Below are 72,089 nucleotides of genomic sequence, written 5' to 3'. Positions count from 1 at the left end.
TAGTTTTTGTCAAATGAATATTATCTTAATAGTAACTGGCATGTAAGACATTATATCCTGGTACTTCTAGTGTCATGAAAACCATCTTTAAGATAATAGTTAAGAAATCAAAAGAAAGTTGGGAAGAAAGAAAATGTCTTCTTCTTATTCTAGAGAAAAGATCTTAAATGTTATGTAAGTTCTGCCTGGAAAAGTTACCATGGCAACAGTCAACAATTTTCACTGATCAATATTTTCTATAGTTTGGGGAGGCTGTGGTTATCTCTTCAAATAAGGATGAAGTCTTCCTTTCAGTTGCCCATTCCTTCACAATCCCAATTTTGTATTGCAAAAGATTACAAAATGCTGAGATTTTCCTCCAGAAACCTAGAAATCACCCTTAACTCTGGCTACTCCTGAACTCACCTGTAGTCAAATAATTCTACTTTAAGTTCAGCCAAAAAAGGAATTTCACTTTCTTTTATTCATCAGACTGGTAGCTCAGCATCCTAAATGGACTTCAAAATAGCAGACACATTCCAGGCAAACATTCTGGGGTCTAGACAGTGTAATTGCACTGAAGTGCTGCATAGACAGCAGCACTGGCAGAATTCTTGAGAGCAATATCTGCCTTTCCAAATGTAGTATCTTTGCCTCTACCTAGCCTTGATTCCATTACCAGGCCAAATCCTTCCCAGACTCTCATTCTCTTTTGAGAAGTCATTCATGACTTTCTTTTATTCTTGCCCCGACAAGTCAAAGATCTTCCTGGCTTTTGTGAACCTCCATTAATTTGTCTCTTCCTTACTATCTGTTGCAGAGCAGATTTTGAGCTGGAAATTTGCATGCAGAAAGTGTTGAGCCTACTTTGGGAATCCATAGCTATGGAGAAGTGACAGAAGCAGATTGGGTAGAGAAATATGTTAGGCTGCGATGCCGTCACAACAGAAATTTCTGATTATTCCATGGAGTGTCCTGAAGCTGGGATGGTCTTGCAGAACGATCCCTCTATTGAAGCAAGAGGGCCCAGCTTTTACAACTTAGCATCAATCAGTCATTGGATATGGCTGTCTCTGGAATGGGGATGAGACCTTGGTCCAGGTGGCTTTCTTCAGCTGTGGGCAATTTCTGGAGTGGTCACAGCTGAGAGACTTCAGTAGTCACCAGTCCCAGCAATTGGGCAAATGAGGACTTTAGTCTCAAAGGGTGGATACTATGATATCCACTATCCACTTATTTTTCTTTCTCTTCTCCGACATATGCTTTTCTTCCAGTCTGACCTATCTCACTAACATTTATAGTCTTACATCCAGAACTCAGAACCATGACTCTTTACTACAGCTGTTTCACTAACCTTTCTATCTAACCCACTAACCTGGGTCTCTTTCTCTAAACCTTGAGATATTATCTCTTCTTCCTGTCCCACTGGTTTGCAGCCCTCTGAGTGCTCTGTTATCTGAATGCCTTCAGTATGTTGCATACATTAGAATTTAAATATAGAATTTCTTAGTTGAAGTAGCAATGTCACTGTTTTGTGTACCAGGGGATAGGTGTGGGCGAGAGAAGAGACAGGTGTATTTGTTTCTTCATTTCGGTTTATAGTCTCCTTGCGAGCAAAGACCATGGTTTTAACCTTTTATGTTCTCCACAATGTAGGCAGAGTGCTATGCATCTTTAAAATGTGCAGTATCTTCACAAAAATATGTAAGCACTTACTTTGTGCCAAGTAGTATTCTAGGTACTGACATTTCAATGGTAAATAAGACAGATGAAGACTCTACTCTCAAAGGAGATTACAACCAGGTTATTAAGAATTAGAAGTCAGTCTGCTACTTATTTTATTTTGACATTTGATTAGTCATTATCTAGAAATAGCAATACCATATTCATAAAGAAACTCTAATAGTCAACTGTTACATCTTCCTTACATAATGAAGCTATGCTATGGCAATAAATTGGCTCTGAAATCTCAGCGACCGAACACAATGTATGTTTGTCACCCTCATCATGCCCTGGTGTGGGCTGGGTGGCTCTTCTCCATCTTGGAGGTATACCATTTGAAAACGTGGCCCCCAAGTTTTCCTTATCAGGGAAAGAGAGAGTTTAAAGGCACACTGGCTCTTACCTGCCTCCATCCCTCTGCTGCAGTTCATTGACTATAATTAGGCACATGGTCTGAAGCTAACTTTAAGGGAGGCTGGGAAATGTAAAAGAACAAATAAATAAGCAGTGAGCACTAATTGTCTGTGCCATAATAGCCAATATTTGTTGAGTATTTTTATATGACAATACTAAGTGCTTTACATCTATTACTCACAACTATGAGGTAAATATATCAATTCCACTTTACAGATTAAAAAAAATAACTGAGGTACAAAAAAGACGAGTCATTTATTCAAGATCCCACAGGTAGTAATTGGTGGCAGTCGAATTTTAAACTCAAGCTCTAAGCTCTAAAGACTATTGTTTCCATTTACTATACCTTAAAAATAAAATAAAATAAAACCCCTAATAGAAATTCCTGTCTCCTTTCTGGACAGATCTTTGAGAAACATTGTATAGAATAATCTCTTCTTTCAGTTGGTATGATCTGGAAATACTAATCCAACCTGTGATAGAAGTTTTCCTCTTCCAAGTTCTCCTAAGTTGATAGAGGAGAAATTCTTCTTATGAGTAACATCTCAGTTTTCTCCCTGCTCTGCATGAAAACACTTGCTATTTTAAATTTTTCATTCTTTATAACAGTCATTAATAGTTCAAGGATTTCAGTGAGCTCCCTTTGAACTAATAAGCTGGACAAAAGTCAGCCAAAAGCCTTACTACTAAGCTGAAAGCTATTGATGATTAAAATTATATTGTCACTCCCCACCAAAAAAAAAAAAGATTCTTACAATTAGCATGTTCAGAGCCTACTAAAACATACGTGTTCTTTCTAAATAGGCATCTTCAGTGATGTGGAAAGCAAAGCCCTTCTCAAGGGCTCAGATTTTCTGTACAAGCTTTCATTCCTCCTACTCCACCCTGAATCCTCCCATCCTTATTTCCATGAGAACAAGGGGACCACCGATAATTGAAATTAGGTTTGCCTTAATGATGAGTTAAGAAGAGAGATGACTTAAAATGCCTGGACAAAGAGGGAAGAGAAGAGCCTCTATTGCCACCTACTGGGCTCCATGTTTTTATCAGCCTATCCAGTCTACCATCTCTGGTTTCAAATCTCTGGCCTCTAGCTTCTTTTGCAGGCTAACTTCCCTCTGACACGTGTCAATCTTTCAGTTTCAGTTTGGATGGAAAAATGCTTATGAAAAAGAAATTAACATTTTAGCTTTCAGCATCAACTATTCTTTAAACTTATGCTAATTCATAAACAAGGATAATAACTAACCACTTCTCCATAGCACTCAGTTGCTTCCAAGTGTTTTTCATTAAACTTAAGTGAAAACATTTCTCAGGATGCAATTTGAAGAGACTATTATTAATCATATGCCTTGATTAGCCTTGAACAGTGGAATAAGTAAACTGGCTGAATAAAAATTATTTTCTTCTTTCTGAATATCCTTATTTTATAAGCTGGGTATGGCTGAAGGTTTTGGTTGCCTTTAAAAAGTGAGCTATGTGAAGTGATTTTCCAATTGTATATTGACTTGCAATCATGCCTGGCATATAATTTTATATGGCTTTATATTTTAACCACTTGATTATACGGAAGATATTGATATGGATACCTTCAGGGTCTAAGGCAAAATGTTTCAAATCTTTTCTAGAGCACTTAAGAGAATAAACAATTTAACAGCATAGATTTAAGGAATGAACAGAAGCCCCTAGCACTTAGAAAATTTCACGATAAAAAGTTTTTACTCTTCTCAAATTCTTTCTTCTCTATTCACAGTTGCTCACAGTTGCTCACAGTTATCTGAAAAACACACATGACTTTTAAAAGGGAGATGCCAAGAGTCCCACAAAAATGTGCAAAAAGATTGAGTTATTGGTAAAACAAATTAGCATGAGTGGATCAGCAGAATTCAAGATTGAAGATTTATTATTTAAAACATAGATTACATATTGTGTTCCTGAGTAGAAAGAGTCCATATTGAAAAGATGCTGATTATTACTAAAAAGCATATATCAATTTGATTCAATACAAATCAATATACTAGCAGAATTTTTCAATGTTGTTTGACGAGCTTGATTCTAAAATTCATCTAGAAGAAAAAATGAGTAAGAAGAGCCCCCCCCCGGAAAAATCTTTGAAAAAGAAACTGGACTTTTCTACACAATATAAAAATGTACTCTAAAGATATAATCATGTAAGCAGTGTGATACTGTTGCGGACTTAGGAAAATAGATCAAAAGAACAGAATGGAACATCCACAAATGAACCTATTTATATATAGGATAAACTAATAAATTATACTAGAAAATTTCACTGGGGAAAAAGTTAGATCCCTAATGTGCACCTAAAAATAATAATAAAATGTCAGGTAGTTAAGGTCTAAACATAAAAACTAAAAATTGTTAGAAGAAACTTAGGAGACTATAGTTTTGGAAGGCTTGAAAAGGCTCTTTAAGCTATACATCATAATCAGAAAGCAGAAAACCAAAGTCTAACATTTTACTACGTTGAAATGTGTGATTGACTCTAGGACTTCTGATAAGACAACTTCTCTTCCAGATGCAAGGTTACCTACAGTGAGATTGGAGGCTCCCAAAGCTCCCTTAATCCTGCACCACACTTTACACTTCAGTCTAGAGAGGAAACGACTAAGCACCAAGTGCCCCTGAAGCTAAGTGAGGCCCCAAATGCTCCCATTTAAGCCTCCCTGTTACTGACCCACAGAATAGTAAGTGCCCTCTGAACACTGCCTCCCTCCCAGCATCCCTCCGGTCAACATCTCCATCTTGTCCTAGAAAGAAGCTTCAGTTAGAACTGAACAAGCATTCCCTAAAGGACCCCCCAGTACTAATCTCAATGGGAATTATATCCCCGTTTAATTTAAATGCCACCAGAAATTCTGGCTTCCCAGAGCATTATGGAGCCTCATATCCACAGACAAATCTGTAAATTCTCTCGTCTTACATTACCCAAACTTCTCCCTGACCTCCAGCCGTGTAATTTGCAGAGCCTAGTGCAAAATAAAAATGTACGTCTCCTAATAAAAAAAAATATTAAGAATTTCATGATGGTATCAGCAAAACATTAAAACCAGCATGGGGCCCTTCTGAGCACAGGGCTCTGTGTGACTACGTAGGTTATACACTCTGAAAGCCAGCCATGCTCTCTACTCCCAACCCCTTTCTTTATTGCCTTATGGCCTCAATTTCTTCTCTAAATGTTTGAAAGCATTCTTCTTAATCTAACTAAAACTCAGCTGTCCTTTGAGGACACTGTTGGATTCCCATATTCCACACCACAGGACCCAGGGATGGAGTAGGTACCCTCTTTAGTCCTCATTCCTTTCCCTTTTCGGAACTTTTCCTTCTTTCTTCAAAAGTCATTTCTTTCAAGCCCATGCCACCATCTAGACCCACTGTCTCTCCTTGTTGAAGTCATCAACACATCGCTCCATTGTCCAGCTAGTACATGACACCTCATAGGACCTCCGTAAATATGTATTGAAACAGTTAACACTTTCTTGTCATAACTGGCACAATTTTTTTAAAACTTGATAGAATGCAAATTCTACTTGCCCAACTGCCTAATAGGAGCAGTCATACTTTAAGCAAAGTACCTGTTTTGCCTGAATACACCATATACTTTCTGTTCACAGTATGTGGATATTTGCATTCTATATGCTGTGTAAGTTTGTCATGAAACTAGCCAAAATGTGACCTGTTATTAAGCCAACTTGATATTTATATCTTAAATATTTATGATTATTTCTTTAAAAAGTTGGGAGTGGGGAGATGAAGGAATCATTTGATATGACTTCAGAAGAAATGCATGCTCCTTTTACAGTTGGCTGCAGCAGTATGAAAAAAAGAGAACCAATCAGCCTGTTAATGCCTGTGCCTGCACCATGAGAATTTCTATGTTCAACACTTCCAAATACTGCCCTCTTCTGGCTAGACGGTGCTTATTATTAGAGTTGTATGAAATGAGCCTGCTTCTGAGAAGAGAAATGGAATAAATGAGGATAGAGACAATGCGATTGTGAGACAATGAAATTAGAAAAAAAAATATGGGAACAAAAATGGGAAAGGTAGATTTATAAACTTCCTAATCTTTAGGCCCACCCACATTATTCCTGTAGAGGTCATCTTGTCCAATGACCTCCAGAATGAAAACAGACAAGGCATACAACTTGTCTGACTTGCCGTAGTACCTGTGGAAAGTTAGGGGCTTGAAAGAAATGAAGCCATTAACTGCTCTGGTCTTTTTGTTGTTGACAGCCCTCTCTTTCCTTGTGTACAGACCCTGTTCCTGCCCTTCATCCCTGCTCCAGCTGTTCCTCTGATCTGCTGCCCATTGTTGGTTGGGCTTCCAGATAAACTGCACACACAGCATGGCCACTCTTAAATACCTCCAGAGCCTCCCCTGATAACCCAGCTATGTATGGGTTTTCTTTCTATCCTTCATTGCTAAAAGGTATATGGAATTGCTTCATCGCCTTCTGCATCTGGGTTCTTCAGCTCTCTGGAAAATACCGCATTGGTGATATAAGAAGAAAATGAAGCAAGTAAACAAAGAGAGGAAGAGAAATAATACCTTTAACTAGAGAAAGTAAAACATTAATTTTGAGAATTTTTTAAAAGTTGATCCCACATGCAGTTGGATTCCACATCCCATACAGTCTAGAATGCTGCTGTACCTTTCCTCCCCATGGTCAATGTCACTTACCTGCATGTAGGCTGCAGAGCGTCCCACCACGTTTCACTTCACAGTACATTTAAAACATGCTAATATACATGCTAGTGTTCACCAGTGAGGCTGCTTAGAGCCAGAGGTGAACGCCACAGGCCCTGGAGGACAGCCTGGAGAGCCACAGGGATTAATGTGTTAGCACACCAATAATGGGCACATTGGTTAGGAAATAGTGGTCTAGAAAATACAACAGATTAAGGCAAAATAACATGCCTTATCAAATTATCAGGAAATCCTGTGGACAAACCCAGAGAATTACAAAGAAAAACAGGCCAATTAGAGTGGAAACAAAACAGATCAAAACCTGCAATTCATGGAGTATCCCACAATTTCTATGGGTTTTTTCCTTGGGGTGTCCTCTAGTGACCCTGCTGCCTCTACATTCTCATCCTTTCAGGGCCAGCTCCAACTTCCCTCTGCAGTGAGGTTTTCCTAACAACTTCAGTCCTCCCATCTGCTTTGGCTGCAGGAGGTAGAGCCCATATAACACCATTTGGTACAATTACTCTAAGTCTTGTGTTGTTCATTGATTTTTTTTTTTTTTTAAGACAGGGTCTTGCTCAGCTGTTCAGGCTGGAGTGCAGTGGCATGATCATGGATCACTATAACCTCAAACTCCTGGGCTCAAGAGATTCTCCCACCTCAGCCTCCTGATAAGTGGCAACCACTACACTTAACTAATTTTTTTATTTTTTGTAGAGACAGGGTCTCACTTTGTTGCACAGACAGGTCTTGAACTTCTGGGATCAAGTGATACTCCTACCTTGACCTCCCAAAGTGTTGGGGTATTTTTTTTTTCAACATATTTAGCCATATATCCATGTTCTCTGGCCTTCCATGGTCAGATACACCTTTGCTAGACAAGAAAAAAAAAAAACACCAAGATCCAAACCCTTGTTGGATGATGTCAGGAATCCCAGTCCTCTCCTCAGGTGACTCTGAGGATTTCTGTAGAGGATGTACCTACCTTGGCTGTTGCTTGCCATCTGTTGCTTCTAACTGCTTTTTTGCATGTTTCATGACGTTTCATGGGCATAGCTAATAATAGGCCAGAGTGAATAGTAAAACTGTACTGAGGGCGTAAGATAATATTCAGAATTAGAATGCAGAAAAGGAACACTTAAAACTTGGTAATAATGACCACTGCTCTTAAGTCTACCAGTCTTATCCCAATGCAGAGTCCCACCTGCTGTCTCATCTCAGTCTGTATTGCTGACCTGTTGCTATGGCTATGGTTTCAGTCCCTTCTCATATAGGAGGACGTTCCTCTTGATCTTGTGCTGAGTCCAAAACTCCAATTTCTTTCTGTCAGATTCCAGCCAGAGGATGAAAAACTAATTTACTTCATAATAATTACCCGGAGTTGGAGCTCTTTCCACTCCAAAGGCAACCATTCATTATTCACATTCTTTTGCAAAATTGTCTCTCTCATCTTGGCCCCAATGAGACTTCTCATTTATGAGACTAAACCCAAGAATAAACTTCGCATAACAAAACACCCCTAAAAGTGTTTCCTCAAACAAATAAAATGATTCTTTCTTCCAAAAAAGAAATGATGCTCCTATGCCTAATACATGAAAATGGCTACAATTTTTTAAAGTTTCACCTTTTTTTGTCTTTATTTGCCAAACTTGTCTGCCTTGATGGCAAGAGCAATGCCTTATCCTCCTAGGTTTGTGCCCAAATATTGTTGATTTTCCATTAGAGGGAAAGCGGTCCCTGAACAAGAAGCCAGGAATAGATTCATGTTTGAGCTGCTTGGAGACACCATTAATTATTCCCCCAAATTCGTGTGCACCTCTCTTTCCTGCGGCTGCAGTAACAACACAGTTCTCATCCTTTCTTGCACTTAGGCACTACCATGTGGCTGAGATTCAGCCAAGGAATGTTAGTGATATGAGGAGCATTTCTTCCAGACTGGGCCTGTACAAAACTGCCAAATGGCTAACTCCTTGATCTTTCCTTCTGGCAAGGCTGAAAGGAAAGCCCTCCCCTTCCCCTACTCCTCCACAACCAGGGCAACTTTTGAGTGCCTCATATGGAATGTTGAAAATAGAAACTTCATCAGCCTAGGACCCTGACTGATTTTATGAGAAAGGGATAGCTTACTAAACTGCTCACTTGCCCAATGCTCTTTTTAGCGCAAGAAATAATTTTCTATTTTATTTAAGCCATTATACTCTTTTGGTCTTATTTATTGCAGCAACTAGCTTGCCTCAGTACAAGCTATAAATGGATACCCTATAGTCAGAGAAGCCCCTACTCAGATGGAAAGTTAGCAAAGGTCTGTGTGGTGGGATAAGACACACTAATGGTTAAGGAGAGGCTCACTCCCCATGCCCTCTCAGCCTCCATTTCAATACCACTGTCTAAAATTCCACCACATGGATTTCATTACTTTGGATAAAGACGTAATACTTCTAGGAATCTTCTTTTAAAATAACTATCACCTGAAAGAGATAGCACATTCAACCGTGATCTTCCATGAACCTATTAGGATAAATGAGTTTCTCAGATGTCTTTGCAATGAAATACCTAGTGAAAAGTTGAGAAAGGGATACAGGCAGCAAAATGTTGAAGGGAATATTAGGGGAGATGAAGGAATATCTGGATCGTGGAGCACTCGAGTTTTTGCTCCAACAGAAACAGTGGAGCTGTTTTGACTCCACTGCGCAGTGGTGGGCAGAAGGTGGCAATGGAGACTGCAGAAGAAACCTTGATGGGGAAATTGATGCAGAAGGTTCAAAGAGGGAAGATGAGGGCATTGAAGGTGGGTTTCTTTCTTGATAATATAGATGAACTCTGGTCCTCAAATCAGGTGCTTTTGAACACCCTTTTTCTACCCTACAAGCAAGTTATTTTGATGGTCCAGGCTACTTTTTAGATCTGTACATGGCTCCTTAGGAAAGCCCCAGTGAAAATCTTAAGAGAATTTTGGAATTTGTTCAAAACATATGTGCGTTTCCAGAGTTCAGATGTTTTGATTATTTTTTCAGTCAGTGCCTTGTTTAGAGGTTCCTGTAATAACGGTCTACCATTCCAGATTATGCAATTATTGTCTTCTTTCTGCAGCTCACGGAAAGGAATATGACTTCCAGTACAGACAGGTGGGCAGGGCAAGGCCATGGGGCTATTAGTGCCAAAAGTCAATCATCAAATAATTCAGCTGCATTTGTCCATTTATTATTACTTTAAAAACAAGTATGTACATATGACAGAATCAGCTTTATGATTAAGAATATTAAAGACAGTATTTTTCCTTAGCATAACATCAGTAATCTGCAACCAAAATTTATATACACTGCAAAATGGTTGTGTATTCAATGGTGGCAAATCTTGGAGCCAGTTTTTATATAAGGATATCTGCCCCTCCAGAATGTTGTCTAGTTGCTCTCTTGCTAAAAAGCAAGCTGTGGAGGAAGCCAGTAACTTTTATGGCCTTGAGAGCTCTATGCCTCTGATCAATAGGAGATTTTATTGGTCCTACCTTATGCCTCATAGATGCATCTTGCATTTATTGTCTGTTGTTGCCATAACAAATTACTACAAACTCAGTGGCTTAAACAACACAGATATTCACACAGTTCTGTAGGGTTCAATCCTAGGCTCACCTGAAACAAAACAAGGTAGCGGGGCTGCGTTTCTTTCTGAGGCTCTGAGGGACCATCTGTTTCCTTGCTCATTCCTGTTCTTAAAATAATTTACTTTGCTACTTGTGCTTGTGGAACTGAGGCTCCTGTTTCCTTGCTGGCTTTCAGCTGAGGGTGGCCCTTAGCTCTGAGGGGCTTCTCTTACCCTTCGCATGTAGCTCCCTGCAGCTCAGAACCTGCAACAGAGTATTAAACCTTTCTTATGCTGCCATCTCTCTCACCCACCCTTTGCCTTCTTCTACTTTTTAGAACTCAAATAAGGTTTCCACAACTCAAGGTCCATAACCTTAATCACATCTGCAAATTTCCTTTTGCCATTTAAGCTCCTGTGTCCACAAGTTTTAGAGACTAGGATGTCAACATCTTTGGGGCCCATTATTTTGCCTAACACATTCTCAGCTAACTAAAAGACATCTGAAAACCCTTGGCCTCTAGGGTGATCAGTGTCAACAATAATGAGACCCAGCTCCATAATGCCTAGGGCAGATTTCACTTTCTTATCTCACTCAGTTAAGCTTATGTCCATGCTGGCTTAATTTCATGTTCCTGTAAGTAGGACTGAAAGGCATTGTCAGAGATACCCTGGAATCTTGGGATCCCAGAAACCCCTCCCTGCCACCTTCCTCTTTCTTTTAATTAAAAATAGTAGTAGTTGGAATTTAAACCATTCAAATTTACCCTCAGTGGATGTCAACGACTAAGTTTACCTGGATGTAGGGAACATGAGACTTCATTATACTTTTCTCAATTAGTGTATCTATTTTATAACAATATATTAAAAGAACTAAGCATAAAGGTCTACCATCCTTTGATAACCCAGCAGTGTTTTTCCTGGTGTATATTCTCTTCACAGCACCCAATTTGGCCTCTACTGGAAACTTCACTGGTTCTCATTTGCGTGATTTCTTCCAAGTGCAGAAAAGCTTCGTTTTTCGTATCTCGCCACAGTGCTCACAGAGAGCAGCCAGGGCTGGCAGAAACAGGCACAGCAGTTTGAGTGGTCCAGACAGTGAGTCAATAGGAAAGTCATAAATGATAAGGGAAGTGGGACCATTGCCAGAGGAGGGAAAGGACCTCTCAGCAGTGGGGAAGGAAAGGGCAGGACTTCCCACCCTGACATGATATGGGATTTAAGCCATATGAGTTGGTCTCAGTAAGGAGTGTAAAGAAGAAGTGCTACTCATGCCAGAAGCAAATGAATATAGAAAGACCAAGTGTTGTTATCTGGTTTGCAGAGGAGAAGACTGGATATTTATTATATATATAACTTACAAATGGTCCTGATTATCAATAGGAGCTTCTTTTTTCATAAAGACTCTCAGACTCGTGTTCCCCAGGCTATTACAGCAGTGCATCAGGGAGCCATCCTTGAGATCTCACTTAGAAATACTTGTTAGAACCAGGAGTGGCGGCTCATAGCTCACGCCTGTAATCCCAGCACTTTGGGAGGCCAAGGTGGGTGGATTACGTGAGGTCAGGAATTGAGACCAGCCTGACCAACATAGTGAAACCCCATCTCTACTAAAAATACAAAATTAGCTGGGTGTGGTGGTCATGCCTGTAGTCTCAGCTACTTGGGAGGCTAAGGCAAGAGAATCGCTTGAACCCGGGAGGCGAAGCTTGCAGTGAGCCGAGATTGCACCATTGCACTCCAGCCTGGGCAACAAGAGTGAAACTGTCTAAAAAAAAAAAAAAGGTAATGTTTGTTAGAAAATACTATGATGTATGGAGCCAAAAAAGAGTCCAAATAGCCAAGGCAATCTTAAGCAAAAAGAACAAAGCTGAGGGCATCATGCTACCTGACTTCAAACTACAATACAAGGATACAGTAACCAATACTGCGTGGTATTAAAACAGACAAATAGATGAATGAAACAGGGAGATAGCTGACAAATAAGGCTCCACACTTACAACCATCCGATTTTCAACAAAGTCGACAAAAATAAGCAATGGGGAAAGGATTCCCTATTCATTAAGTGGTGCTAGGATAACTGGCTAACCATATGAAAAAGATTGAAACTGGACACCTTCCTTACATCATATACAAAAATCAACTCAAGATGGATTAAAGACTTAAATGTAAAACATAAAACTATAAAAACCCTGAAAGATAACCTAGGAAATACCGTTCTGTGCATAGGACCTGGTAAAGATTTCATGACAAGATGCCAAAAGCAATTACAGCAAAAACAAAAATTGACAAATGGCACCTGATTAAACTAAAGAGTTTCTGCACAGCAGAAGAAACTATTAACTGAATAAACAGAACCTACAGAATGGGAGAAAATATTTGCAAACTATGCATCCAACAAAGGTCTAATATCCAGAATCTATAAGGAACTTAAACAAAACTATGAGCAAAAAACAACTCCATTAAAAAGTTAGCAAAGGACATGAACAGATACTTTTCAAAAGAAGGCATGCATATGACCAACAAGCATATGAAAAAATGCTCAACGTCACTTCTCATTAGAGAAACGCAAATCAAAACCACAATGAGATACCATCTCACACCAGTCAGAATGGCTATTATTAAAAAGTCAAAAAATAACAGATGCTGGTGAGGATGCCAAGAAAAGGAAATGCTTATACACTATTAGTGGGAATGTCACCTACTTCAGCCATTGTGGAAAGCAGTATGGTGATTTCTCAAAGAACTTAAAACAGAATTTCCATTCTACCCAGCAATTCCATTATTGGGTATATACCCAAAGGAATATAAATCATTCTACCATAAAGACACATGCACATGTATGTTCATTACAGCACTATTCATAATAGCAAAAACCTGAAATCAACGTAAATGCCCATCAACAGTAGAATGGATAAAGAAAATGTGGTACATATGCACCATGGAATACTACACAGCCATATAAAAGAATGAGATCATGTCTTTTGCAGCAATGTAGATGGAGCTGGATGCCATTATCTTAAATAAACTAATGAAGGAACTGAAAACCAAATACTACATGTTCTCACTTTTAACTGGGAGCTAAACAACAAGAACATATGGACACAAAAAGGGAAACAACAGATACCAGGACCTACTTTAGGGTAGAGGGTGAAAGGAGGCAGGAGGGAGAAGATTTTAAAAACTACCTATCAGATACTATGCTTATTACCTGGGTGATGAAATAATCTGTGCACTAAACTCCCGTGACACACAGTTTACCTATATAAAAAATTTACACATGTATCCCTGAACCTAGAATAAAAGTTTTAAAAAAGGAAATACTATAATGAAGCCATCTAAAGACCCCCCCCATAATGGATCTGAGAGACTAATATGCTCACTCAGAGTAAGAGATTTCCCCTCTCCATGCCCCTGACTAGAACATCCTTGTTCAGCCCCCTTCTGGTAGGACAGACCCTAAAAGACTGACGTTAATTGAATGCAAATGAGCATCAAGAGATCCTGGAATTCTTCCTATAACTTCAACTAGAGGGGAATTCAGTTAAACTTTGTGCAGTGCCAAGTAACAGAATGGTGAGGAAATTGCATTGTTGTTGATGCCTGTAAGAGCACTACATCCCACACCCACCAATAATGGCCTGGGTTAGTGTAGACTTCCAAGTACCTCCATCTAGTATCTGCTCTTTATAATCTAAAACAGTATCTATGGGAACTATTTCAAGGTTTGAATTCATAGTTCATGGAGGTGCCAAGCATTGTTAAAGAAATTATTTTGAGAGTTACAAAGAGCTGCACAGATGTGAACTCATTGTGGGAGGGCCATTGGCAGAGAAGGTGAGCTCTTTCCCATTAATAGAGAGACTTCAATGACTTGCCTTGATAACAGACCAGAACTCTTGGGTTGATGTCATCATAACTGAGCTTGCTCCAGATTTAATTCCATGGAACATTTGTAGGCCAGCCAAGGTGAAGCCATCGTGGAATCTCCATACTCAGTACCTTGGTGTGTCTCAAGCTGGCTCACAGTTCCCTGTGGATGCGATGCTTTCTATAAGAACTCATTCTTTTCAACCACTTCAAGAGCTCACTGACTTAATGCTTCATACACATAAGGATGCTGGGTTTTTAATTTTTATTTTTGTCATACTCAAAAGTCACTTATTATGACCTGAGTGGAAACTCATTTCATAGTTGAGGCCAGAATTTTTTATATTCCCTGCTACTTGATTTCTGAACATCAGCAAAATGCAGAAGTGTCTTTTGAAAAACCTAACACTGTCCACTTCAAGCTTCTTTTCACCTCAGTCTAAGTTAAACCCAAACCAGCAGCAGAACTGCAAGATTCCCATTTGCCTTAGTTACTTAAATAATATACAAAATGCTTCAGATTTGTCAGATCATTTGTGTTAGTATGGATAATCTCATTAGTGATGAAATCTAGCATACATATAGCAATGGATGAGTGTGGGATTGGAAGTCCAGCAGTCCTGAGTTTGCTTCCTTCACTATTCCTTAACTCAAGCTCAGTGTGACCTTGAGTTAACTATTTAGACCAAATATCAGTTTTCTGGTCTGTAAAATAAAGATAATGATCTCCATCTGTAGGCTTGACATGAGATGTATATAATGTAACATATATGAAGCACTTAGCACAGTGCCTGACCCACAGTAAACTCAACATCTATTTGATGTTTTTGTCATTTTGGTTAATAAGGTAAAACAACGAAACCACCAACTATGAGTCATTAAATGCCATGGTTTTTCACAAGATTTTTATTTGAGGGTATCTAAAGACTTTTAAAATGTTCATCTCTTGCTTCCTTTGAAGCAGGCAGGATAAAACAGAAATATTTGCACAATTATCCTAACTTAACCCTGTGTAATAAGTAGAAGTATGACCAAAGTATTAGGTAGAATAAATTTGCCTGTGTAATTTGGATCTGACTATGCTGTGTAAAGTCATGAATGTGAGGCTTGCAGGAACCCACTGGATCCAGAATGGCCCTGGAATTCTGCCATAAAATGAACAAAGATCTCAAGCAAAACCGCTGGGAGTCCAGGCAAAGCAGCACAGCCCGGGGGAGCAGAATTTCCTGGGCAGAGTCCTCCCTGACCCTGGCGTCCTCCCAGGAGAGCCCCACCTCGATGAATACACATTCAAGGACTCTAAAATACTAAGCAGTTTCACAACCCACTTACTGTGCATGAGCCTTGGGTGGGGAGGCACAGAACTTTCTGGCAGGCATTTAGACCACAACAATAAAACACCTATAAACCCCTATGACGGCATAAAGAATTCATGCTGGACTTCTCCTAAAGAAGGAAGGAGTTAGCCTCCACCTATTTTGATGAATTGTATTGCAGCAGTCTCCTGACACATGAGGCTGGCAGTGGCTCTGAAATATCTTGTATCATTTCTTGCCATTTGAAAGCGAGAATGAGTTAGATATGGTTCCAGTACATTGAGTTCTCCGCGATGTTTTGAATGTCTCTGCTGTTGAACAATCTTATAGAGAAAAGAAGCACCCCAGTCAAGAACTCAAAAAATGTCCCTGGATAAAAGGACATGTGGAATGACAGGTTATTTCAGAAAGCTCAGGGAGAGGAAGGAATCAGGTTCTTCTTGGGATTAAGGAGTTGCCTGAAGTTGCCTCCAAAACCCTTGTGCACTGAATGAGAGTCCTAATTGTGAAGTTCAAAATCTTGTTCAGGAAAGAAAATGGAAGAATAATGGGGACCATTGGCTCTGAAATTTCTTTTAGACAAAAATCCCAGCTCTGATGAGAAGCAGCCTGCTTGTAAATCTGCCTGACAAAAGTGTGAAATGGTCCCCAGCGCGCCTATGCACATGCAGCTGCCTGTTAAAACCAGAGCATTTGCCCAACTGTATAATAGTGAGCAATGCTTGCAACACCGAAGCGCTGAACTGGGCCTCCCCGGCTAGACCAGCCCTTGGTCAATTCCAGTTTTCCTTGTTTCCCCTCGTCAGCTCCTTTTTCTCCTTCCCACTTTATCCCAATCTCTTTCAAAGGGATTAATTTCTGTAACACTTCAGTAGAGAGAAAAGGGCTTTACTTGGCGGCTTTGGGTTTACAAGATCGTTGGTGAACAATCAGTCTGTCTGGCAGGAAGGTACGCCCACAAACATTACAGGGAACCAACTGGCTCTGGGCACTTGTCCAAGCAGCTTCATTTAAAGCATCAAGATCATAGAAGCCTTTGGCTGGAAAGTTAAAGGAAAAAAGCAAAAAGAAAAAAAGAAAAAAAAATACCAAAAACAAAAGGGAAAGAAAAAGGTAAAACGGATCAGTTTTTATTCGGGAGAACCATATTCTACTTTCTATGGAAAATATTTTCAGGAAATACCTGTTGACTGAGTATTTTAAACAAATCATATTACTTTTGCCTCCAAAAAAGAAAGGGCTGCTCGCTCTTTCAAGTGTTGAATAAAATTAGCTGGGAATCAGACAGAGGCTTTTCACTCTTTGGATTTTAAAAAGGGAAAGACATTGTTTTATGTCTTATGATATGCATTCTTCACTAATTATTAACATCTTTGCATACACATTATTATTTTGCAAATATAACTTTTGGCCTTCTTTCAGTTGACTCTAAATATAAGCTTATAAAGGGGAATGAGCATGTATTTGTATTTTCCTTTTCTGTAATCCTTCAGTGGAATGTTTTTAGAAGCCAAAACTGACAGTTGAGAGTGAATTTAAGATGAATTATATCCTAAAAACTTATCATCTCTTCATGGTCATAAACTCAGATATTCTTTAAGTAATCAAAGTGGAGAATACAAACAGAATAATCTGACAAAAAGATACGTCCTTAAGAAAATAACAAAGACAGATGAGAAATGTATAATCTTCATTGGCAGAGCATAGGGAGAAAAAAGCATATGGCTTTATTTTAGAGAAACAATGTGGCATTTAGCTTTAATAAACCTTAGTTAAAATAGAATGACTTCAGTACATTAAACTGACTATATCTTAGAACCACTGAAAATAGGCCCCCAAAATGTAACAAGGCACTCAAAAACGTATTACTTAGTTTTTATCTTTGGCACAGCATAGATTACTTCGTTAAAGCTTAGGCAATTCTCATATGATTTCTATCTAATGGTTCACACAACCACAGTGAACCTTAAATTTTTTAACATGTCTGCTCCTAATACTCACTTTCTTGCTCCATGGGAATTTAAATCCCAGCAAAATCTAGTATTTCTTCTTTGGATAAAGCAAATGTCACTGTCTATGTGGGATATGAATGTGTAGTTTCAGTGCTTTGAAAAATGAGAAAAGAATGACACTGACTTTCTCGTTACTCATGCGAGTTTTAAAATGAACTCAAAAATTCCAGAGTAGTCACTGACTCTCACTTGAAGGTGATTCATCACATTTCTAAGTGTTTTTGCACAGGGCCTTGACTTCAGATCAGGAAGAGGGGTTATTTGAACCCTGTGACTACAATGAGTTCATGGGATAAAAATGGTAATATGAATTCTTTTTACCTAGAGAGGAAGGGCATCTTCAGAGATAAATAACATGGAAGTGAGAGGAAGACTGTAGGGAAGTGCAGTTATAGGACCCATCTTTTCCATCTGTAGGCAGTAACAGAATAGTGAACCACCAGGGCTTTCAGACCAATCATTCCTCTTACTTCTAGCCTGCTGGTAGTTATGGTCAAGCAGAGAAAGTGATAAAGATCAGAAGGGAAGGAAACATATTTTGACACCAAATGAGAAATGCTGGAAAGAGAGTTTCAATGAGGTAAACAACCTGTTTATGGAAAATGCTCTAATTTCAGTAGCTGGTCGTTTTCATCTTTAGCTGTTTTCCCACCTGTACGAAGAGTCCTCTTTTTGACAAGCACTGTGAATAGCTGGGATCTAGCAGGATCTAGAATTTATCATACAATCTAGGCTCTACTTTGTGGGTTGTTATAAAACTCTCCTTGTGTCACATCTCTGACACAAGTGCTTTGGACTAATTGACATTAAATGACCCCCAAGGTACTTTTCAGCATTGCAAATCTACGGTTACATAGGAGAATGGATGAATTGAAAGATACTCCTCTTAAAACCAACATTGTCCTGTGAGATGGTTTAGGGGATCTACTGAGAAAATGACAATGGTAAAAATATGATAAGCAAGTCTGAGCTTGCAGGGCAAAAATATTTTCTTAACTATTCTCATACCCTAAATGAATAAACATGAGGCTTTGTGATGAGGCCAAACATGGCAGTGTAGTTTCAGTTTCATTTGGTTTGCACCATGCTTTACAAATGATTAAATGTGAAAAATCCTGGACATTTAAAATAGATGTCTAGATTTCTAGTTTGTTTTGTGTTATTGAAAGATATGAGTACATTGGACTAAATTTCTTAATGATAACGCCAGCTGGAACTGGGCAGCTGCTTGTCTCCTTTAGAGTGAGCTGATGCTCCACAGCGCATCATAGTCCTTACCTCCCCTTTGTTGCACACATGGACCAGTTTACTCAATGTTATAACCTGACTAGTGGACCTGGTGAAAATTCGAGTTTGGTATCCCTGCTCTATGAACACCAAGACACATTCATATTTGGAAACATGACTTTGGATGTTCCCAAAGGTTTTTTTTAAGTTTCATATTTTTTCAAGTTTTATTCATTTTTATTCTTTAAGTATTTTATTGTTTATTTTACATTCAAAGGGTTTGATGATGTATGAAAGAAACTTTTGGAGAATACAGCAAATTCCCATAGGTCCCTCTCATGCACAGTGTTGCCAGGACATAGTGTCTTTATGTCTCAGCATCAGAAGATAATTCTTTGGACAGGCATTTCAGAACTGTTTTTCTTATTTGTCTGTAACCAAGGCAAGAAATGTTGATTTTGGTCGTTTGAACAAGTGAAAAAAGAATACTTCTGCTCTTATTAGTTTAGAGAGAAAAGTCTCCCCTTATGCACTCAAATCTTTTTTCTAGGAACTTACCAGTAATGGTCCTGACTTCTGGTTTTTTAGGTACTGGTCTCCTTAACTCTTTAGGCAACAAGTTGTTTTCATTATGCCATTTTTTCAGACATTGTGGCTCATGAATGCTAATAGATTTTGTTCCATATTCACGACCACAAATGTAGCAAACAACTGCTGGTGGACGCCGTATCATTGTTGGCTGCAAGTAACATAAAATAAATCATGAGTGAACTCCCATTCACAATTGCTACAAAGAGAATAAAATACCTAGGAATACAACTTACAAGGGATATGAAGGACTTCTTCAAAGAGAGCTATAAACCACTACTCAAGGAAATAAGAGAGGACACAAACAAATGGAAAAACATTCCATGCTCATAGATAAGAAAAATCAATATCGTGAAAATGGCCATACTACACAAAGTAATTTATAGATTCAATGCTATCCCCATCAAGCTACCATTGACTTTCTTCACAGAATTAGAAAAAACCACTTTAAATTTTATACTGAACCAAAAAAAGAGCTCGTATAACTAAGACAATCCTAAGCAAAAAGAAGAACAAAGCTGGAAGCAGCACACCACCTGACTTCAAACTATACTACAAGACTACAGTAACCAAAACAGCATGGTACTGCTACCAAAACAGTTATATAGACCAATGGAACAGAACAGAGGCCTCAGAAATAATGCCACACATCTACAACCATCTGATCTTTGACAAACCTGAGAAAAAATAAGCAATGGGGAAAGGATTCCCTATTCAATAAATGATATTGGGAAACCTGGCTAGCCATATGCAAAAAACTGAAGCTGGACCCCTTCCTTACACCTTATACAAAAATTAAGTCAAGAAGGATGAAAGAATGAAATGTAAGATCTAAAACCATAAAAACCCTAGAAGAAAACCTAGGCAATACCATTCAGGACATAGGCATGGGCAAAGACTTCATGACTAAAACACAAAAAGCAGTGGCAACAAAAGCCAAAATTGACAAATGGGATCTAATTAAACTAAAGAGCTTCTGCACAGCAAAAGAAACTATCATCAGAGTGAAGAGGCAACCTACAGAATAGGGGAAAATTTTTGCAATCTATCTATCTGACAAAGGGCTAATATCCAGAATCTACAAGGAACTTAAACAACTTCACAAGAAAAAAACAAGCAACCCCATCAAAAAGAGGGCAAAGGATATAAATAGACATTTCTCAAAAGAAGACATTTATGCAGCCCAAAAACATATGAAAAAACTCATCATCACTGGTCGTTAGAAATCAAAACCACAGTGAGATACTAGCTCATGCCAGTTAGAATGGTGATCATTAAAAAGTCAGGAAACAACAGATGCTGGAGAGGATGTGGAGAAATAGGAAAGCTTTTACACTGTTGGTGCAAGTATAAATTAGTTCAACCATTCTGGAAGACAGTGTGGCGATTCTTCAAGGATCTAGAACCAGAAATACCATTTGACCCAGCAATCCCATTACTGGGTATATACCCAAAGGATTATAAATCATTCTACTATAAAGACACAAGCACATGTATGTTTACTGCAGCACAGTTCACAATAGCAAAGACTTGGAACCAACCCAAATGCCCACCAATGCTATACTGGATAAAGAAAATGTGGCACATATACACCATGGAATACTATGCAACCTTAAAAAAGGATGAGTTCATGTCCTTTGCAGGGACATGGATGAAACTGGAAACCACCATTGTCAGCAAACTAACACAGGAACAGAAAACCAAACACCCCATGTTCTCACTCATAAGTGGGATCTGAACAATGAGAACACATGGACATGGGGAGGAGAACATCACACACTGGGGCCTGTTGGGGGTGGTGGGCTAGGGGAGGGATAGCATTACAAGAAATACCTAATGTAGATAACCTGTTGATGGGTGCAGCAAACCACCGTAGCACGTGTATACCTATGTAACAAACCTGCACATTCTGCACATGTATCCCAGAACTTAAAGTATAATTTAAAAAAAAGAAAAAATGTCTGTTAGATAAAGCTTAAATTTGGAAATCATATTTTAAAATTATACCACATTTAAGTTAGCTGGAAAATCAACGTGATTTTAAAAAATCCCCACTAGTCTGGTGACTTTATCTTTTTGGCAATTAAAAGATTAAACTATATTATTTGAGTAACTGGGATTGAGGTGAGGACATGGCTTCAGAGGAAATAAAAAAGAGCTAACCAGAATTCTTCATATTGGTACTATATAAATTATATTTTCTCATTTAATATTGATTGATTGCCTTCTGACTATTATATCCAAGTTACTATGCTGGGAGAATACAAAGATAAATCAGGCATAATTCCTCTTCTCAATAACACCAGGCTTGAGTACACCCATATATCTGAGAAGAAAGTAATAAATGTCAATGGAAAGTTTATAACAGACATTGTTAACACTATTATGCCTGCCCACATTGGGATCATGTCAACAACTTTCTACTGCAAGCACCTGTGATTCTTTGCCTTTTTTGATCTGGAGTAGGCTCTGCCCACAGCAGAACAGCTCATCAATTGCAGATGAGAGTTAGCGAATAAATACCCAGTTTCCTCACCAAGGTTGATTCCATATAGTCTTCCAGAAGTCCCCAGAGTGATTGTACCACAGTCGCTTGTTAACACACTATCTAGGCTTTGTTCTCTTCTCTGTCTCTCTTCCTGTTCCTTTACTGGGCTATCCTGAGATCACCTCCCAAATAAACTACTTGAACTCAAATTCTTAGGTTTCTTGTTCCTAGGAGAACCAAATCTATGGGAGAGTTAAAGATAAGATGCAATAGGGAAATTCAGCTTCTGTCTAGGATATAGAAAAGGACAAGAATCATTGCTTCCACCTAAACAATGAGAACAAATTGAATAGCTTACAGAATCATAATTTTTGAGCCCATTGGAGACTCAAAGTTGCAAGATAAATAGATGAACTAAAAGGCCTACCTAAGTTTGAAGATAGATCAATAGTACCAAGAAAAAGCCTCCAAGCTCCAAACTTTATATGAGACATAATTTTCTGCCACAAGAAAAGGGCAGAGTAGCTGAGCATAAGCCCCTGTAAGGTGCAGGCATGCAGGGACCGTCTGTGTATACTCTCCTACCCACCATGTCTTACACTCAGTGATAGGAGGTGACAATCTGACATTGGGGAGAGGAAGGGGCATTGACAGAAGCCTCCACCATTTTAGGAACCCAGGGCCTGTCTAAATCTGAGGATAGAGCTATAGAAAAGACTTGCACAGAGTACAAATAAAACTTATAAATACAGAAAGGCAATTTAGAGAAGCAGAAAAACATTGATTTTGTTCTGGATCTGTTGAGTTTGACATAATTGTAGAATTTAAATAAATAAGTCCAGCCAAAACAGGAAATACAGGCCTGCAAATTCAGTATTCATTTATTTCAGAGCTATTCACACAGAAAAAAATGTTTAAAACCATGAAAATTCTATAGATAGGAGTATGTAAAGAATATATGGAGAAAAATTCTTGGGAGAATATTTATAGTAGGGATATTGGACAAGGGAAATTATAGCCAGAAAACACAGAGAAAGGTTCAAATTTGCAGTTAAAGAAACAGGGCATGCAGACAAAAGATTCTGGAAACATTTCTGGTTTCCAGAAATATGGTGTCATCAGCCTTGTCAGATGCTGCAAAGAGTAATGAGGGGCTGAGTAAAGGCTATTAGATGGAGTTATCAGTGGATTCCATACCAGTGACTTTTGAGAGGTTAGTTCCAAAGGTGTGGTAAGGGTAAAAGCTAAATTGTTAGGAGTTAAAAATTATGTCAAGGAAGAGAAAAATACACTTTCAAAAAACTTGCAGAAAAGAAACTTGAGAGACAAGCAAAGTAAAAGAAAGCTTTGTTTTGTTGTTGTTTATAGGATAGGGATGCCTTAGGCAGAGAGGAAAAGAGTATAGGCCCATAATAAAATAGGATAATTAAAAATTACAGAGGAGGCAGTAGAAGATGAGATTAAGGGCATAATTGGAGGTGTCAGCTTCTGAGAAAAGGGAAAAAAGAAAAGTTAGAGAAAGGGAAAAGGTGTTTGTAAAGAAGTGAGGAATTGGTGGTGCTCACATACATGGACTTAGTCTTCTAAGTATGAGATAAAGTGATCTTCAGAGAATGAAGAGATTTGAATTCTGGGAAATAGTGAAAGATGCTGGGATTATGCACTCTAAGGAATGTAGTAATGATTCAATTAGGGAAGAATATTCACTGAATAATGGAAAAGACCTAGTTACCTGAAGCTGCAAGAAATTTTGTTGGAATTAAATGACTTTTTTTCAATATGCTCTTTAGTAGCAACAGGTGGCATGAAAACAGAAATAAATTAAGCTGATTGTGTGGTCTCCATTGGGGAAATAAAACTTGGTTAATGTGTATGTCTTAGAATCAGCCTACTTCTAACTATAACTATTGGGACTTTCACTTTTCACAGACCAATATCAAAACCAGAAGGAAACACATTTATGATTTCTGATTACCAGACATAAAAAGAGATTTTAGATGAATAAATCCACAGTTAACATAGACTAAGCAAAAAGGGAAAATAAAGTGACTCCCTGGATGATTGAAGTTTTTATAAAAAGGGTATTATTTGAAGTGGAATTTTTTTCTATTATTTTATACTAACTTATGCCAATAAACTGTCTACATTTATCAAAATAACTAAATAGTTATTTATCCTTCTTTTTCTTAGCCATATGGTAGGTTCTAATAATTGAAAAGTGGCATGAAAAATATTTGAGAAATTCAAGAAAGACCTAAGAGAAAGTACAAAGCATAAGCAAAAATTTTCAAGATGTTTAAATGTTTCTTACTATTTTTTTAACATGTTTATTTACTGGAAAGGTTAATTAAATGCAGATTTTTAGTTTAAAATGAGAAGTTATTCTTTTCATTTTGAAAATAGTGAATTTAATAAAATTCCACATGGAAAGTATGAGCCAAATCCAGTATTTAACCACGCATATAAGCACAATAAATGGCATGGGTCATAAATGAAGACATTCGTGTCACCATCAGATTTCCTTTGGAAGGAAAGTCAGAAGAAAACAGGCAGACACAGAGGTCAGAAGACACGTACTGAACAACTGAAATGGATGTGGGAGAAAATTAATACCATAAAAAGGTGAAGATGTTCTATATTACATTTTCTAAAGCTTCTCCCATGCTCTATATTTGTGGTTGAACTTCAGTTGAACCTGCAATATACTCCATATTCTTAGGTTTTGAGCATCGTACTCCTAAGCCATGCTCTAGTGAAGTGCAAACAACCCAGCCACAGCAGAAGAGAAAAATACATCCACATGGGTCGGAACAGAGATAAGAAGACCTATTTTATTTTTCATTGATTTTACAATTGTCAGTCTGAAACTTCCAGGGAAAGCTGAGCAATCTCCATCTTGTGGTTATTGCCACTGCCCCAGCTGCCAAGGTTTTCCTATTTGGCCTCTTTCTCCAGTCCAGGGTTTTCCTATTGGGCCTTTTTCAGATAGAAGTGGATATGTGGGGGATGGAGAGAAGGAACGGAAAGAAGAGACTGTAGCTCTGGCAGAACCAGCAGAAGGCCCCCTCTTAGCAAATGTGCAGTCTGTAGCTTTCAGTGGCATGGCATAACAGAGTAAGGAGGGCAGTGGAAGGGTGGCTGAGGAGGTTATGTGAGGGCAGGGGGCCCTGTCTATGGAGGCCCTTGCCAGGACCAGCCAACTCCAGGAAAGCGTTATCAAAGAAAGGCAAAGAGGAAGTCGGTAAGTCTGACGTTGCTGAAGAGCAAAGAATTAGATCAACAGTTTTCCCTGTAACATTTCAGATAGTATTTTGCTGATGTGGCATTACTTTTCTAACATCAAGGTAAAAGACATTTTTTACAAAAAGTTAATCACTAAATCTATGTAAGTGTGCATAAAAATCTATCAGGGCTCATCACAATTTTGTTTGTGTGCTCTCAGTTTCCTGGGAAAGTTGATTTAGGCTAGATACAGACAGGCACTTGAACATTTTAGGGAAAACTTTTAACTTGAATCCACTAACTTTTCATATGTTTTCAATTATTTTGCTGGCCACTATTTGGAATTATCATATTATTTTCCACACAGCATCTTTTTCTTTCTGTTAATGTCTTTTCTCTGTCAGGAACACTTCATGTTCAATGCTTTAGGCCAGGTTTGTGTAACACACAGGGAAGTGGATATTTAACAACTTTTATCCTAATTATCGTATACAACCTGGCATCCATCCCTTCATTGTTACTGATTGAAATAAATAGTCATAATATCACTATTGAAGCAGGGGAGAAAGATTAAGGACCAAGAAAAGAGGCTGATTTGTTGGAGAACCTTAAGAGAGGTTTGGATAAAAGAGGAATGGACATAGCTGTTTCAGAAAACCGAGACTAGAATACCTACATTTCAGATAGATTCAGATTTCTCTAGATGACCTCTCTGATAGCACAGGCTAAAAGGAAACCACTGTGAAATACACAACTCAATAACTAATATTGTTTATAGAAAGAAGTATGACAATTGGTCAGAAGGAAAAAAATATTCCTAGCACTAAATTTATTGCATGAATTTATGAATTTTAATAAAAGACATGATGAAAACTAAAATGGAAGTCATTACTAGCAGTTTTACAAAATATCAGAAACACTCCACATTTGTTCATTTCTTTTTTTTTTTCTGAGACGAAGTCCCACTCTGTTGCCCAGGCTGGAGTGCAGTGGCGCGATCTTGGCTCACTGCAAGCTCTGCCTCCCGGGTTCACACCATTCTCCTGCCTCAGCCTCCCGAGTAGCTGGGTCAACAGGTGCCTGCCACCATGACCAGCTAATTTTTTGTATTTTTAGTAGACACAGGGTTTCACCGTGATAGCCAGGATGGTCTCGATCTCCTGACCTCGTGATCCACCAACCTCGGCCTCCCAAAGTGCTTGAATTACAGGCGTGAGCCACCGTGCCCGGCCCACATTTGTTCACTTCTTATACTAATTATACAGAAGATACGAAGTGATAACTTATAGTGTGAAAGTATAGTTCTGTGATGTTATTTACAAGGGAGTTCAGAGAATGTGATCCAAGCATCACCTCATGAAATAGAAATTGGTAAGAAATGTTTATGGAGCAACAGCCTTTGAAAATCTGATTAGTGTAACAGTGATCTCCCCAGAAAAATGCATATGTATACAGAATTGTGGATATGATATCGACTGATTGGTAGATTCCCTAAAACCTGTCTATTAGCCCCAGGAAGTGAGCTATTGGGCCTTTAGACAGAGCCAAACTTTCTCTTCCAATAGATGATTCGTTGTTAAAGGGGCCATTTGGCACTGTTTAAATGGCTCAGAAAGTTCTGAGTTGAAGCATTCAGGAACTTGGCACCATATCTGGCTTTAGGGTGATTCTAAGCACTGTTTTGCCTAGAATAGTCTTATTATATACCTGTTGTCTTGGCTAATATTAATAGCTGCTCTTTTACTCCCTAAAATATCCCTGTATAATAAATACATGATATAGCCACTCTACCCCTGATCCTCTTTGAAAAACATTAGTTAATATAAGAAATCAAGGGATGAAACAACAAAAAAGCTAAAAAATATAGAGATTGTGACTCAAAGAGTGGCAATTAATCCACTTAAATCATAGAAGGCAAAATAACTATAGAAATTGTAGAGGCTGTGCCCAGTGGCTCTTATCTGTAATCCCAGCACTTTGGGAGGCCAAGGCAGGTAGATTGCTTGAGCCGAAGGGTTTGAGACCAGCCTGAGCCTGAGCAATCTAGTGAGACCCCATCTCTACAAAAAATATAAAAATTAGCTGGGCATGGTAGCACGTGCCTATAGTTCCCAACTATTAGGAGCCTGAAGTGGGAGGACCACCTGAGCCCAGGAGGTTGAGGCTGCAGCGAGCTGTGATCGTGCCACTGCACTCCACTGTGAGCACCAGTGTGAGACCCTGTCTCAAAAAAAAAAAAAAATTATAGAGAAGAGAATATAAAATTAATTATCAAAATTGGCAGGGGAAGGAGCAGTACAAAGAAGTTAATGACATTAAATTCCTCACTTTTCATGTGAAACAGTCAATTGAAGCAGTGTAAAATTAAAGGTTGAAGTTAATGTTTTGCAAATACTTTAATAATTACTGTTTTTAACTTTAGTGGGTCCTTTTAAAAACTAAACTTTTAGTAAAGAAATATTATCCTACAGTTCAGCAAAATTATTAGTTTCACTTTGGTGCCTTTTTGTCAAATGCGAGTAATTTAAATTTATCTCTACTGATAATCTCACTTCTATGAAAACATATACATGTCTACTTATGTATGTCTGTGTACACAGATGCCTGGAATGATATTCACTAAGATCAAATTAGGGGAGTGTGGGGTAACTTTTATACTTTCCTAATGGCTTGGATTTTTATAATGAATTTGTATCATTTTTATAATAAAAAGTAGTAAAAAAATCAGCTCTGGAGTCAAAAGCTAATCTGGATTGGGTAATAAAATCAGCCTTAAAGGTAAAATAATGCAGACTAAATTATTTTCTGCAAATTCCTTAAATAACTCATAAAAGATATTCAAAGATTATATATATATAATATAGTTTAATATTATAACAAACTAGTAGTTGGAATTAGAATTAATATTAGGAATGAATACAGCTTTGCATAGCATAAAATTACAATGCTGTGGCATAATAAGAAATGCATATTTGGTCTCTGCACCTACTTCCTGACACAGAGCTCTCAAAACCCTTGTAATTTCTTGAGTGACAGGGGTGATAGGAGCTTTTAAAATTGTATTTTGTCCTTTTCCCTGTTTCTGAAACAAGAGCTTCTAAGACTTTTGGAATTCCTGGGGGTGATGAATGTCTTTTTGTATGCTAATGAATGACTGGTGGCTAGGACCCCCCAGACAGCTTTAAGATTCGGGCTGGTTGCCAGAATAACCAAGGCCTGATCAGAGGGCTGGAAATTTCAGCTCTACTCGCTGACCTCTGAGGAGGGCAGAGGGGCTGGGGATTGAGATAATCACTAATGTTCAATGATTTAATCAATTATCTCTGTGAAATGGAACCTCCATAGAAACTCCAAAGGAAGGGTTTCAAAGAGCTTCCATGTTGGCAAATCCATTGAGGTGCTGGGAGGGTGGTGACCCCAGAGAGGTCACAGAAGCTCCACACCACCCCTAATCCCGTACCTTGCCCTGTGTACCTATTCATCTGGCTGTTCATCTGTATCATTTGTAGTAAACTGGTAACATAAATAACACGATGAAGTGTTTCCCTGAGTTTTGTGAGCTGTTATAGCAAATTATTAAGCGTGAAGGGAGGATCATGGGAAATCCAGTTTTTAGCCAAGTTGACAAAAGTGTGAGTAACCTGGTGTCCCAGTAGTGGAGATTGGCTTCTGAAGCTGCGGGGCAGTCTTGTGAGACTGAGCCCTCAACTTTTGAGGTCTGCACTAACTCTGGGACAACACGCAGTTGTCTGGAGAACTAGAGAACTGGTTGTTGCTGTGGGGGAAAAAATCCACACATTTGGCGTCAGAAGTGTTGTCAATAGAAAAGCTTTTCCTTTTAAATACAAAATAAAATTATGGTACTTTAAGTTACATTATTCCAATACTATTTTATTTTGCTAATTGTTTATGGTTGAATACATATCAGTTAAATACTTGTATGATGAAACATAATTGAAATCCTAGAACTCTGCTCCATTACTTTAAAAAGCAGTCACAAATGTCTGGAAAAATAGTCTGAAAACAAGATTTAGCATGAGTTCATTTCCACCATAAGATAATCCTAAGTCCAGCTTTTACAGATATTTTAATTTTGTCTAGGGTGTTTCCCACACCTGAACGCATTAGTCAAAAAATGAACTCACAGGTAACTAAGTGCGGCTGTATGGTACTAGTCATCTTATTTTGAAAAGTGGTGGTCAAAAGGATAATTTGGTGGGTGGATGAAGCAGGCCATCCTTTGGATCCTGTATTGCCCATGCTAGCTGGCTTGACATATCGCCATATAATTTTCATCTTCTCAACTATCTCCACCCCCCGCCTCTTGACTGTTTTGTGCAAACTTGGCCTATCTAACATGATGTCAGTAATTTTATGGTTCTCTGTGGCTACAGACTAAAGTCCAACACTTCATATAGACTTCAGCCATGGCCAGTCTTAGCCCCATGAAACACATCTTTGAGCCACACCAAACTGGACACTATTCCCCAAGCTAGAGGCCACAGTCCTCAATTTTGCTGTCTCCATGCCTTCATTCATCTACTTCCTCCAGCACCAAGCTGGAGGTTGTGGGGAATCCCAATCCTTAACTCTCCTTAGTTATGGAGGCAAACATATAAACTATTAATTTACAAGCCAAAATGTGTAAGTGTCATGATATGGGGACATAGTGCCAGAAGAGTCTGAAGCAGAAAGAAAGGGAAGTGTTTTGATCAGAAGCCAATGAAGTGGATAATATCTGAAGTGGGTTTATTGTATGGTAGAACTGTACAGGAGAGAGGAGAACTCCCTCAGGCAAGCTGCTAAACAACACGACCCTTTCAACAACTGTTTAATAGTACTGTAGTATGTGAACATGAAAGCTATAATGCCCATAATGGAAACAAGAAGGCTGCTTAGAGGAAGTGTACAAGTGAGGATCAATCTGTTCCACATAGGATGGAAGCATGAGTGGTTAGACCTTGAGAAAACAGTTGAAGGTCGCAACATTTTCTAAGTGTCTCCCCTGGCCCTCTGCCTTTCCACCTTGGTCCAGATCCCAGACTTCATCCTCCTGTCAGAACAGCGGGGTGGAGATTTGACAAATAATACTAAAAGGAAGGGCTTTCTATAAGAGAGCTGCATCAGTCAAGTTAAGGTGTTATGCTGTTTTGGATAGAGAGAGGGCAATTTTGGGGATTGTGTTGAGTCCTGAATGCAAGGATGAGGACTTCATATCTTTGAGACACAATCAGATTAAGAAATGGGCCAGATGGGACAATTTATAATTTTTTATTTTTTTAGACGGAGTCTTGCTCTGTGCCCAGCCTGGAGTGCAGTGGCACGATCTCGGCTCACTGCAAGTTCTGCCTCCCGGGTTCACGCCATTCTCCTGCCTCAGCCTCTGGAGCAGCTGGGACTACAGGCGCCGGCCGCCATGCCTGGCTAATTTTTTTGTATTTTTAGTAGAGACGGGGTTTCACCGTGTTAGCCAGGATGGTCTCGATCTCCTGACCTCGTGATCCATCCACCTTGGCCTCCCAAAGTGCTGGGATTACAGGCTTGATACAATTTTTATACACTAAACCATCTTGGTTATCCCATATTGGAGAAATGCAAATTGGTTCTGCCTGCACTAAAGCTCTGAAGTCACAGTAAAAAACCATGAATGTGGCCAGGTGTGGTGGCTCACACCTGTCATCCCAGGGGAGGCCGAGGTGGGCGGATCACCTGAGGTCAGGAGTTCAAGACCAGTCTGGCCAACATGATGAAACCTCATCTCTACAAAAATACAAAAATTAGTTGGGCATGATGGCAGGTGCCTGTAACCCCAGCTATTAGGGAGGCTGAGGCGGGAGAATCGCTTGAACCTGGGAGGCAGAGGTTGTAGTGAGCCGAGATGGCACCATTGCACTCCAGCCTGGGAAACAGAGTGAGACTCCGTCTCAAAAAAACAAAGAACAAAACAAAACACGAATGCAACTGGAAACATCCATAAATAGAGCAAGAAAGTTGAATACAGTCATTCAATGGTCTATTACTGAGCAATAAAAAAGAACTACTGCTACTTGCACCAGTGGATGAAACTCAGAATCATTATGCTGAAAGAAACCAAACACAAGAGTACACACAGCATGATTGTATTTATATAAAATCCAAACTAATCTGTAGATTAGTGGTTGCCTGGAGGCTAGAAGTGGAAGGTGATAAAGGAATATAAGAAATTTTGGAAGGTAATGAAAATGTTCTATGTCTTGGTTATGGTGGTGGCATAACAGGTTTCTAAAACCATCAAAATTCATTGAATTGCACATGTTTAAAGAATGCAGGTTATTGTTTGTAAATTATTTCTCCATAAGGCTGATTTAAAAACACTCATGCAGATACAGTTTAGTGGAGTATTTTTGCATTGCCATGCTCATGCAATGCAGTCAGTTAAAAGTCAGCAGTACACATTGTAAAAGAAATTCCAGAACCAAGTAATGTATTTTAGTTATTTTTGCCAGGAGCTAGGGAATATTTCAAATGATCTCTATTCTAAACTCTTTAATTTATCTCCCAAGAAGTTTTCCTAGTTCAAAAGACAAAGCATATAACCATAAAAGAAAACAAATAAAAAGACCTAGAGAAAATTAGAAAATATTTTATCAAGACTTTTTTTTCAGGACATTAAATTTTTTGTAGGAGAAAGTCCATTAGGAAGCAACCCCATTTACATAAGATTTCATCAAGAAAACTCAGCCCTAGAGTTTCAGGACCTGAGCCCTGCAGCCAGAGATGAATAACATAAAAGCAGGACTCTCCCTCTGCACCCACGTGCATGGCATCTTGTCTGTTTGAAACACAACCGACCAGTTTCTTGGCTAGCCATATGTAGAAAGCTGAAACTGGATCCCTTCCTTACACCTTATACAAAAATTAATTCAAGATGGATTAAAGACTTAAATGTCAGACCTAAAACCATAAAAACTCTGGAAGAAAACCTAGGCAATACCATTTAGGACACAGGCATGGGCAAGGACTTCATGTCTAAAACACCAAAAGCAATGGCAACAAAAGCCAAAATTGACAAATGGGATCTAACTAAACTGACAGTGTGGCGATTCCTCAAGGATCTAGAACTAGAAATGCCATTTGACCCAGCCATCCCATTACTGGGTATATACCCAAAGGATTATAAATCATGCTGCTATAAAGACACATGCACACGTACGTTTATTGCAGTACTATTCACAATAGCAAAGACTTGGAACCAACCCAAATGTCCGTCAATGATAGACTGGATTAAGTAAATGTGGCACATGTACACCATGGAATACTATGCAGCCATAAAAAAGTATGAGTTCATGTCCTTTGTAGGGACATGGATGAAGCTGGAAACCATCATTTTCAGCAAACTATCGCAAGGACAGAAAACCAAACACCGCATGTTCTCACTCATAGGTGGGAATTGAACAATGAGAACACTTGGACACAGGGTGGGGAACATCATACACCGGGGCCTGTCGTGGGATTGGGAGAGGGGGAGATAGCATTAGGAGATATACCTAATATAAATGACGAGTTAATGGGTGCAGCACACCAACATGGCACATATATACATATGTAACAAACCTGCACGTTGTGCAAATGTACCCTAGAACTTAAAGTATAACTAAAAAAAAAAAAAGAAACATAACTGACCAGTTTCTTATCTTCCAACATATGAGGCACTTCAAAGTTCATTAGTATATAAATGTGTATGTGTGTATTTATGCACAAAACACATATAAATTCAGTTAGTCCTCATCTACAGTTGATTTTAGGGATACTGAAAGGCTCCCCTTGTGTCACACCATTTATTCCTTTATATTTTCCTTGTGCTTGCCCTTGTCTACCCTCCAGCCTACAATTATTTTCTTTAGGGTCATTCAGCTCAAAAAGAGAGAGCTGAGAACTTTGGCTCTAGAAGGGCACAAGAACAATTACCCATCTGCTACCAGGGAATAAAGGAAGCCTCCTGCATTCACACATTGGAAGGCAGTAATTTGCTGGATTTATCTGTAACCATTACAAAAGCAGTAAGCCTGTTCTTTTTGATGAGGTCATTTTAGTGGGCCTTTGCCAAAGAGCCACATCAAAATGTAAACTATGTTATTACTAAATATGTATGCAAATGAAATGCCTGTGTCCTTCTCCCAAGTAACATGCTTTGTACATTCCTTGGAAATATTTTTTTAAATGCAGAAAGTTTAATGGTCTTTTTTTTTTTTTGTAGGTTGCATCATCCCTACATCAAAATAGCCATATTCCCTGTGTTCATTTGAGGTTATTCATTAACCTAAGAGTCAAAGAGAACTCAGGGCACCCAGAGGTAATAGAACATCCTGCAAGGGAAATAGCCCCTGTAAGCCTGAACCGTGACTTGTAGCAAATCAGAAAAAGGCACTCCTACCTTCAGACACTTTCCAACCATAAGGTTGTAATCATTAATCTGTAATAACACAAGTCACAATATATAGAATTAAAAAATGGTGACCACGGGGGAGATAGACATGACAATCCTTACCCTGTCTCACAAATGGGCCTAGAACTGACCATATATGTCAATGTGTACTTTGTCTCTCAGATGGAGTGTGACGGGTAACCAGTACAGTTTGCTAGTCCATAAATATCTGGGATGAATCAGATGCTTTTCAATTTCAAAAGCCAATAAAACAATAGGATTCTAGATTTTGATACTGCATTTCCATTGTGAGCAGAAATAAACCAGAGACCTCTGCTGGAAACACAGCTGAGACTGATTCACGTGAGGCCCGCACTAAATGCAAACGCATCTGGAGGAAAGGGCTGTCCCTCAATAGGTGATTTAATTGAAGCCCAGATGTTGTTGCTCAGAAGTATTTTCTGATTACTGACAATGTGCCAGGGACTGTGCTGGGTACACAACTGAGAACTGGCCCTAACAGTGGGAATGACCATATTGAACTCACTTTATTTACTTTCTTTTCTTTTTTGCCCCTTTCATCTCAGTCCAACCCCTTTATTTAGAAAACATTTTTTAGCTTTGTCCAAAGCTCTATCTCTGAGACAGTATCAGGTTGACAGATCCCTATTTGGCTTGTGCTGAGCCCATTCACTTTAAATTACTCAAGATACAGAGGCAGGGTAAGAAGGGGACCTGCTGAGTGGAGGAAGCATTCTGACTTCTCTGCCCACTAACATGTTTGAACTCAGACTGATTAGTTTTGAAAACTACTCTCCAGATTTGCAGCCTCCCTAGGATCCTTGGTCCTTAAAAATTATCAGAAGGTTTGGCTCCAAGGTGTCTGATCCAGAAGAATAGCTTCATCGTTCCAGAGACTCCCACAGGTGATCCAAATGGTAGTTGGCTGCTGGGGTGAGTTACCCTATGCTCAGGTATGAAGTGTGCATGCCCCTGGTCCCTGCACACAGCTATCACACAAACATGTGGCTCCTTCAGCATCCGCAGCTGTCTTCTCCTGGCCCAGGCATGGGTCTTTACAGCATCTCACCTGGTCTACCCAATGGTACTGCCTCCTCTTGGCTTTATACTCTGGATTTCAGGTTGCAAGCTGATGGACCAAGAGCCATTTCAATCAACAGTCATGTTTTACTTGGTCAGCACAATGTTCTTAAAAGTTTTAAATGTGAATATCTTTAGGTGAGGCTTACTCTCTAGTATACCACAAGCTCTACCACTCTCTGTTGCCCTCTATGCAGCCTGTTCTGCCCCTGAAAGCATTTGAGCTTGTGACTCTGAGCTGCCTATTTTTCCAATCCCTCTCCTCACTCATATCCCCAATAAAAGGTATTTTCCTTATATCTCATTTCTAAGAAGTGAACTAACCTTATTATTAATTCACATTAATTTGCCAGTGACTAAAAGGGAATCTTTGCATTTTAGCTGAGATCTGCAGAGTCAGTGTTTTCACTTGAAAGACTGAGTCATTGACTGAGGAATTAAAACAAAACTTGCCAGGTAGTAGGAGAGGTATTTTAGAGAAAAAAAAAAAAAAAAAAAGGTGACACAGAGATTGTCACATTGAAGATTCCTTGCTCTTTTTGAATTTAAGCATGATGACAATTACAACAGAACTTGACAAGAGGCTTGAAGCCTATCCTTAGGCAAAAGAAGCTGTACTTTAAGGCATGAGACCGATTTCCAAGACGCTGTGCACACAGTAAGCATGGGTAATCCTTGAGTCATTTACTCTCTGGGGGATTTTTGCTTTCCCTGCTCCCAGCTGGATCCCAGGCTGTCAAAAACAGGGCACATCTTGCCAAGGTCTGAGGGAATTATGTGATTGTGTAGCGATTTGAATGTGTGTCATTCCATCAATGAGTGTTTCTCTTTCTCCATGATAAAATTAAACTAAAAATTTGGGCCTTAGCTTCTGTTTTAGATTTTCCACCCTCCTGATTCCTTCCATTAAGCCAAATAATTGAGATTTCTGTGGTAAGTGCACAGGGCATATCATAGAATGCAGGAAGTTTGGATGGAGGAAGTAAGAGTGAGCGTTCCCCTCCCTCCATACTTGGTGAAAAAGGCTAAAACCGCTTTTATAAATCCTTGTGTATGTTGCAATATTAAACATGTCTGACCAAGTGGCATAATGGCAACTAATTACCAGCATTTACCGACTAACAGGCCCTGTACTAAACACTTTACATGCTTTATTTCATTTGTTCTCATAATAACCCTCTGGGCAGAGCTCAATGCCCCTATTTTATAAACCAGGAAACTAAAGCACACAGTGATTACTAAGTGGAAAAGCTGGTTTCTGTTGCAGAGAGTTGGGTCTCCTGTGAAGTGGGCAGGGAGAAGCTGACAGATAAAGTTTTGTTAGGCACCATCCCAGGTCCTTTGCAGGCATCCTCTCATTCCAACCTCTTATGGTGGAAACTGAGGCTTGGGGAGGTTAAGTAACTTGTTCAAAGATATTTGATTTAATTGTGCATCTATGATCTGAATCCAGGTCTGTCTGATTCCAGTTGCTTCTAGAAACATGGGAGATACAGTCATCAGTGGTCAGTGGGGTATCATGCCCTGCCTTACAAGTCCAGAGTCAGCCATTGGATGGGACTGGGGAAAAACTAGCAAAACTCCTGCCTTTGCTCTCCCAACTACCTCAAAAGTTTGTTCCTTTGGGTCAAACATTACCTTCTCCCAGATAGTTTTTCAGAATGCAAACAGTCCTATGAAGGATGGTTTTCTGTTAAGTTTATAAAATTATCTTGACCCCTTCCAACAATACCAAGGGGTGGGGGTGCAGAGGTAGGGAGGGTGCAGAAGGTGCTAAAAGGCAAAGGAGATTAGAATATGAGGCGAGGCCACCAGAGACTCATTTCTCCAAATCAGAATTTTGCCTTCAGCCATTTAAAACATAATTTCAACCAACTTGACTGAGACTGAATATATACAATTAAGTTTCTACTCTCTTAGTCATGTCCTCCTACATGCAAAGTATAAATAGCATTTTAATGTATAGGAGTAACTGCATAGTTCAATCCCAAACCTTAACAATTGCAGAGTTTGATTGTCTAGAAACCACTGGTATTTCACATTTACTTCTGGTGTTTTTAAACAATTCTTCCCAAATGTCATATCTGGAAGGATCGTTGTTTGAAATTAAATTGTTTTTGGAAATCGCTGGATGCCGTGTAAAAGAATTTCCCAATCCGGTCTGTCTATTGGCCAACTATTAAAGAGTCTGTTACTTGTGATTTGGAGTTTTGTTTTGTTCCTTTTAACCTAAGAAAGATTTGACATTCATTTGGAAATGTTGTTTTTATTAAACTATCTTTATGTATTTAATTTTTTAAAAAGAACTATTGATATTTCCAATTCATGCCTGACATTTTAGTTATTTAATTGTTAATCTTGAGCTACAAAGCTGAAAAACATAGGTCAAAGAATGAATTCCAAAATAGACTCTAATTTGGTCTAGGTTTCTGAAAGAAACAATTTCCTAGCTGAAGGTTTTTTTTTTTAATTTTCACATTTGAGATAAGAGCCGTTTCTGCTTTTGTTTTTCTGATCTTAGAAGAACATAGTTGGAAGGTGAAGGGTTTGAAGTATTGATTAAATGTCTTGCCAAATTCTTGTCTGAAATGACTTTCCTTGAAGAAAATGGTTGGAGAATGTTCTTGGTGTTTGGTTCTTGTGCTCATCAGTTTGGATACAGGCCTGACTTTTATGCCAGTTGGCTTCTAGGTCACAGAGTAAAATGGAGAAACAAGGGAAAATGGAGGAAAGACAAGAAAAATCCATGGGCTATGGCAGACACTCAATTTGTCCAGTGCATACAATTAAAGAGATGAAAAAAATGCTCTCTGACCTGAACTTGGATGTTGGGCTGTCTCTAGTGCCTGATTTGTCTACAGCTTATGTGTTAGAGAGCACATTGCTCAGGAGCAGAGGCCAAAAAAAGGAATTTTCCTATAAAAAGAAGACCACCACCTTGGATAGGCCAGAAAGAATTCTAACTTTAAGATATTTTTAAAAAATTTTCCTATCAGAGTTGACCCCGCTCTCTCCTTATCCTTCCCTTCTACTCTCTGCCTCCAATTACTTGAAGCTTTAACATGGGACCAGTGATACCTTTATGTTCCCACCTTCTCTGATTAAAGGTAACCTGGGATATGAGAGCAGCATGGGAGACTTTAAAGATGGGACCATGGCATCAGAGCAGGTGCTTGGGCTGAGAATATTGGAAACTTATTGAGTTCCTGGATTTACTAGCCCTTTCCTCAATTTGTAGGTCATTTCTTTCTATGTATAAGACAACCTTAAAAAGTAAATGTTAGAAAGAGACAAGAGATGTAAGGGAGAGGAGCACTACACAACATAAAGGGAGAGAAGAAGATGGAGTCCCAAGTAAAGTTCTCTCAATTCCCCACCTATCCATAAGACTGAACTTATGCCTCACATTGAGCAGTGAGATTCTGTTCATGGGACAGTCACCTCTGTTTCAATAAGGACTCCTTACAGATTGCGTTGTACTGCCTTTGTTGGAGTTTTAAGAATTTTGGGAGAGATTGTAGTTGTTGACCTTGGAATTTGGATTTTTAAGTACTGAAGCTATATCCATTCGTTCATTATATAAAGATTCAGTATGCATGATCACTAGGAAATGTGGATGTACGTGTGTTTGGACTGGAAGCAAGTGATGGGGGAAAAAGGCTTTGAAGACATATGAAATTAAGCTAGATTAACTTTTTGAGAGTATAACTATGTTATGGTTTTTGTTCATTTTAGGCCTAAATAATATTTGAATTTATAATATGTGATTCTCTCCTCTCACAGAAGTTACAGTCAGTATTTTTCTTTCTAGAGAAGCAGAAAGCCACATACAGAAGCGCCAATGCAAAGAAAGAGCACCTATTTTTGCTTTGGGCTTTGGGCTCTGGGAGATGTAGTTGTATCTATCACAGTGTCTCTACCCAGCAATATGTGATATATAATTATAAGTCATGGATGAGTTTTTAAATAATTATATTAGACTGTGATTTGTACAGGTGAGCATTATCCTTTAAATTTTTAGATTAGAAAGCTACATGTCAATTTCACTCATGAGGCTGTTGCTCTAAAATGTGTAACTTTCCCCACCTTCAACACACACATATTCCACACATGTAATACATATACACAAATTCCCTTGGGTTGCCTTCTGGAGCCAACAATGTAGAAGAGAACTGGTCCTGTTACCTTAGTGTTGTGGTCTGTCGATGTGAGAGCCATGGGATCATAGAATGCTGCCCTGATATGCAGGCATGGTTGGCACCAAGGAAAGATGAAGAAATGACACAGGCAGTTGGATATTAGTAGTCCAGCGGTCAGCATCATCAAGGGGTAGTTTGTGAGGTCAAGGCTGGTTTTCATGACATCAGCACAGCTGAGGAGGTGAACTAGGACCACTGAAGATTATTAAAAAGGTCGGATCTACAAGTAGGATCCCACTGAATGTTTCATCTACCACCTCCAAAGAAGCGGAGATCATAGAGGGAAATAATTCTAAAAGATTTAGTCTTTTTTTTTTGAGACGGAGTCTCGTTCTGTCGCCCAGGCTGGAGTGCAGTGGAGCGATCTCGGCTCACTGCAAGCTCCGCCTCCCAGGTTCACGCCATTCTCCTGCCTCAGCCTCCCGAGTAGCTGGGACTACAGGCACCCGCCACCATACCCGGCTAACTTTTTGTGTTTTTAGTGGAGACAGGGTTTCACCATGTTAGCCAGGATGGTCTTGATCTCCTGACCTCGTGATCCACCCGCCTTGGCCTCCCAAAGTGCTGGGATTACAGGCGTGAGCCACCGCGCCCGGCCTCTAAAAGACTTAGTCTTGATTTCAGGAGCTCAGTTTTAACAGAAGGCCTGAAGAGACAAAGGACTAAGAAGGTTCTTAACATTAACCTTTTTCTATCTCTTTATACCTCTCTCTTTCTCATCCGATAGGCTTGATAAGATTGCCTGATATTTCATCGAGAAAATTTGAGATACAAGCTAACAGGTAGTAGTTACCTTATCTCCCCACTAATAACCTACAGGCTTGCCTTCATCTGTGTTCATCACTCTCCTGAAACAAAAAAATTGCCCTCTCCTATCGAAGACCTTCCTTCTACACACACTGGTGATCCCATCTCCTGGTGCCTATTTTTTTTCCAGGTTTTGCACTTTCTCTGATCACCTCTCTTGCTTCTTCAACCTCCTTTTCTCCACTGGATCATTATTCTAAGCATTAAAACATAATCTAGAAGCTCCCACCTTTTAAAAAAAACCTCTCATCCCAATATCTCTATTCCTAGCCAACCTACTATTTCTCTTCTAGTCTTCAAAGCCATACTTCTCAAAACACATTCTATCTTTATTCTCCATATGCTCTGCAGCTCTCACCACTGCACTGTGTGCTTTCCAAGGTTAGCAGCTGCATCCACACTGCCAAATTAAATATTTTTTGGTCCTCATTCTACTCAACCTCTCAGCATCAAACACTGTTTTCCACGCCTTTATTTACAACATTTGTCTGATCTCAGCTTTCACGGCACCCTACTCTAGGCCTTTCTCTTGCATCTCCAGACCTTCATTCTCCAGCTTCTTCCCCTCTAGTCCCTAAATATTGTATCTCAGGGCTCAGCCCTGGGCCGTTTTTCTATCTGAGTATTCATTCTGAATGCTTTAAATATATGTTAATAATGCACAAATGTATATCCCAGCCCAGTCCTCCCTTCTGAGTTCCAGACTCATAGATCTAGTTTAACTCAAATATCTCATATGCATTTTGAATTTGATAAGGCCAGAATTAAACTATAGATCTTACTTCCCCAAATCCAACCCTTCCACAGTCTTCTTCATCTTAGAAAATGGTACTACTAGTGCAGTTGCTCAAGCTAGAAATCTGGGAGTCATCCTTGACCCTCTTTCTTACCCTCCACATCCCAACTATCACCAAGATCTGCCCATTGTACCTTATCTTTATCTCTGCTACCAACATGATATGCCAAGGCATCACCAGCTCTCACCTGGGTTCCTGCAGTAACCAAACTACTGATGTCCCTGTGTTGACAGAGCAGCTGGAAGAAACTATGCTACCTCTTCAGCCTCATCATGTGCCTGTTCCCTCTCTCATTAGGCCCTGGCCACATGTGCACTCTTTCACTTCATTATAAGATCTTCCTTACCTCAGGACCTTCATACATGCTGCCATTGATCCGAATGTCTTTTTCTCTAACCATTCCCTTCCTCCACATGTTTCCTCTTGGCTAGTGCTTTCACACCTTTTATGTCTTAGCTGAAATATCTTCCTCCCACAGGTTTTCTCTAGCCAAGATCCTGAATGTTTGTCTTCCACCATTCCACACTGTCATATCACAATTTTAAATTGTATATTTTTAAAAAATTCCATATGATTTCCTCAATAGGACTACAAACTCCAAGAGGTCAAGAACTGTGCCTATATTTTTATGACTCTATATTTAGTATTTAGTCCAATGCCTAATGATAAGTATTAATGAATGAATAGAATTCTGTCCTCTTTTTCCTGTCTAACACTCACAGGTCGGCAGGGTAGCGACACCCATTTTTTATATCATTTCTATGCCCCTTTCACAGTGACATGAAAATATATGAATTTTTGGAATTAGACAGAATGGCTCTGACAGCCACTTGCGAACCCACTGTATGACTTTAAGCAAGTTGCTTAACCAAAATCTCCCAACCTGGAAAGTGGGAAAATAATGTTTATCTTATAGTAATATAATGAGAATTAAAATGACATCAGGTATATAAAATGCTAATCATAAGGTGCTGTGGTTTCAATGGTGGTGTCTCCTCCAAAATTCACAGTGGATCTTACTTCCTAGTGCAACAATGTTAAGAGGTGTGGCCTTTGTGAGGTGATTAAGCTGTGAAGGCACCACCTTCATGAATGGGCTTCACACCCTTATAAAAGGGTTCAAGGTTAGAAGAGGGAGCACCCTTCTTGCATTTCCATCCCTTCCACCACAGCATTTCTCCCCTCTGGAGGATCTAGCAACTAATTACCATCTTGGAAGTAGAGCATTCCTCACAAGTTCATAAAAATCCTGCTGGTACCTTGATTTCGGACTTCCCAGCCTCTGGAACCATGAAATATAAATTTCTGTTCTTTATAAACTACTCAGTCTTTGGTATTTTGTTATAGCAACACATATGGACTAAGACATAAAGGCATTCAGTAAAAGTTAGTTGCCTGTCTTCCATGCCTTCCCCCAAACTCCAAATTCTTCTTACCCAATAGATACACATGCAGAATTTGAAAAGATGAGAATATCCTGCCCTCATGAGTTTTTCTGATTATGCTCTTCCCACTGTGAGTTTTGCCTGTAAAGAATAAGATACTTAGCCAGAGAAGAACATTTGTAGCTTTAAATCAAATATGTAACTCTAGCACTAAATAACTGGAGTTTATCTAATAAGGGCACCTTCTCAAATACATTTGGGGATAACACAAAGGAGGAAAAAGTCAATAATATTATTTGATAGCACAGAACACATTACTTTAAAAGAAAACACCAGATGGCAGCACCAGATGCTGGAGATGTGTCTGATGGGGCTTTAGCTCAAACCTGAGGACTGAGGATGCTGAAAGTAGCTTAAAACTGTGTTTAGAGAGACAATCATTTATAGAAAAGATAGTTCCCCTTAAGAAAAATAATACATATTTTGCAATATAGAACAAGGTTTTTAGGAACAGCGTTTCAAATGTTACAAGTGAAATCCTAGGAAAATAACCCCAAGCCTTACCTAATAGAAACTTACTAGACAAAAGCTTCATTCTGGTTTACAGTTAATTAGCTCTCTTCTGTTCCAATTAGCTTGAAAGGGCCTAAAGCTAAAGAATGAGTTACAATCAGCTTCTAAAAACAGGCAAAATTTTATCAACTATTAAATGCAAATATTAAAATTTATTCATTCACATTAAAATAAGAATAATTACTTCTATTATATCCCTCAGCATAGCTTAGAAAGTAATTTACTAAAATGACATCAAAGAATCTCATTAAATGTATGTGATATTAAAATTTAAAATGTTAATATATAGTTTGATCCATATTATGAATCAAAATTTTGTCTGCAATTGACACCCCTTTTAAATTTTTGCTAAATTGGTATTACCCATCTAGGCTTTTCTTTTAGAGGAAAGAAAGGAAGTGTGAGGCTGCACATTACACTATGAAATACATCAACACAGTCCCAGGACCATCCCACCTTTTAAATAAAAATCCACACTGAAGGTTTTATTCCTCTTGAATACTGTTTAGTGTCCTTCACAACTTTCCTGGGAGATCAGGAAGAGTGAGCTCAGTGCTATACTTTGGATGTGAAACAGTGAGACAATCTGAGCCAATATATTGGTTAGAAGGCAACGCAAAATGCCCACTGAGATCTTGGAGCAGAACATGTCTAATCGGTGTTTGTGTTTAGATTTGATAGAAGGATCACAGGAGCATCTGTATCATAAGGGACCTGAGCCAATCTATTTTGGAGAAACATTCTGAGGGAAAGGTAATTCATTCTGCCAGTGAAACAGTGACTGTGGGGTCACTGGAGTGAATTGTTTTCCAAGTACTATGATCATAGTTCTGAAACTATTTCTCTCACCTGAATCCACTACAAGGTTGAACCCTGTGAGAACATAAGGCACGATAGCTGATTCTAATCTGAAATCAGACCAAGGATTCCGGGGGGAAATCTGAATTGTAAGAAGGAATGTATGAGAGTCACAGGCTGCCAAAAGTCAGCTTTCACAGACAGATGAAATTCTGAAATCTAATAACCATTAGAGTAGTGTTCTTTATGGAAAATGAGTAATTCATAGCACTAAAATTTAAATGATAGAAAAATATCTATAGGGAGGATCAAATCATAACTAAACTACACAGTGAAGGAAAGGCTTTCTGCTGAAAGCACTATGGAATGGTAAATATCTTCTCTAAGAAAGGGCTAAAGCCCACTGCTTTGAAAGTTCTTATGCTCCCTGGAAGCCGAAGAGCTTTCTCCTTCATAACTAACCCAAGCTTGTTTTAAGCCTGGCAGCCAAAGGGTCCCTATGTTGGATGACCTTTCTATGCCCTCTACTGAATCTTGTGTGGTCCCCAAACAGGCCAGCACACATCCGACAGTGGTCGGGGCCAATTTCCCATTCACATGTGTGTTCTCAGGCCTGAGAACAGGGTTGGGTGTGCTCTGACATAGTCATGTCCTCTAGACCGCCTCCCCCTACTCTTGTCTAAATGCATAAGTCGAGTCACTGAAGGGCCATCGCTGGCCTCTCCTGACATTCTCCCCTCCAGATGACCGGGTGAGTCAGGAAGGTGTTTCCTCGGGAAGCTGGGGGCCCAAGCCAGCCAGTTTCAGCCATCGTTACTGAGTAAGAACATGCTGTGCTCAGCCTGTTGGCTCCACTCTTGAGCACAAAGTATGTGTTACAACAACAAGCACAAGAATACTGACCACACGCTTCCCTATCTCTAGATCTGTAATGAGAACATTTGAAGTAAATACATACAATCAAGAAACAGTTCTGTAAGGCAGAAATTGAACAGAGTTTCTGATTTGTGGCCCTGAGACACAGCTTCTTGTACTCTGTGAATCCAGACCCCACAGGTTATGGAAGAAAAGCAACAGACAGAAGATGGGAAAAACAGGTCATGTTTATAAGACCAGCTTGAAGACCATGCCACACTGAGGAGTTTGGTTTTTCGTTAGGCAAAGAAACTAGCTGTTTTTTCTTCAATGTTCATCGGAAAACTTGCCCAGCAGCTGTGAGTGACTCTTCAGCTTTCGAATCATTGTCTTGGAATCTTCTAAACCAGTAAGACCATACTTATTTTATTTTAAACATGGAATTTAGGAGCAAAGGACTAGACAGTCCTCAAAGTAATAAAATAAAAAAGAAAGAAAGATCATATTAGAAATAAAGAATGCCCCCTCCCCAACCAATTCCTTTGGTTTAATCTTTTACAATAGCTTGGTATAATCTTCATTTTCTTTTTTTCTGTCTGTCTTTCTTTTTCTTTTTCTTTTTTTTTTTTTTTTTTTTGAGATGCAGCCTCAGTCTGTCACCCAGGCTGGAGTGCAGTGTGTGATTTCAGCTCAATTGCAACCTCCAACTCCTGGGTTCGAGCGATTCTCCTGTCTCAGCCTCCCGAGTAGCTGGGACTACAGTCATGCCCAGCTAATTTTTCTGTTTTTAGTAGAGACATATTGGTCAAGCTGATCTTGAACTGCTGACCTCAGGAGTTGGCCTCCCAAAGTGCTGGGATTACAGGCATGAACCACCACACCCGGCCTAATCTTAGTTTTCTTAAGAATCCGTTATCCCTGCAGGCTGGGCTTTACATTATCCCCAAGTGCTGGGATTACAGGCATGAACCACCGCACCTGGCCTAATCTTAGTTTTCTTAAGAATTCATTATCTTGGCAGGCTGGGCTTTTCAAGTAGCAAGCCATGGAAAAAAGACTTTTACCACTTCCTGTTTCTCATAATTTGATATTCTGTAAGGTTAACACAAGACAAAGCATCCACAATCTGGTTTAATGGACAAAGAACATGGACCAGGCCCTATCTTGCAGGTAGCCACCCTCGTAATCATCTCTCTCCAATCCTTGCCCATGGTGAAACTTTAGATAAAACCCTAAAAACTCTTCGCCATTCAAGCTGGGGATTCCTGGGGTCATGCTTATTCAGAATGGCCCAAGTTGGGGGGTCAGGGCCTTGTCTTCAGCCTGAACACAGGGCACAGAGCAGCAGCAGGAACCAAGCACCTCCCAGAATATAACCTAGTTGCTTCAGTGTCTACACTGGGGTTAATTTCCTACTTACTACAACCATGTACGTGTCAAAAGAAAAAATATGCTGTATTTACAGACCATGTGTATTTTTGCAAGTGCTTCAGTGTTTAATTGTTGCTAAAGTCATTTGGGGTTTTTGACACAGATTCTATTTTAGTAAGATAAACTCAGCATAACCCAGCATTGCCAAAAATGAATTCCTAAGGTAGATGACTAAAATAAACCGGCAATAAATATTGGCTGTTGGAATGGGAATTATATCTCTGTAATGTAGACACAGCATTAATGACTCATTTTCAAATTACAGTCTCTCCCAGGGATTATTCGTATCAGGGATCAGGGAAGAAAGAAGTCCATCTCTTCTTCTTTTAGACAGCAGAATTGAAGAGGAATATGAACCCATCAGGCAAGGATGTTCTTATATCTATTCAGCCAAGAGAGGTATAGGCCCTGGAGTTCAACAGGGAGTTAACTTGAACAGGCTGCTTTGAGGCTGATACAAGGCATTGACAGAAAAAATACTAGGGGCTGAGGTGGCTGATTCTGGGGATAGTTTTCTCTTGTTCCCCTACAGGCAGAGGGCACCACCAGATTCACCTAATGCGTCTTGTGTGGCATGAATTACCTTATCAGTTACACTGGGTGCTGCCCTGTTCCTTTGCTGCTTGGAATTAGTGGACTCTTTTAGGCCTCCTTTACTCCCTAAAGTCAAATTCTGATATTTTGGCCCATGAGGATGAGTTTTACAACTTCTCTGGTGTACCAGAAGGCGGTCTGAGGTAAAGATTCGGCTACAATGTGGGCAGGACACAAGCTGAGCTTGATTTGGTCCCGCTTGGCTGGACTGTGCATTCGGAAGGGGCTGAGGCTTCTGTGGGAGTGGCCGGTGGAGCTCCACAGGGAGCTGGTCATTTTCTATTTTCCACTTTTCCAGGCATTTGGGCTCATGAATAGGAAGGGACAGGGTGCCAAATTCCTTACCACATATGTAGCAGATAACAGTCCTTGGTCGGGCTGGGGTTCCACTACAAGCTTTCTTGAGGCCAGTAAGATGATCAGAACTATTAGAATGTGGTGCTCTGGGACCCTCACCCTTTGGCTTGCAGCTTCTGTGATGAACAAGAAGACGATCTGGCAAGAATGTGCGGCCACAGGATTCACAGGGCAGCAGCTGAGCCTGGGCACTCTGAAATGCAGCCTCATTAGTTGCCTGAAGACTGTAGGACCCCCTGCTGCTGAGAGACTGTGGTTTGGAGGGTTCTGGCCTCCTCAAGTGCTTGGGCAACTTGCTGTTTTCAATATGCCACTTCTGCAAGCACTGGGGTTCATGAATGGCAATTGACTGGGACCCAAATTCTCGACCACAGATATAGCATACCTGGAATCCAGGCCTGCGGGCCGGGATCACAGGGGGGCTAAGCTGGCTTTCCGATATAATTCTTCTACTTGACAGTTTTGATAGTATCACAGTCCCAGGTCTCTTTTTCTGAGTGTCTGTCTTTATCTTTTCACCAGGATTAACACTCTCTGTTTCTGGCGAAAGGCTAGAATAGGAGTCACTAGAGAGAAGCCCAGCTTGGTTGATAAGGAAAGTGGGTTCTTTAGAATGGTGAAAAGTTTGCTGTAACTTATTGGAAATTCTTTTCTTCTTTCCTCTTTCCATTAACAAAGATGTCTTTCTGTAGTGCTTGCTCTGATTTCAGGCCAAACTCACTTTGGGCTTCTGCTTAGAGTGAAGGTTAGTGAGGTTAGTTGTCCTGGCGTTCACACCGTTGCCAGTACCTTAGCCTCACAGACCGTGACTCAGAGCTTCAATGCAGGACAGCAGTCTGGAATGTTGGAAAGTCCTCATTAAAGCTGAGATGTCTCCAAGATCTGTGGAGGGGGGTGGGAGACATAAGAAGTTATTATGTAAACACACACACACACACACACACACACACACACACAGACGTTTAGGTTGTTTTGTGTGTGTGTGTGTGGTTTTTTTTTTTTTGCTTGTTTTAAATATTGACCTTGTATACTTTTTGACTAGCACAGTAACCAGCATATGGGATTTGGTCAATAAACTGACATAAACCTGAGGAAATCTTCCATCATCAGTTGCACTATCACTGTATTGAAAATCGTGTTCTGCCCAAAAATTAACTTGACAATTACAGCACATCATAGATACAGAAGACGCAAAGCAATAGAGGCTGAGACCAGGGTGGTGAGACCATAGAAGAGAAAACTGCAAACTGTGAATATTAGGTTAATGAAATCAGCAGGTCATATGAAAAGACCCCCTGGGCCCCACAGAAACTTCCACTACGTCAGAGATCCTTAACTTGTTAGTGACATGGATTCCTTTGACAATTCTGTGAAGCCTATGCACTTCTCAGAATAATATTTTTATAAGTAAAAATAAAAATTGTTGCTATCACAGGTGAAATCAGTTTTACTGAAATAATTTGTCAACTGTTTCTAGTTGTGATATGCATTTTAATTGAGGTAAAGTTGTGTCACAGACTTCTTGAGTGTCCATGGACCTGAAATTAAGAACTCTTGCAGAAGAAGTAATTCAAGAATGAATCTTATGAGGATTATCAGGATAGCCCTCAGAGGGACATAAACTTCTTGTGACACATCATGTATTCACTTTTGTTTATTTTGGGAATAGGGTATTAATAAAGTGGAGCTATAATTCTCCAGCAAATAGTACAGCCTAGGCCGGCACCCATCCTGGTGGGATATCTGCAGATCTTTCATGGAAAGATGATACAGAGATGCTGCTTGAGGCTCTTTTTTTTTTTTTAAAGGTATCATACCTGCTTTCTTGTTTTATATATGTATGACTTCCAAATATTTTTAAATATAAAACAAAGGTCCTGGATTCCCCAAGGATCCCCACCAGAAGAAGTGGCAGCTTAGATATCCATTTATGGGAAGAATCTTAAATTTGTATATTGGGAAAAGTCATGAGTAAATTTTACCATGGGTTTATAATCTGGCTCCCCAAAAAGATTATTTCAGAAGCCTCAGGACCTTTTTCATTTCCTTTATCGTTTCATTTATCAGGGTGATAAACTCTAAAGCATCCATTCTTAACCACAGAAGAGCAGCCCCTAGTATGAAGCTGGATCCTGTACATCATGGCAAACACTTCAGTTTGGACAGTGCAAGGCCAGCAGTCCTGGTAATATGGAAACCCTGGGCACTGGATTTGATAAAGAACAAGAAGAGCTGTGATATCTGTGCCCAGCTCCTGTACTTCGGTGCCAACAAAGGTCTGAATCCTTGCCTTTAAGAGTATCAAATCAGGTCTGGCACAGAGAAAGAAGTTATTCTTCATTTTGACAGATTCTAAGACAGTAATGTTAACAGATGTGGGAAAAGTATGTGTTGGCCCCAGAGTGGCCAGCACAGAAAATAAAACAGAGAAATTTATCACTCGATCAGTACCATCTAAAAGAGAAAGTAGATCTATGGAACATAGGAATAGGGTAAAATTATTTCATTAGGTTTTAAATCCAGCCCATGGGTTATTTTCACAAACCATTCTGCTTCATTGGCTCTCTTCACCGAGGAATTTTAGTTTATCATTTTCCTTGATACTAGGAAATTGCAGACACTAATATGACTTAAGAAGACAGATTAGAAAAATCAATGCAATCAAATAAGCCTCCTTCCCCTAAATTGTCTCTGCCTCTCTTTCTCTCTCTCTGTCTTTCTCCCTCTCTCTCTCTCTCTCTCACACACACACACAGACACACACACAGAGAGAGAGAGTCAATTCGGTTCCCAGCAGATTAGAATACTGAGAAATCCCCATGACTTTCCCCAGCAACCCCTCCATCTCCCTTTTGATAAGGTAAGAGAGGTAATATTTACTGAATGCCAATTATGTGCCAGATAGGGCACAGATTTTTTTGTAAACATAATTTTAGTTAATTCTCAAATGATTATGAAGCAGGTATTATTATTTCAATTTTATAAGTAAAGAAACTGACTCAGAAAAGACAAGTAATTTGCCCAAGACTGTCAGTTTCTAAATGACAGAACTGTGAATCAATTCCAGCTCTCTTTGGCTCCAATACGTGGCTCTTTCCATTATTCATTCTGCCTAAATTCCTCCAGCAGAGCTTCTTCCCTTTAGTTTTTATCCCTGTTTTAATGTACTATCCATATGTCTCAGGGGAAGGTAACTAAGCTCTCACCAGCTGTTATGCTTCCTTTTAGAAGAAAGAAGAGGCAAGAAGGAGGAGTGCAGACAAGGCACAGAGGAGAAGCCTCTGAGAGGGACAAAGCAGGAGAGACTGGGGCTATGGAACACAATGTTTTCAATGTTAAGTGACAGGGGACTATTTTTCTTCAACTTTTATTATAGGTTCGGGGTACATGTGCAGGTTTGGTATATGGGCATATTGTGTAATGCTGAGGTTTGGAGTACACATGAATCTGTCTCCCAGGTAGTAAGCATAGTACCTAATAGGTAGTTTTTCAGCCCTTCCTCCGCTTGCATTACTATCTGTTGTTCTCATCTTTATGCCCACGTGTACTTGACGTTTAGCTCCCACTTATAAGTGAGAACGTGTGGTATTTGGTTTTCTGTTTCTGCATTAAGAATCACTTTTGCCAGGCCGGGCGCGGTGGTTCATACCTGTAATCCCAGCACTTTGAGAGGCCGAGGTGGGCGGATCACCTGAGGTCTGGAGTTTGAGACCAGCCTGGCCAGCATGGTGAAACCCCGTCTCTACTAGAAATACAAAAATTAGTTGGGTATGGTGGCTGTAATCCCAGCTACTCAGGAGGCTGAGACAGGAGAATCGCTTGAATCCGGGAGGCAGAGTTTGCAGAGAGCCAAGATCGCGCCATTGCACTCCAGCCTAGCTGACAAGAGTGAAACTCCATCTCAAAAGAAAAAAAAAAGAAAAAAAATAATCACTTTTGCCATATACAGTTGTTTTCTAGATGTAGTTTTTCCTGAGTGATGTGCAGTACAGATTCTTTTCTTAATTTCACCAATATCTTCAGAAAAATCTACATAACCAGCAGAGGTAGGGACCAGTTGGGGGAATGGGGCAGACTACTGATGAATGATGTGTTTTGTCTGTCTTGATCATGGGCACAGGGTAAAAGTGAAGGCTGCCCCAAGAGGCCAGGTAGCGCTCAGTTTGAAGCCATGTCACCATTTGATTAGGGATAGATCTTACCGCACACAAACATTTGTGCACTGCAAATATTTTCTCTGCAGCAAACACGATGAAACATCACAAAACGTCCATTTGAATCTTCAACTTTTCTTTTTCTACCATCCCTTTCCTTCTCCAATGTTCTCCTGAAATTTTTCCCTTATTGTGACTAAAGGTATCAAAATATGAAAGATGAGGTAGCTGGAAGCCAGTGAAATTTTTGGGAACGGAGGTGTCTTATGGAGAAATGCATAATGTTTCTGCCAGTGACTGTGCAAAGGCAACATGCCATGGCACAGCAGTGTTGGTTGCTCTCCCTTTATAAGTTAGCTCTAAAAGCAAAAGTGCTGGAAAATACTAAATGCATACACTTAAATCACATAAGAAATTGGCCTGTCACCCAAAACGTCATAAAGCAATGTTGCTAGTTTATAAAGAGAACCAATTTGCAAAGCCAGACAGTTTTACCTCAACCATCTCTGGAGAAATGTTCACTCAGTTGGCCTGAATTATTCGTTTTGACCATATCTGCACATAGGACATTTACAGAATGTCCTGGAAGGCATCACCTTTTATCAACATGATGCCGTTTTTCCATTCTCTTCAGGGTTCATGGGAAGGGAGAGACAAACACACAAAGATGAATGTAATAACCGTGGAAATCCAAAAACCATCTTGGCATTAGAAGGTGTCTCTCTAAAAGAGAGGGAACAGAACACAATGAAAAGTGTGATCATATCTTTTAAAAAATAATCTAGTCCTTTGAGGATGAGTTCATGTCCTTTGCAGGGACATGGATAAAGCTGGAAACCATCATTCTGAGCAGACTATCACAAGGACAGAAAACCGAACACCTCATGTTCACACTCATAAGTGGGAACTGAACAATGAGAACACTTGGACACAGCACAGGGATCATCACACATGGGGGCCTGTCATGGGGTGGGGGGATGGGGGAGGGATAGCATTAGGAGAAATACCTAATGTAAGTGATGATTTAATGGGTGCAGCAAACCAACATGGCACATGTATACCTATGTATCAAAACTGCACGTTGTGCACATTTACCGTAGAACTTAAAGTATATAAAAAAATCTAGTCCTTTGAAACAAAAGAAATATAGTTGATACATGATATGACCCCTTCTCTATTAGTATTGAATTCAAATTCTTTAAATGAACAAAAACATAAATAAGAAAGATGGAGTTGGGGCTGATGGTGGCTCTGATCAAGATTCTAAAATAGAGGAGGTTCATCTTCAATGTTCTTCACCCACCCCATTCAGCAGCCTCCACTCTCCAGCCTAGTATTCTTGTACGCTCACCAGTCCATCTTACCTATGAAATCTTGCTTTCAAAAAGGAACTGATGGACTCATTTACACCAAGGCTTATAATTGATGAGATAATGTCCCTTCTAATGTCCGGCAGAGACAGTTAGTTCCTTACCAATAGCCATTCCACTCAACTCCCTCAATTAATAGAGCCCCAATTTTCAGCTGGGCACATCTACAAGCTCCTTTGTAGTTAGTGAAAATATTGTGTGGAACTTGTAAGAACAATTCTTGAAAAGGAAGAAGAGAACAATTGTTTCTCTTCCTTTCCTTCTTACTGATGCTTAGAAGACGGATGTGATGACTGGCGCTTTAGCAGCCAGTTGAGAACAGATTTCATTTATGTAACCCTTGATATGACAGAGCAGAGACCTGGATGGACTTGGGTCCCTGGTAATGCTGGAACCATCATAGAAGCCCTGGAGTGCCTTTCTTGGACTTTATTTACATAAGAAAAGTAAATTTTTATTTTTATTTTAGCCATTTTTAAGAGTCTGTTATTCACATGGGAACCTAATACTAATTGAGAGATATCTGTATTTTAATACTGGTGATTAGCACAATTCATCCTAATAATGTTATTTCAAATTTCAGATTTTTTTTGATGAAGGAATTTTTTTTGAGGGAGTAGAGGTTTGGGCACAGAATTGACTTATTAAATATATACTTCTTAAAAATCAGAAATTTAAAAAATTGATACTATAAATACTGGATCAATGGTTCTTATGAAATTGATCACAACACTTCCTTTTTTAGAGATTCTTTTAAGAAAAAAAATTTAATGACTATTTTTAATAAAAAATAGCCTATTTTTCCCACAAGCTTATTAAAGAGCTAGCAGATAGCAATATTGTGCCAGTTATTAACTTATTGTCTGTATATTCCCAACCTTCTTTTCTATATTTAGCTTTATGATACAGGTACAGGGACTCTGCACAGCCCATTTCTGCTTTGCAAGCTGGCTCTGTGTTATGCTCTGCCAACAGGAATAATGGAAGGAGAATGCAAGAATTGGGGAGCAAGAGGCCATTTAATCCTTTTAAAGGCTTCCTGTGTGCATGTGGTTGCTGTGAGCATTATTCCAGCAACACTCCTCTACTCCAGCAGCAGCAGTTCTTTTCAGTAGCAGCAGCTGAATCCAACCAAATTTGTAAAACCAGACAAACTGACCCTTCCCCACCAGATGCAATCACCAGCCAGTCTGTGCCTCCTCCTTGGAGATCTGATTTTCAACTCCATAGGGTGCCTCTTCTAAGTTTCTAAATTTTAATAATTCAAACGGATGTAACAACCCTCAAAATATAAGTAATAATAATCCGTGATATTCAAGCTGCATATTACTTAAATATTGCAATAAATATAAATGCAAATTAATTCTTTCATAGAATCTTACAAAATAAGATGCTTATCTGAACATTTAATCCTCAACTCATTCAGACCACTGAAAATGCATTTTTGTTATTTTTACACTATCGCAGTGCTTTAAGAGCTAGAATGTATTGTTCTTCCATTTTCCAGTAGATGAACAAATTCATAAGGGAAGCCTACTGTTCTAAGCATGCTTGTATTTTTTTAAATTTTATGTGACACTCTTCACCTGCTGACCCCCAAGCCACAAGGCCACCACTGCCACAGAGGAAGCCATAGCAAAGTGATCCTACTCATAGACCAAAGATGACCAGGAGTGTTGAGGGCAGCTTGTCGGGCTCATTCTCACTGGTTCTGCATACTCTTTTCTAGGCAGCATCTGGTCCCATGGCATCTGCAGACCTCAGCCAATCTAATGTGAGTGGGAAAGGCCATGTGAGAGCAGCTGGGACCTAGAGGCAGTATGGTTTAAGAAATATAGGAGCAGCATTTGAAAGGTAAAAAGTGGAAACATTTTCATAAAAGCCACTTAGCCTGAGGCATGGCTTTGAGAAAATATTGGCATTTCTAGACTGATTATAAATAACTGATGAAAAAATTCCTTTTCTTTGTCTCCCCTTCACTATGAATAATCTTAGGCCAAGAAATAAGTTCTTTCACTTTCATTCAATCTAATTGTCAGGTATGAACATAATAGTCTATGGTGTTAGAAAAGCTATGAAAAAAGTGGGAGAAATGCACTCTTTGCGCTTCTAACTAGAGCCCTCTGCAAAAGGCATTTTATGTTGTTAAGGCTTATAATATCACCCTATGAAAACTATTGTCAGATCAAGCCTGTAATTTTCACTCTATATTGAGTATCCAAATCACAGAGTACCCAAGAGTCATGAATGCCACACAGGTATGATCATATAATTGTAATATTGACATTTGCAGTGGTGGAGCACTGGTTATACAAACCGTCAGTATAATCACATTAGAGGCCTATAATATATAGAAATCCAAAGGACAGCCCAAAAAAGAAAAAAGTGGAAGAGTCGAATAACAAGTCTTCAAAGGAATTTCACATGCCATATTTTCTCACATTTAGGATAATTTTCTTCCAACAGGATAGCTCTATACCAATATGTCTTTTTCAAGATTGTTTAAGCATTGGCTCATAGGCACATCTGGTCCATAGCTATGTTCCTTTTAGCCTGCAGAAAGTCAAAACTGCTTGACTTAGTTCCTGTTATTTTAAAATTGGGAGATGTCACATAAAATAAGGATTTTTGGTTTCTCTTGAAAAGTGGAAGAGCTGGCAGAACAGAGCCCACATTCCTGTGTGGCAATATCTAACATAAGCTGATGCTGAGTAACAGCTGTGCCTGTAGCTCAGAGAGCCAGCCTTTACTCTTCCAATGCTTCTCACTAGCCGGATTCACTAATTTATAGTTCATGCTTCTTGCTTGAAAGTGTCCTGTGGGGACATTTTTCTTCTTAATTAAATATTGAAAATCACTTCAAGGAACTGAGAATCCAACTGAAGTCTTCTAGGATATAATTGTTATAAATACAACATATTTATTAGTAAATATTTAGAATATTTAGGAAGGAATCTTCCTAATGAAAGTAGATTAGGGCTGAAATGCTTCGGTCTAGGAGGGAGGGTAAAATCCAAGAAGAAAAGACAGAATCGGTGACTTAAGAAGGAAATTTCATAAGTTATTAAAGGGTTATAGAAGATGATATATACATAACTTTAGAGAAAAAAACAAAGCAGCCAGTGTTTAGAACAGCTACAGGTGGGATTATAGAAGAAATAAAAAGAAAAAAAGGAAAACACAAACAGACAAAATTGTGTTTTGTGGATCACCTAAACTTTTTGGAGACATTCCCATAATTATTTATTGATCGGTTGATATCATAAGAGCTACTCTTCTATTTAAGACAATGGACCTTTCTTCACCATTAAATGACTCCCCAGATGAGGATTGTTAGATTATTAGTTTAAAGAAATAATCAGCCAATTAAAAGAACCATAAATAAGCTATTAGCAATATAGACCATAGTTGGATTGTAAAGATTTGCTCTGGAAATACTTTATAAGAGAATTATGCTTCCTTGTGGGGATTACAGGATTTGGTACACTTTTTCTTTCTGCCAAGCTGTCCATTTTGTCAAGAAATACCTATAAATTAGTTTGAACTGCAAACGTGTAAGAACAGTATAGTAGCCCCTTCTCGACCTAGAATGAGATCTATAGCCATCAAGTGTCTAAAATTGATATATTATGGTTTTTAAACATTGGATGGAAAAACCCACAGATAACCATATTTTAGTATCTACATTTTAAAAGAACTGCAAATAGATGCATATGTTTGCCAGCCCCCATCATGTGATATGCTTGCACAGAGTTCCCACTGTCTTTATACTCTTGATTTAGTTGAACTCGGTGCGACACTTTTGGCATAGACTTCTGAGCCACGCTGTGTTAGTATCAGAAGTGTGGTCACTTCTGTGTGTCCAGGTGGAAACAAACACAATGAAGAATAAAGTTGTGCATGAACGGAGCTGCTAGGCCAGGATAAATTGGCATAAGAGAGATGGGCTCACTGAATCCGGGAGGAACCTTTCTAACACATCACTCGCTTACCTTACAGCAGTTTCAAAGTTGTGCCTTATTTCTGTCCACCTCCAGGAGGTCAGTGCCTCCTGGAGCCTGGCTAACACTTACACTGATTATCAATACCATTCATTACAGACATCAACACCCTTTGTTAATAATGCGCTCTCCACCCAAAGCTGTTTCTGAGGAAAATGCCTGGGAAGGAAGTCAAAAACAGCAGAGTCCATAAGGCAGGCTGGGCCTCTGCTGTGTGCATGAATCAATGTGCCTCTATTTTCTGATATGCTCGCCATGACGTTCCTGGCAGTGACTCTGGAGACCTGGTTGTTTGTGTGTGCCCACAAACTGAAGGCTGTTTCTGAACATGGGCTTTTTGTTGCTGTTCTCCCCACATCTCTCATCCTTCTATGTGAATAAGTCATCAAAATATGATTGTCATACCATTTGACATCGCTGAATCATGGCAACAAGACTCTCTTTCATGGGCCACATAGTTAGAGCTCACTGATGATTCAGAATCCTCAGCCCTACAAATTCTCATTTCCCAGGAAAGCTTATACAAGATATCCACTGCTGGAGAAAACCACCAGAATGAGTCTCCTGGTGTCTAGGGGAAACGTTCATTCTTTGTGTCCCCAGACCCAAACAAACATGCAATGTGGTGATGGTTCATTTAAAAACCTCTTCAGCTTCTAGTTTAAATTTTTTTGTGGTTCAACATTTATAGAAAGCCTCCTTCCACTCCATGACCAATAACTCTCAACTGCCTTGTTCTGTCTGCCTCTAGTAAACACAAAGATCACGTGTATATTTTAAGTCACACATAAGATTGGAAATATTAGGATATTGGATGGGAAGAGTTTAATTTAAAATCAACTTTGTGGATGCTGATGTGTCCTATCTTTCTTGTGTTTTCAACAGGGTCTTTTTTCCCATCTTCTGTGTTCTATTTCACTTTGTTTCATTATTTCCACTATCTATCTGAGCTTTAAGTTTAGGACAACCCAATAAGAATACCCAATAAGGACAAGATGCCATTAGAAAGAGAGTGAAGACTATAGCACCCTATGGTTGACACCACTGCTAATGTCCTCTGGATTTTCCATTTGGCTGGAGAGAGAAGGCGATGCCAACAATTCCAGCTCACTACTAGAAAAATGTGGCTTGTATCTTAACTTCATTATATTCTGGAGAAAGCAGCATTAGAAGTGAGGGGCCCAGTCTAATCACATGAGTCATCAAATGTGGAGAACTTCTTCCCCAGTCAGTGAGAGATAGACAGCAGCAGAAAAAATTTCAAGCGTGAAAGGGCCTCAATTAGCTGTTCCAAAGAAGGGGTCTAAGAGTTAAAAAATGCAGGCACCTCTTGAAGCCAGGAAGACCAAGGAAACAGATTCTCTCCTACTGCCCCCAAAAGAAAGATGATCGTGCTGTGAGCTGGGTGTAGAGGTTCATGCCTGTAATCCCAGCACTTTGGGAGGCCAAGGCGGGAAGATCACTTGAGTCAGGAGTTCAAGACTAGCCTGGCCAACATGGTGAAACCTCATCTCTACAAAAAATTAGCTAGGGCCGGGTGCAGTGGCTCATGCCTGTAATCCCAGCACTTTGGGAGGCTGAGGTGGATGGATCATGAGGTCAAGAGATCAAGAACATCCTGACCAACATGACAAAATCCCGTCATTACTAAAAATACAAAAATTAGCCAGGTATGGTGGCACATGCCTGTAGTCCCAGCTACTTGGGAGACTGAGGCAGAAGAATCACTTAAACCTGGGAGGCAGAGGTTGCAGTGAGTCAAAATTGCACCATTGCACTCCAGCCTGGCAAGAGAGGGAGACTCCATCTCACAAAAAAAAAAAAAAAAAAAAAATAGCCGGGGGTAATCCCAGCTACTCGGGTGTCTGAAGCATGAGAATAGCTTGAACCTGAGAGTTGGAGGCTGCTGTGAGCTGAGATCGCGCCACAGCACTCCAGCCTGAGCAGTAGACTGTTTCAAAAAATAAAATAAAATAAAATAAAATAAAATAAAATAAAATAAAATAAAATAAAAAATAAAAAAATAAAAGCTGAAAACACATTTCCATTTTGTGGTGTCATTTCCTATATGGAATCCTAACCTAAAATGGATCCCCCATCCTGCTGTGCCATGACACTTGTGTGTAACCCCATTAAATGTCCCCTTGGCATCAGTAGCTCATGGGTATTGCTGTTTATCCAGCTCATACCCATTCCGTATGCTCTACATAAACATGAGCAAAGCAAGGATAAAATTTGGAATATACTGTAAAATAGCACAAGAACATTGGAGATGCTGCCTGTGGTGCCCAGAAAGAAGTAGATTTCATTTTAATACAGGAGTGAGACTGAATATTTTGTCTATAATTGAGCCAGATTTGGAAATTCTCCACAGGTAGAAGAGTGTCAAACAAAGACAAATGATAGCATTAACATGATGTAGCTGTCCCAAAGATGGGGGTCCCTTACTCTTTTCCTGCCTGTATGCTCCCTCATGAAAAAAGTCGTACATGGTAGTTTGGATTTAATTGCAGTTTATAGTTGTATACTAGGTGTACTTCACTCTGTTTTGTTTTATCATACTATGATCTTTTAAAATATATCTTGCCACTCAGATATTAAGAATTAATGTTAATTTTTTAGGTTTGATGACATTATAATTGTATTTTTTATTGTAATTTTTACTGAGATAATTGTAGATTCATATGCGGTTCTTGCCCAGTTCCCTCAAGGGTAACATTTTGCAGAACTATAGTGTGGATATTATACTATAATAATACCTCAACCAAGTTGTTGATGTTGATACAATCTACTGAGCTAAGTCAGAATCCTCAGTTTTATTTGTACTCGTATGTGTATTAAGCTCTATATAATTTTGTCAACTGTTTAATAAGTATCCACTACTGCTGTTTTTAATAAGCATTTATCACATTGGTAGCATCTGAATTTTGGTTGGAATTAAATTTCAACATGAATTTTGGAAGGGACAAAACATTCTACAATAATACCTAGGGTTTCCAATTCCAGGGTCTAGAAGAGCTCTTCACCTGTGAGAGTTTTCCGTGATGGTTTGTGGTTAGCCCAGCTTCTAGGCAAACTTTTCAGAGAATTCCATTGGCCTACATTCATGGGACACTAATAATAGGCATCAGGAACATCCTCTTTTTTCACTCTTCTCCTTTACCTTTCCTGTCCACTGTGCTTGTAAGTCCTCTCTACGAAGACCACTCCATTAAATGCAAATATGGCAAATAACTCCTAAGCTGCCTTAAAAGGTTTTTTCTTCTCTATCTTGAGAAATAACGAGTTTACTCTGGATCCCAGGGCAGGAACGTGCAGATGTGACGTCATGTCCTTATTTCTTTTCAACAGGCATTAACAATTTCTTAATATTTTACTTTTATTCAGTCACTACTCTTTCTTCCCAACTTAAGTGTTATAAGCTGATTTTCATCTACTTGTTCACATCATCATGTTCCTTGTTTTCTAGTTTTTCAAATACCAGGATCTTATAGTACCATAATTATATGGAAAAAATACACAGAATAGGCTGAACTACCTGAAGACATTACGAAATCAATATTTGAAAATTCATACATTTAGGGTTTGTCCTGTAAATATCATGAAATAATGACAATTTTTTAGGTCACAAATCTTGATCCTTTTTAGTTGACTGTAAAATTCCAGTTATAAAATTGACAATAAAATAAATTTGGTTACATTAAAGATCATTACATTTTTAGGGAATGATAATGAAGCCTGTTTCATATAGGCAAGGAATGGGTAATGTTAATTTAAATAATTTTAGCTAACACAGCATTCCTGTGCTACTTCTGGGAATCTCTGTTGAAAACTTTATTTAGAAACTGCTTAACACACATAAATGCCCCAATAGTTCAAATAATTAAACTCTGTTTGACATGGTATTTTACATTGGAAACAGGTTAACTGAAGGGGAAAGTGTGGTTTTAATTTTTGTTGATTGAAATGTCATATGTTTCATATATAAGATGGTTCACTTGGAACTGAACAGATAAAGCAATCCAAGATTTATCTGATTTTAATGTTTTACAATCATTTAGTACTTTTGAGTGGAAATGCCATGAACTGATTCAAGGAATGTAAATATTAACTTTTATTACACATTTATGATTTTAAAATGAACCAAAATGGAAAAAGTCTTTCACAAAATAATTATATATTTTTCCATTCTTTCAAAGGATATATATACTTGATTGTCAAGAAAATAGAATTTTATCAGTTATACTTATTATCACCTCACTGAAGACTCTGCTTCCAATTGTTCAGACACATGAATACACATACACATACACACATACATCACAGACCTTATGCATTCCTCTCCATATTTCTTCCGGGTCAAGGGGATGTATTGATAATCAATGTTATAATCTTCATTTAGTAATTAATCCATGCCACAATGCTAGTCCATCTGACACTTATTTAGTGATGATATGCTGGATTGTAACTAGGTCATATGGTACTAATAAGGATAATTGTTAGCTGAGAGTCTAACTGAAACTTGAGATTTGAGTGTTTGCCCAATTGCCTTTTTCTTCTATTTCCAGTCCTCACTACTCTTCATTTTGTTCTTTGTTCATTTCACAATAATTTCACTAAAATAACCTTTTGAACATATCTTTGAACTTGGGAGAAGTCTCATTGGTGGTGAGGCCAGGCTGAGAAGATCATGAGGATGTTTGCCTTTGCCTCAGCTCTTCAAGTAGATTCCCCCTCTTATTGTGGGTTTGCATGTGAAATGCAAGGTAAGGAATTAGACAGCGAGGGAAAAGGGAAAAGGCACTAACAGACACTCTAAACAATATTTAGCATGTTTTTGTTTCCTATGTGATTGCCCATTAATAATTTGGCTGAAAAAAACATCTTATCCTATTCTATTATCTTCTTATATTTTCCTTCTGCTCCCCTTCTCATCTTAGTATTTTCTGCCTTTGCATTTTAATATATCTCCTTTCCCATGATTTTTCACTCCTGTCTTCATTCTACCCATTTGATATTGGATAACCTCTTGTGATATTACATCAATTTATGTAGAAGCATTTCCATATCTAGCATTGAAGTGGTTGGTTATTCCTTTTGGCTGTTTTGCCTGCACTCATAAATCTAATGCCAGGCAGGTGAACGGGTGCGCCTCGCATCTGTGGGCTGTTTCAACCACATAGGTGAAGAGGCACTTCTGCTCTCAACCCTCATCTATCCTTTTCAGAGCAGTCACATTTAACTCCTTAAGCTACAATCACAACTTAAACCTCTGCTGACTGACTGCTCCATGGTTGTCCCACTACTCTCAAAATAAAATCCAACCTCTTGACCTTGAATGCCCTCTGTAACCTGGTACCTCCCTCAGTCTCTGCCTATCTCCTTTTGCTCTCCCCTTTCTGCACCATGCTCCATCCATGTTCATCTCTCAGTTCCTCAGGCAAGTCAAACTCTCTCTTACTTCGGGGGAGACTGGGGGAGGAACTGGGAAGAGGCTTTGCACATGCTCTTGCCATTGCCTAGAATCTTCCTCCAGTTCTTTGCTTAGCTTTCTTATTTTATCCTTCAGGTCTCTATTTAAATATTGTCAACTCAGGCCTTTCTTAACTACTCTTTTTTTTTTTTTTTTTTTTTTTGAGACAGAGTCTCACTCTGTCACCCAGGCTGAAGTGCAGTGGCATAATCTCGGCTCACTGCAACCTCTGGCTCCAGGTTCAAGCGATTCTCCTGCCTCAGCCTCCCAAGTAGCTGGGATTGCAGGCACCTGCCACCACGCCTGGCTAATTTTTGTATTTTTAGTAGAGACGGGGTTTCACCATGTTGGCCAGGCTGGCCTTGAACTCTTGACTACTCTTTTTCAAGTAATTTCTCTCCCTCTGTCCCAAACACACACACTTACACACCCACCTGCACCCATACACATGGACATACACATGCCCATTGATGTTCATTCATGGAACTGATATCACCATCACCATCCATCATAGTTATGTTCAGTGATGCCACTGTTTATCATCTTTACATTACTCAGCACCTATGTTTTTGTCTGTTTGTTTGCATGTGTAATATTTATCTCTTTAAATTGCATGTGAACTTCAAGACAATAGAGACTTACTTGCTCTCTACATAGTTATATCCCCAGCACCTCGCCCAGTGCCAGGCACATTGTAGGTCATAACAAAATTAATTTAATGTTGACCGAGCTGAGTGAGATTAGCTTGATGTTATATTAAATTTTTAAACAAAACTGAAGTTCATTATTTATATGAGGAATAAAAAACATAAAGGGGCTTTTGGAAAAGAAGCGTTATCAGACAGCTTTGTAATATTTTCTCAAGTCTTACACATATGTGATCATTTAACCCTTGTTCATTTTTATAATACTATCTCAAGGAATTAGAATTATAATAATATTATAGCTTTAAAAGCATAACTATACTGAATCCAAGATAAATGAGAATCTCTCCAAGGACCATGAACTAGACCAAGCACTATACCTCATGGTAGAGATTATCAAGTAGTGAGCAACCAGAATAGATGGGCTGCTGCTCCCTAGAGAATGGACCTAGACAGGCACACCAAAGGTAGCCATATGAGCAGCTAGTCACTTGTGCTGGGGGCACTGCCTAACTAGGTAGAAAGCTGAAGGAGAATCACAGAGTTTGGCTTCCCTGAGCTAAGTTTATTCATACATTGTTTTTCTTGACCACATATGTTCTGAGTGCTAATGACTTTCAAAATTTAATTTCCCTTGGAAATCAGATATCTTCTTTTTTAAATTTTTAATTATTATGAATACATAATAGTTGTACATATTTATGGGATAGGTATGATATTTTGATATAAGCATACAACATGTAATAATCAAATAAGGGTAATTGGGATATCTACCTCCTCAAGCATTTATCATTATTTTGTGTTGGGAACATCACAATTCTACTCTTTTCATTATTTTGAAATACTTACAATAGCTTATTTTTAACTATAGTTGCCCTGTTATGCTCCTGAACATTACATCTTATTCCCTCTAACTGTATTTTTATGCTCATTAACCAACCCCTATTTATTCATTTCCCATTACCCTTCCCAGCTCTGGCAACCATCATTTTACTCTCTATCTCAATGAGATCACATTTTTTTTTTAGCTCCCACATTTGAGTAAGAACATGTTCTACTGTCTTTCTGTACTTAGCTTATTTCACTTAACATAATGTCCTCTAGTTCTATCCATGTTGTTGTAAATGACAGGATTTTACTCTTTTTATGGCTGAATAATATTCCATTGTGTATATGTGCCACATTTTCTTTATCCATTGATCCACTGATGGACACTTCTCTTTACTCCATACCTTAGCTCTTGTGGATATTGCTGCAATAAACATGGGAGTGCAGATATCTCTTTGGCATACTGATTTCAACTTTTTTTGGCTATATACCCAGCAGTTAGTTTGCTGGATCATATTGTAGTTCTACTTTTAGTTTTGTGAGGAACTTCCATACTGCTCATAGTGGCTGTACTAATTTACATTCCTACCAACAGTGTACAAGGGTTGCCCTTTCTCCACATCCTCACCAGCAATCAATATTGCCTGTCTTTCTGATAAAATCCATTTTACCTGAGATGAGATGATATCTTGTTTTAGTTTTGATTTGCATTTCTTTGATGATTAGTGATGTTGGACATTTTTAGACTGTTTGCATGACTTCTTTTGAAATATGTATATAGACCTTTTGCCCATTTTTAATTTTTTTCTAATTAAAAAAAAATTTTGAGATTAAGTCTTGATATGTTGCCCAGGCTGGTCTCTAACTTACGGCCTCAAGTGATCCTCCCACCTCAGCCTCCTGAGTAGCTGGGATTATAGGTGCATGGCACCAAGCCTGGCTTTTTGCCCATTTTAAAAATGTATAATTTGGTTTTTCACTATTGAGTTGTTTGGGCTCCTTATATTATCTGATAATTAATCCCTTGTCAGATGGGTAGTTTGCAAATATTTTCTCCAATTTATGGGTTGTCTCTTCACTTTGTTGATTGTTTCCTTTGCTCAGTAGAAGCTTTTTAGCTGGCTGTGATCCCATTTGTCCATTTTTGTTTTGGTTGCCTGTGCTTTTGAGATCTTACTCAATAAGTCTTTGACCAGACCAATGTACTAGAGTGTTTTCCCAGTGTTTTCTTCTAGAAGTTTTATAGTTTTATGTCTTAGATTTGATTTAGTCCTTTTTGATTTGATTTTTTTCTATGGCGAGAGATAAGGGTTTCATTTCATTCTCCTGCATATAATTATCTAGTCATCTCCCTTCTAAAGAGAACCCCCAAGTACCAGGCACTCAAGAAGAACATTTTCAAGGCCACAGGCCTTTCAGTATCAATGTATGATTTTTGGAAGGTATCTCATCAGAACTCCTTGAACATTAGAAGGGCTGACAAACTATGGCCTACAGGATAAATCTGGCCATCGTTCAGCTCTTTTGTAAATAAAGTTTTATTGAAACACAGCCATGTTTATTCATTTATGTTTGTCGCTGACTGCTTTTGCCCTACAATGGCAGAGTGTATGGCTTACGAGCCCTTAACTATTCACCATTTGGGCAAAGACAAGAAAATTTTCTAACCCTTCTGTTAGACCATTTAAATTAGATTTCATTTTAACGTTAAGACATCAAGTTATTAATCAATGTGAACTTACAGCACTCAATGCAACCAGAATCCTACTAAGTGCTGTCTGCACAGAACTCCATAAGGCTCCTATTAGAGTCTCCTCTCAAACAAATGCTTGGCTGCATTGCACCTTGGGGGACCTTCTATTTGCACTTTGCCATTCTTTTTAAATGATTGACAACTTGCCTTCTTTATATTCTCCCTCTCTGCTGCCCCCAACATAGTGTATTCCTATTGCCATATTTGTGTGCAATGATATTTAGAAATTGTTTCTCCGTGTTTGTAAGACTCCACAGAAATCATCACTGATCCCTCAGGAAGGGTGTTCTGGAATTGTTCACGTTCTTCACCATTTACAACTTACTTCTGGAATTGCATATAATCCTGAAAATGTATCATTCACCAGATAGTCTGGGAAAATGAGTTAAAATAATATTACATATTTATTCAAATTATGTAGACCCAGAGAAGAAACAGTCATATGAAGGTCCAGTTGGTAAAACTAAAAATTCTCTTAGAAATAATAGATAAGATTTGAATTCTAAAATAAGCTGGAGCTGGGTGCTATGGCTCACGCCTGTAATCTCAGCATTTTGGGAGCCAGGGTGGGAGGATTGCTTGAGCTCAGGAGTTCAAGATCACCTTGGGCAACACAGTAAGATCTCATCACTACAAAATGTAAAAAATATTAGCCAGGCATGGTGGTGCACACCTGTAGTCCCAGCTACTTGGGGGACTGGGGTAGGAGGATTGCTTGAGCCCAGGAGGTCGAGGGTGCAGTGAGCTGTGATTGTGCTGCTGCACTCCAGTCTGGGTGACAGAGCAAGACCCTTTCTCAAAGAAATGAATGAATGAATAAAATAATCTGGAAAATGCAACTAATGGAAATAATAGTTTACATTTTAGGCTCAAAAGAAATAGGTATTTTATGGAAGTGATAGCAAGATTTGGAAAGGCTGGAAAATATTTTTTCTTAGTTAACATTTGAATGTTTATAATTTTCTGTCAATTCGTAAGAATATGTGATGACATTTATTCTGATGCATATTTGACCAGGTATAGATTTTTCTCTGTAATTGTGAGAAATATACTGTTAAACAGGAAACAGAGCTGATGTTATAAATAATGTTTTCTTACAGAAATTATGAACAAATAAATATTCTCCTCCTGCTTTTTCCTGTCTAGAACAGTGTCTGGAATATAGTAGATGCTCAATAAATTACTGAATAAATTAACAAATAAAAATTAAGTTCAAGTCACATTCTATATTAATGGGCTTGAAAAATACTTATTTTTTTCACTGGGATTATGATTCCTGAATAAGTTTATAACTATATATTTGGCTTTTGCTTATTACAGAATCACTTAAAATAAGGTTGCTGTCTGGGGAAACATTTGGGCAACATGCAAGGAGGACTGCCCAACCTGATTCTAATTCTTGGGTATGGTTCACTAGTAAGCAGTCATGGAAGAATTCAGCTTCCATATTTATTTTGAATACTTGCTTCAGGTATTCAAATAATATAAGTTGGCTTATTAAAATTAATATGCCAATAAGGATAGACAAACAGATCCATGTAACAGGATAGACAGTCCAGAAGCATATGGTCAATTTACATACATGATCAATTCATTTTTGATAAAGATGCCAAGACAATTCAATGGAGAGAGGAAAATCTTTTTAACAAATAAGAGTGGAACAACTGGATGCACACAGGGAGAAAATATCAACTCCCTACTTTCACTACACACAAAAATTAACTCAAGATGGATCATGGAACTAAATATAAAAGCAAAAATGATAAAACTTTAAGAAGAGAATATCTATGATCCTAATATTTGCAAAGATTTGTTAGACAAAACACAAAAGAACTAAGTATAAAAGAAAACATAATAAATTATACTTTCTCTTAATTATAAACTTCTGCACATTAAAAAAATTAAGAAAATTAAAAGGCAAGACATAGATTGGGAAGAAATGTTTGCAAGACATATATTTAAAAATTGGATTATCTAAAAATTTAACTTTATAAAGTTAAATTCTAAAATACCCAATGGTATTGACATTTTAAATAATTACCTAAAAAAATGAAAGTATATGTCCACAAAAAGTCATTTACAAATGTTTACAGTAGCTTTACTCATAGTAGTGAAAAACTGGAAATAACATAAATATACATCAATGGATAAATGAACACAAAATTATAGCATATTCATACAATAGAATATTGTTTCACAATACAAATGAACAAACTACTAATATACACTACATGGATCCCTTTGAATAATGTGCTGCCGAAAAAGTCAAATGCAAAAGAAGTATAGGTACTTAATTATTCCATTTATATGAAACTCTAGAATAAGCAAAGCTAATCTGTAGTGACAGAAAGTATATCAGTTATTGTTTGGTGGGTAGGTGCATGAAAGGAAAATTGACTACAAAGGTTAATGGACGTTTTCTTATATTTACATCTTTGTTGGTTCATGGATATAATCATTTGTCAAAACTCATCAAATTTTGTACTTAAAATGGGTACATTTTATTATATGTGAGTTATACATCAATGAAAAAGACATTAAAAAGAAGAAATGTTAAATGGGTAAAAGGTATGAATAGATAATTTTTAAAAAGATACAAATCTCCAAGAAGTTCATGAAAAGTACTCCATTAGTCATCAGGAATATGCAAATTATGACCACTGTGACATATTATTCCATATTTATTACAAATATCTACCCTATCACTCATTAGTTTCACTCCTGGGTCCGAATACAGAATAAATAAAAACATATATCTAATAAGACTTGTGCAGGCTTCCTTTTTTTCCCCACATGTAAGTGAGATCACATAGTGTTTGTCTTTCCTTATCTGGCTTATTTCACTTAGTATAATGTCCTCAAGTTTCACCCATGTTGTTGAAAATAGCAATATTTTCTTCTTTTTTAAGGTTCAATAATATTCTATTGTATGTTTATACCACATTTTCTTTATCCATTTATCTGTTGATAGATAATTTGTTACCACATATTGACCATTGTTAATAATGCTGCAATGAACAAGGAAGTGTAGATATCTCTTTAATATACTAATTTCATTTTCTTTGGATATATACCCAGCAGTGGGATTGCTAGATCAGATGGTAGTTCTCCTTTTAACTTTTTGAGGAACTTCCATATTGTTTTCCATAATCCATAATGGCTGTATTAAATTACAATCCCACAAACAGTGTACAAGGGTTCCCTTTTCTCCACATTCTCACCAACACTTGTTATCTTTTGTCTTTTTAACAGCCATTCTCACAAGTGTATTGTAATATCTCCTTGTGATTTTTATTTGCGTTCCCCTAATGATTAGTGATGGTGAGCATCTTCATATACCTACCTGTTGAGTGCAATAATGGTTACCATGAATGGAGGATGAGATGAAGGGAAGATAGGCAAAGGGAACAAACCTTCAGCTATAAGATGAGTAAATGCTAGAAACCTAATGTACAGCATTGTGACTATAATTAAGAATTATTATAATTAATAATAATTGAAATGTATTAAGATAGTAGATCTCAAGCATTCTCACCACAGCCAAAAAAAGGTAACTATGTGATATGAGGAATACTTCAATTAGCTTGATTGTGGTAATCATTTCACAATGTCTACATATATCAACACATTTCATGAGAAACCCCAAATACATGTGATTTTTATTTGTCAGTCATACCTCAATAAAGCTGGAAAAAAAGTTAGACATAAAAAATAAAATTAGGAGAAAAATACTTTGTGCAAGAATCTTTATAGCTGCTTTAGCTATAAGAGGACCAAACTAGAAACAAACAAAATACCAATCAATGTAATAAACAAATGTAAAATGAACATATAGTGCAATTATACTTACCTTTAAAAAGAATTGTACTACTGACTTAAAAAGCCACATTGGAATGCTTGAAAAAACATTCTGCTGAGCCAGAGACGTCAGTTCGACAATATAATATATATGGTATCATTCTATTCATATAAAGTTCATGAAAGGCCAACTATTCTTTGAGGATAGAAATCAAAACAGTGGCCCCCTGCGGAGGGAAGATTGGCTGGAAAGGATGTGAGGAAACATTCCAGGGTGAAAGAAATGTCCCGTGCCCTGACTGAGGTGACCATGACATGGTTGTATATAGCTGTTAAAGTCATTGATTTTAGAAACTTGATTTTAAGAACTCAAGATTGGTTACAATTTACTCCATGTCGATTTTATCTCAAATAATTTTTAAAAAAGGCAAGACAACTGAGTAATTATAGCCTTTAACACCCCTTTTCTTTCATGGATAATCTGGCTAATAATCATATAGTTCTGAATTAATGTTAAAACCTGACTTCATCTACTTTTCTTTGAAGAAAGTTATTTTAAAAATCATTCTTTTAAATACAATTTTATTATTTTTTAGGTATTAGAACATCTAATCCATGGTTCACTCATCATTGTCAGCATCCAAAGAAGTAAAATGACATTTATTGTTTTGTTTAGTAATACTTGAGATTTTTCACTTAAGAACTAATTATTATTATTATCGTCATTTGTATTTCTTTCCAATAGCAAGGAAATATTTACTGAATACTGGTGAGAAGCCAATGGAAGAGACCAAGAATATCTAAGAGAAGCAGTTGTTATTAGTTGAAAGGTTTGAGATTTAAGACCTACCAGACAACAGAGAATGCACACACCCTGCGAGAGCCTCACCTTGTGACATTTGTTCTTTACCTTTTTATTTTGCCTTTTAGCATGGCATGCTGAGCACCTCTGAGTTTTCAGGGAAGGAGCTGACGGAAACAGGAACAGAATAGCTGGGAGCTCCAAGATTCACATTCCTTGCAGGACCTCTTGTGAGTTTTTGAGGCTGCTGAGTAACAGGAACCGCAGTCTTTGTTGCCTGGATGTATCCTGGCAACCTGTCAACAAAAGGGATGGGACTGAGTTCTCTAGTAACTGATGGGAAACAGAGAGCAAAGTAGGTATGGATTTCAGCTTTCTTTTAAATTGACTCCAGGAACTTTACCGATGGACTGAGCAACCAACAGGGACAGATAAATTTAAGTCACAGGCTCTTGTTGATGTAGAAACACAGCGTTTTATTTTAAAGAAGAAAAGAAAACAATACTTACTGATTATCTTATTGATCTTTTCTAGGGACTTTAAAAAATACTGTAACGGTTAATATTGAGTGTCAACTTGATTGGATTGAAGGATGCAAAGTATTGTTCCTGGGTGTGTCTGTGAGGGTGTTGCCAAAGGAGATTAACATTCGAGTCAGTGGACTGGGAAAGGCAGACCCACCCTCAACCTGGGTGGGCACCATCTAATCAGCTGCCAGTGTGGCCAGAATAAAGCAGGAAAATGTGGAAGGACTTGACTTGCTGAGTCTTCTGGTCTTCAGCTTTCTCCCATGCTGGATGCTTCCTGCCTTAGAACATTGGACTCCAAGTCTTCAGCTTTTGGACTCTCGGACTTACACCAGTGGTTTGCCAGGGGCTCTCAGGCCTTTGGCCACAGACTGAAGGCTGCACTGTCGGCTTCCCTACTTTTAAGGTTTTGGGCTTCCCTACTCCTCAGCTTGCAGATGGTCTATTGTGGAACTTTACCCTGTGATCATGTGAGTCAATACATTTTAATAAACTTCCCATCATATACACATCTATTCTATTAGTTCTGTCCCTCTAGAGAACCCTGACTAATACTAATACCATCTATATAGAAGAGCTTGGGCCAGTCGCAGTGGCTCACACCTGTAATCCCAACACTTTGGGAGGCTGAGGCGGGTGGGTCACCTGAGGTCAGGAGTTCAAGACCAGCCTGGTCAACATGGTGAAACCCAGTCTGTACTAATAATACAAAAATTAGCCGGGCATGGTGGCACACACCTGTAATCCGAGCTACTTGGGAGGCTGAGGCAGGATAATCGCTTGAACTCGAGAGGTGTAGGTTGCAGTGAGCCAAAATCGCGCCGTTGCACTCCAGCCTGAGCAACAAGAGCGAAACTCCATCTCAAAAAAAAAAAAAAAAAAAAAAAAGAAGAAGAAGAAGAGCTTGGTCTCCTCTAAAACAGGGAAGATGGATAGTCTCCATGGCTCTCAAAGTGTGTTCTATGTTTTGGTCTAAAAGGCAAGCAACCACAAGATGTAGAAGCTATGCTTAATCTATTTTTCTAACATGTCCTAAATCATAGAAAACATTTTAAAAACTAAGGCCAGTATTTAAAAATATATCTGAAGTAGTGTTTTCAAGATTCGTATTTCAAAATAGTCTGAGATATTAAGATAATTGTAGTACAATTCCACAATTAAATATTCTGCAAGCATTAAAGCTTATGAGGCAACAGTTTATTGACCTGGGAAAAAGTTTACAATATATTGCTAAATGAAAAAGAGAAGCTACAAAACAGAATAAATAGTATAATCTCATCAAATTCTTTGTGTGTGCTCATGTGCACACAAACACACAATTAACTCAAAGAATATACACCCCAGTGTTAACAGTGGTTACCTATGAGTGGTGAGATTAAGGAACATTTTTACTGAATGTTCCTTACTGGTTAGCAAAAAAAAAAAAAAAAAAGAACAAAAACTTGACCTATAATATTCCCCAACCCTGCTCCTTGTCCCCAGATAATGTAATTGGGATATGGAGGTAATTCACAGGACTCTTAATTCTGCTGAAGTGACTCTTCAGGCCACACAGTCTAGAGATCCCAAGGGACAGTAACGTTTCACATCCTAACTTGCAATAACGCTCTAACTATTCTAGATATCTAATTTATGATATAAAATATTTCTAATTTAGATGCTTCTGAAATCATACGATACATATACAAATAATAATACATGCATACAATGACATAGAGCTGATATAATATCAGTGAGTAAATGTTGAGATGGCGGCAAGAAAACCCTGTTTTACATGTTGCCTTTTACTGACCTGTAGGCCCCTAGTTAACACACTTTTCACTTTACACAAACTGCATGTTTTATTGGCCTTATTGTGAACTAAATGCGATCTTTCTCTAAAGAAAGTGCCCAATAAATAAACATCATCCCAAATGCACACCCAATATTCAGTTCAGTGGCTGGCTATTTGGGCCAGATGGCAGAAGAGACAGGAAGTATTGGCCTATGACAGGACAACCTCAGGAAAACATCACGAGAGTGGATATTTCTGAGCTAAAGCAGGGCAGAGTCTCTATCCTGGCTGGAGCAACTCTTAGGAGGCCCAAGAATAACAGAGCTTGCAGGCTTTGTTAGCTGTAGCTGATGGTGCACTCATGGCCGTCTCTTCCCTGGTGCTGTGGCTGAGTTGCCAGCTGCTTTTCTGTATTCATCGAAGCTGCTTCTAAAACTGGCTGGAGTGGAGCCTTTGTTTCTTCCCAAATTCTGGATTCATTTTTAATTCATGGGTTTGTAGTTTCAGTCAGAATTGAACTTCCTGGTGTTCAAATGTAT

At 38.7% G+C, this 72,089-nt stretch overlaps 2 protein-coding genes across 2 annotated transcripts; both read right to left on the bottom strand.

Annotated features, from left to right (window-relative positions):
- Positions 1 to 15,168: 15,168 nt before the first annotated feature.
- On the bottom strand, positions 15,169 to 69,526 carry ZNF475 (zinc finger protein 475). The gene is made up of 8 exons (XM_057302336.2): positions 69,358 to 69,526; positions 51,076 to 51,208; positions 46,415 to 47,308; positions 42,383 to 42,470; positions 41,870 to 41,959; positions 38,816 to 39,024; positions 19,386 to 19,566; positions 15,169 to 16,628 (listed from the first exon to the last, which is right to left on the bottom strand). Exons 4-8 carry the CDS (start codon positions 42,411 to 42,413, stop codon positions 16,477 to 16,479), a joined length of 663 nt encoding a protein of 220 aa, XP_057158319.1. The 5' UTR covers positions 42,414 to 42,470; positions 46,415 to 47,308; positions 51,076 to 51,208; positions 69,358 to 69,526; the 3' UTR covers positions 15,169 to 16,476.
- On the bottom strand, positions 44,644 to 47,096 carry ZNF474 (zinc finger protein 474). Its single transcript, XM_034960396.2, has one exon. It carries the CDS (start codon positions 47,094 to 47,096, stop codon positions 46,002 to 46,004), a length of 1,095 nt encoding a protein of 364 aa, XP_034816287.1. The 3' UTR covers positions 44,644 to 46,001.
- Positions 69,527 to 72,089: the final 2,563 nt, after the last annotated feature.

The sequence above is a fragment of the Pan paniscus genome, chromosome 4 (assembly GCF_029289425.2).
Source record: "Pan paniscus chromosome 4, NHGRI_mPanPan1-v2.0_pri, whole genome shotgun sequence".
Classification (NCBI taxonomy): Eukaryota; Metazoa; Chordata; class Mammalia; order Primates; family Hominidae; genus Pan; species Pan paniscus.
This window is presented reverse-complemented; position numbering and strand designations above follow the sequence as displayed.

Excerpts from the sequence above, each read along its gene's own strand:
- ZNF475 (XM_057302336.2), bottom strand. The coding sequence starts at position 42,413 with ATGAAGCTTTTGTCTAGTAAGTTTCTATTAG. Across the intron at positions 41,960-42,382 it reads GTCTAGTAAGTTTCTATTAG|GCAAAACTCACAGTGGGAAG; the intron begins GTAAGGCTTGGG and ends TATTCTTTACAG. Across the intron at positions 39,025-41,869 it reads TCTGCATGTGTATCTATTGG|TGGTCCTAGTTCACCTCCTC; the intron begins GTAAGAAGAATT and ends AATAATCTTCAG.
- ZNF474 (XM_034960396.2), bottom strand. The coding sequence starts at position 47,096 with ATGGAAAGAGGAAAGAAGAAAAGAATTTCCAATAAGTTACAGCAAACT.